Raw genomic sequence first — 70,455 nt, 5'->3', positions numbered from 1 at the left:
CTGCAGTCCATGGGGTTGCAAAGAGTCAGACACGACTTAGCAAATGAACAGCAACAACAATTTGTGTGACCACCTGGATATCTGTGATAAAAGACAGTATCCTAGGGATCCTAGGAGTCCCTCCTCCCAACCCCCCCCCCCATGATTCAGGGGTCAGGCACAAACTTGAAACAAGAGACGATGAACCCAGAACATCTTCTGGCTGTGAACCATGGGAATGTGGGTCCTCTCAGTCCCCAGGTGCAGAGCTGGGCTCTTGTTTTATCTTTAGCCATTTATTTTATTTTGCTATTTTAAATTAAAATGATTTTCACTTTATATTGGGGTAGGGTTGATGTACTACGTTGCGTTAGTTTCAGGAGTACAGCAAGGAGATTCAATTATATGTATATATGTATCTATTCTTTAAAAAATCTCTTCCCATTTATTACAAAATATTGAGCAGACTTTCAGCCACTTATTTTAATCATTCACTCCAGAAAACTGCCCCCTGGCAGCTCCTGTCTGGCTCTGACCCTCCACCAGTTTCAACTGGTAAACACAGATGTGGGGTTTTTACGCTGGGAGCAATCAGTCTGAGCACATCTGCAGCTTCTGTTTGTCCTTTGGGTTTGCTGGTGGCAGCTTGGTTGGGTTCAGGTGTTTTCACCAACGACTCCACTTGTTTCAGGCCCTTTTGGGATCGGACAGATCCTTGCTCTTGGCCGGGGGGTGGGCACTGGGGGAGAAGAGGATCTTGGGACCTTTGCTTCGGGCAGCTAAAGCCCTTTCCTGATGTTACCCACCTCCAAGAAAAGGGACATTTTGCTCTGACTACCCTGAGTTGTTTTTTCTTTTAAAAAATTATTTCTTTATTTATATTTGGCTGGGCTGGATCTTCATTGCTGCTCAGGCTTTTTCTAGCTGCAGACAGCAAGGGTTACTTTCTAGTTATGGTGCATGGGCTTCTCATTAGTGGCTTCTCTTGTTGCAGAGCACGGGCTCTAGGCGCTCGGGCTTCAGTAGCTGCGGCTCCCAGGCTCTACGGCACAGGCTCAGTAGTTGCAGCATATAGGCTTAGTTGCTCTGCAGCATGTGGGATCTCTCCGGACCAGGGATCGAACCTGTGTCCCCTAAATTGGCAGGCTGATTCTGAACCACTGGACCACCAGGGAAGTCTTACCCTGATGAGTTACTGCAGCCAAAGCTGCATGTTCTCTTGCTTTAATAACCCACTGTCTGCTAAATGGAAAGGAACAAAATCAGCACCTGGAGTGATTGTAGGAGATGTTTTCCAAGACTCTTAAGAGTACTTGGCCCAATCAAGCAAGAACACTTATATTGAAAATCCTCTTTATCGAGGCTGGTTTTGAAGTCAGTTCATTGCGCGGCAAAGAAAATGAAAAGAAAGGACTGAAAAGTTTGCACTTGTACACATTCTGAAATGCTACAGAAATTCGCATGGCTGTTTTGGGCTCTGGCTGCTGGAGGAAGTTTGTGTGAGGGATCCATGTGCAAGCGAAATCTTATGAGAGCATCAATAATAGTGTGAGCAAAACCAGATCAGAACCCAGAGGAAGGAGGAATGAATTCTGACCTTTGCATCTGAGGGATGAGCTGGGATTTCAGAGAGCAGAGATGGGGAGAGACCTTTCAGATGGGAGAGAATCAAAATCCTAGAGAGGCATGTGCTCCTGGGACAACGAGCAGCACCATGGGCCATGTTTTCATCCCTGGGCTCTTGGGACACAGCAAAACTAAAATATCATATTTTTATCATCGATTCCATATTGTGTTTTAAGAATCTGAGAACTAGCAAAGGCAGGCATGCTGTGCGTGCCAAGTCACTTCAGTTGTGTTCGACTCTTCGTGACCCTATGGACTGTAGCCCCCCAGCATCCTTTGTCCTTGAGATTCTCCAGGTAAGAACACTGGAGTGGGTTGCCATGCCCTCCTCCTGAGGATCTTCCTGACCCAGGAATCGAATCCAAGTTTCTTATGTCTCCTGCACAGGCAAGTGGGTTCTTCAACACTAGTGCTACCTGGGAAGCCCAACATAGGCATAAATTTGTTTAAAAGTCAGGGAGTTTGACTTGGGATTTGAAAGCACGTTTTTATCAGTAACAGCATGTTTGAACAATTTCACAGACTTTTCTGCAAACTCCTTCTATTCCTCTGAGGAGCTGCCTGGCAGGATACCCAGTAGCCGACTGAAGAATTCCTCATTTCACTGAATGCAGCATTCATTTCATTGAACGCTGTGGGTGTGATGGGGGCTGGTTGGCAGGTTCAGTTCAGTTCAGTGGCTCAGTCATGTCTGACTTTTTGCGACCCCATGGACTGCAGCATGCCAGGCCGCCCTGTCCATCACCAACTCCCGGAGTTCACCCAAACTCATGTCCATTGAGTTGGTGATGCCATCTAGCCATCTCATCCTCTGTCGTCCCCTTCTCCTCCTGCCTTCAATCTTTCCCAGCATCAGGGTATTTTCAAATGAGTCAGCTCTTCGCATCAGGTGGCCAAAGTATTGGAGTTTCAGCTTCAGTATCAGTCCTTCCAATGAATAGTCAGGACTGATTTCCTTTAGGATGGATTTGTTGGATCTCCTTGTAGTCCAAGGGACTCTCAAGAGTATTCAACACCACAGTTCAAAAGTGTTAATTCTTCGGCACTCAGCTTTCTTTATAGTCCAACTCACATCCATATATGACTACTGGAAAAACCATAGGCTTGACTAGATGGACTTTGTTGGCAAAGTAATGTCTCTGCTTTTTAATATACTGTTTAGGTTTGTCATAACTTTTCTTCCAAGGAGTAAGCGTCTTTTAAGTTCATGGCTGCAGTCACCATCTGCAGTGATTTTGGAGACCTCCAAAAATAAAGTCTGCCACCGTTTCCACTGTTTCCCCATCTATTTCCCATGAAGTGATGGGACTAGATGCCATGATCTTAGTTTTCTGAATGTTGAGCTTTAAGCCAACTTTTTCACTCTCCTCTTTCACTTTCATCAAGAAGCTCTTAAGTTCTTCTTTGCTTTCTGTCATAAGGGTGGTATCATCTGCATATCTGAGGTTATTGATATTTCTCCCAGCAATCTTGATTCCAGCTTGTGCTTCATCCAGCCCAGCATTTCTCATGATACACTCTGCATATGAGTTAAATAAGCACAATGACAATATACAGTCTTGATGTACTGCTTTTCCTATTTGGAACCAGTCTGTTGTTCCACGTCCAGTTCTAACTGTTGCTTCCAGACCTGCATACAGATTTCTCAAGTGGCAGGTCAGGTAGTCTGGTATTCCCATCTCTTGAAGAATTTTCCACAGTTTATTGTGATCCACACAGTTAAAGGCGTTGGCATAGTCAATAAAGCAGAAATAGATGTTTTTCCGGAACTCTCTTGCTTTTTCGATGATCCAGCGGATGTTGGCAATTTGATCTCTGGTTCCTCTGCCTTTTCTAAAACCAGCTTGAACATCAGGAAGTTCACGTTTCATGTATTGCTGAAGCCTGGCTGGGAGAATTTTGAGCATTACTTTACCAGCGTGTGAGTTGAGTGCAATTGTGCAGTAGTTTGAGCATTCTTTGGCATTGCCTTTCTCTGGGATTGGAATGAAAACTGACTTTTCCAATCCTGTGGCCACTGCTGAGTTTTCCAAATTTGCTTGCATATTGAGTGCAGCACTTTCACAGCATCATCTTTCAGGATTTGAAATAGCTCCACTGGAATTCCATCCCCTCCACTAGCTTTGTTCGTAGTGATACTTCCTAAGGCCCACTTGACTTCACATTCCAGGATGTCTGGCTGTAGGTAAGTGATCATACCATTGTGATTGGCAGGTAGGAGGAGATTTTGGACCATGATTCCAGGCTCACTCAGTCATGTCTGACTCTTTGAGACCCCATGGACTGTAGCCTGCCAAGATCCTTTGTCCATGGGGATTCTCCAGGCAAGAATACTGGAGTGCGTTGCCATGACCTCCTCCAGGGGATCTTCCCAACCCAGGGATTCGAACCAGGGTCTCCTGCATTGCAGGTGGATTCTGTACCAGCTGAGCTACAAGAGAAGCCCCCAACACCCCATCTTTAAAAAATTAGATCTTGAGCATCCTTTCATGTGCCATAATTGTTTATCTCTGGGTCTGTTGAGTACCACCTACTGGATATCTCCAGTCTTCATTCTCTGCAGTAAATGCTACTGAAATAATCTGTATGCAAAGGCACTTTTTGGGTGTATACAGCAACCCAACCAACATCTTTGTAAAAGATTGGTAATTTTAAAAGCCCTAATAAGCTATTCTCATCGGCTGAATGAATGTTTTGACAGCCTAATAGTGATCGATGTGCTCTACATCTTTTAGACAGAGATGATGAATTAGAGAGCAACTTCAGGATCAAGCCCTGGATGAGAATTTTCCCCATGGAGTTGGCCTGTCACCAACAGATTGCCCAAGAAAATGCAGTCCCCTGTTGGCCCTGGCCAACTCCAGCAGGAAGAAACATGCAGAAGGGCTGAGGGCAAGAAAGTCCTTCATACCACTGGAGTTGGGGGGGAAAGGGTTTAATTTGGGGTGTCAGATCTTTGAGAATCCTTTAAGGCTATCATCCAGTCCTTCCCCCTTCATTCTCATCACTCTGGGTGAGAATCTATGTAGAAAAGGGAATGAGGGACTTCGCTGGTGGTCCAGTGGCCACGACTCCATGGTCCCATTGCAGAGGGCCTGGGTTCAATCCCTAGTTAGGGAACTGGATCCCACAGGCCATGATGAAGATCAAAGATCCCAAGTGCTGCAACAAAGACCTTGCAAGGGCAAATTAATTAATTAATTTTTTTAAAGAGAATGGTCTGGCTTTTTACAATGGGCCTTAAAATGACCCGGCATGGGAAGAAGACCCTGCAGACAAAACCATCCCCAGAGACGGCCAACTCCCCTGCATAAGCCTGGTTCTGACATTCTCTTGAGCTATGACCTAAAGGCCTAAGGCTCGGAGGCCAACACAAGGTGACTGTTTCATCTTGATCAGTTCCAAGGTCAGCTGGATGGCAGACACCATTTGATTTCCCCAGTGTGACCATACTGCCTTGGTCAACAGTTCCCCCTGGCTTATTTTGATCGCCCCAGAAGCGGGGGAGGGGGGTGTGGCTGCTTAGGGCCATTGAGGATGGGAACAGTAGACAGTTCTTTAGAAGGGTTTGGAAGTGCTGCTTTTCCCTATTCATTCTTCAGTCTACAGTCTTCTTAGGGACTTCCCTGGTGGTACAGTGGCTAAGACTACATGCTCCCAGTGCAAGGGAACCTGGGTTCGATCCCTGATCAGGGAACTAGATCCTACATGCTATACCGAAGAGCTTGCTCATCACAACTGAAGATCCCGCATGCCTCAGCTAGGACCTGGTGCAGCCAAATAAACAAACACTAAAAAAATAAAATAAAATAAAGCCCCCTTACCCAGGCTGGCTCTCGGTGGTGGGGGGTGGGGGGGAGTGGTGAGGGGGAATCCACACCTACAAAGAGGTGTAGTCTCCCTCTTCTCCTTGAGATTTTACAAATCAGTGACCTCAAAACCTATCAGCCATAGACGAACAAGGACCTACTGTATAGCACAGGTTATGCCTGTGGGGTCACACAGAGTCGGACACGACTGAAGCGACTTAGCAGCAGCAGCAGCATACCTTCTAATAACCTAGAATGGAGAAGAATCTGAGAAAGAATATATATGTATGTATGTAACTGAATCACTTTACTGTACACCTGAAATTAACACAGCATTGTACATCAACTATACTCCAATTAAAAAATTAAATTAAACTAAAAATGTATCACCCAACCAGGTCACTTCTGAGAATGAAAAGGGATGTTACTGATAATTCCCTTGAGTCCCTAGGCATCATCTGAGACTGTCTCAGGCCATCACGGATGTCTGATGCCCTAATTATAAGGGATGGAGAAGACAAGGAATGTGACTCATTAATGAGGCCTATTAATCTCCACCCATATAGGACTGTCCTTTGAGCCTCACACATTCCGAGTGACAATGGACACTTTCCTGTTATGTAATACCACCCCCGGCACCACCAAGTCCAAACATAACAAAGGACGGAGCATTTTCAGCCAAGGTCCAGGAATGAATGCCACTGAACAGCAGGAGAGCCCTGGCCTCAGCCAGAGAAGAAGTTCACGCTTTCCTAAAGTCAAGGTTATAATTAGGCAGCCCCGAAGCCTCCTTCCCGTAATTGTTCTAATGTGCGTGCAGGCACTCAAGCACCTAGAAGCTGCCGTCTATATTTAGCTGCCATTAGCATCGCCTCTGCACAGCATTCCTATCTTATTATGCAGGGAGCACAGGCTTTGACTGGCAGTGTAATCCCAGGGGGGGTTAGAACAAGAAAGAAATAACTAGTACCTTCCAGTAACCATCCCACCATCTTCAACAAGAGGACGGCAGCTCTGGCTTTGCTGGCTTTATAGACAGAGTCCCAAGAACTACCTCTGAATGTAGTGATGGGGAAGACAAACAGTCCAGAAGATCGTAAGTTGCCTTTCCTTAGAGGTTGTAAGTGATTTCAAGGCTTCTGTCCTACATTGGAACAAATACCTGCTTCTTTCAGGAGCTAAAACTAACGAGTTTCAAATCATGTCATTAGCTGGAGGAAAACTTCATAAAGGAGCTGGTATTCCCTTGGAGGGGCTTCCTTGGTAGCTCGGCGAATCTGACTGCCAATGCAGGAGACGCAGTTTCCATCCCTAGGTCCAGAAGATCCCCTGGAGGAGGAAATGGCAACCCACTCCAGTATTCTTGCCTGGGAAATCCCATGGAGAGAGGCTCCTCATGGGCTACAGTCCATGGGGTCACAAAAGAATTGGACACAACTTAGCAATTAAATAACAACAATCCCCTGGAAAAGCAGACTGTGTTGTCGTCGAGGATGACAGCTCTCTGGTAGGACAACAGGCAGCATGGCTTTTATCTGCCTGTCAGACAAAGAGTCAATATTTGCTGAAATTGTTTATGATGAGTGAATGCAAAACAGCATCTACAGTCTCAGACAATGAATGATGTCTTCATTTATAAGATGAGGGCTATGGTCTGGCTTCCCTTCAAGGGTTCTTACTTTCCAGCAGTTCATACTCCGATCATGTGTGTAATCCCTGAATTACGTAAGCCAGCCTGTGCTCACACCCACCAGCTCCCCTTGCTCCAGGAGCAAAGGCTGGGATTATTAGAAAAATCAGAGCCAATACAGATATGTTTTGATCTGGTTTTCCACAGAGAAGGCAGTAGCTCAAAACAGCAGGAACAGGACTTCCATGGCAGTCCAGTGGTTAAGACTCCGCACTCCCAGTGCAGGTGCCAAGGATCTGATTCCTGGTCCTGTTGGTCAGGGCTCGATCCCATATGCCACAGCTTCCCTGGTGGCTCAGTAGTAAAGAATCCGCCTCCAATGCAGGAGATGCAACAGAGACTCGGGTTCAATTCCTGGGTCAAGAAGATCCCCTGGAGTAGGAAATGGCAACCCACTCCAGTATTCTTGCCTGGAAATTCCATGGGTGGAGGAGCCTGGTGGGCTACAGTTCACTCACGGGGTCAAAAACAGTTGGACATGACATAGCCATGCAGCCAAAAAAAAGCAGGAAAAATTTCAGGACTGTAATTGTGGGGACTCTTATGTACTGCTCTGACCCTCAGGCTGCATTTGCCCTTACTCATAATGTTTTCCTTTATTGCACTGGATACAATTTCAGCTCATTTGTTATACTGTCTGAGATTTCATGAATCGGAGATTAAAGGTGACATACGTAGGGAAAGAAAATGTTTTCTTTGAGTCTCTTTGAGTTCCTTGCTTGCCCTGAAAATTAAACTGACAAAGATGGATGAACACATAGAAAAGCATACAAAAAAAAAAAGAAAAGAAAAGCATACAGATATATGTAATGCAAGTTTTATGTAACATGAGAGACTTCCTATGGAAATGAAGACCCAAAAGAAACAGTTAAACCTGAGTATTTTTTTGCTATGTTTGATGGGGTGGACATCTGTGTAAGAATTTGTCATTATTGTTTAGTTACTAAGTTGTGTCCAACTCTCTGCAACCCCATGTGTATCCCGCCAGGCTCCTCTGTCCATGGGATTTCCCAGGGAAGAATACTGGGGTGAGTTGCCTTTTCCTTCTGTAGGGGATCTTCCTGACCCAGGGATTGAACCCATGTCTTCTGGATTGGCAGGAGGATTCTTTACTATCTGAGCCATCTGGGAAGCTCCTATGAAGCAATATGACAGGTCAGAGTATAAACTGAGTGGTGGAAACTTGGCAAGTCCTGCTTGGGTTCTTCCTGGTATCCCTTTGTCTTTGTAGAGAAGGATGCTCCTTTCTTCTGGGTATATAGAGAGGGTACCACTTCCATAAGGGTGTTATGACCTGTCTTGGGGAGAAGTAGGGGAAGATCAGCGTGAACTTCCTGCTTCTGCCATTTTCTCAAATGCCTTCAAATTAAAATATTTACTATACCAAGAGGCCGTTTTATGGGGGAACCTGTTCTGAACCCCACATCCTAAGCATCTTCTTAAAAGGGCAATGTGAAGTACCCATTAAACTTGTGCCCCTAGGGACTGTTGAATCACGCGGCTTTGCCACTCACATTTGAGCTCAGGCAGGGGGATGTATTAATAACCGGAGCATCTCCCAGTGCTATCTCTGATGGACAAGGACAGAAGCACAGGACTTCAGAGCATGCGTCCTTGGCCTGCTCCCCGCCCAGAATCTCAGCTGTGCCCCGGTTTTGAGCCTTCTCTCCCCTTTCTGATCGTAATCAGATCGCCCGACTGCAGGTATATCCTTTCCAACGCAGAAATGTAAAACCTTCTGGGGTTCAAATGGACGATTTAGATTCAACTAATCACATGCTCCCGCAGGAGAGATTGACTCAGAACTGACGCGTGGAGACGGAGACGGGAAGCAGTGCCTCATTTTGCTGGCGTGGATTGTGGCAGAGACAGCCTGGTTCTGGAGACCCAGCCAAGTCGGCAGCTTCCTGATCCTGGAGAGGTGGCAGCTCTCTCGCTGAGCCAGGGTGACTCGGGGAGTCTGTTGTTCCTGGAAGCCTGCCTGGTACCTGCAGCTCTGGTCCCCCCAACAATTCCGTGCACACTCCAGCCCTTCAGAAACCCTCTCTGGCTTGAACTAATTCGAGTGGACACTGTTGTCCCCAGTTAACTCCCTGGCTAATACAGATGGAGCTAAGATGGGATGCGAGGGTAGGGGGGTGAGGGGATGGTGAGATGGGGGTGGGCAGAGTGGTAGGGGGTGGGAAGAAACGTTCTCATGTAGTAGAAGGGTCTAGAAAGAGATACGGAAAGTTGGCAAATATTTCGAATAGTGGCTACCATTTACTGTGTCTGTACCAAGTGCCTTACTTCCAACCCTTACAACTGTGTCAGGCCTTGTTGTTTAGTCGCTTGGCCATGTCCAGCTATTTTGTGACCCCATGGACTGTGGCCCACCAGGCTTCTCTGTCCATGGCATTTCCCAGGCAAGAATCCTGGAGCAGGTTGCCATTTCCTTCTCAAGGGATCTTCCTGACCTGGGGATCAAACCCACATCTCCTACATTGCAGGTGGATTCTTTACCACTGAGCCACCAGGGAAGCCCACCTGATAGGCATTATTATCCCCATTTTACAGCTGAGGAACTAGGCTCAGAATGGTTAAGCAACTTGCATAAGGTCACAAAGCCTTCAACAGTGAATCAGGAATTTGAATCCAGATCCTTTGTGCTCAAGGCTCAAAATCTCTCCACTTTTTCCCTTTGCCCAGACCAGCTCTGCTTGCAGAAAGGAGGAGGAGGGAGGTCCTTTTCTTTTCCTTCCCTTTTACTCCGCTTTGCTTCCCACTCTCAGAGCCCAGATGTTCTGCAAGTCTGAGTCACTCTGCAGTTTACCTGCGTCTGTGCTCAAAAGGTTGGGTGGGCAATTCATTCTTCTGGAACAGCACTTACATTAGAAAACACTGACATAGTGGGGACATTTCCATAATAGACGACAAACTGCCACGAGTCCATCACTGAGGGGCTGGGGTTACAGCAGCTATTGCTGTATTCAACAACTGTGCAATCTGAATTTTTTACAAAAAGCAAGTTGTGTGCCTTTTGTAGCTATACATCACAATTAGCACCCCCAACAGATGATGGGAAAGCAACAAAACATAAATTGAGGTTCTTACCGGATGATGGGATGATTGGGGATTTTTATTTTCTTCTTTATGCGTTTCTGCATTTAAACATATCTCTAAAATAAGCATGGGCTCAAGTTACTTTTAGCTGCAAGGAACAGAAAACCCTTCCTCAAGCTGGATTGCACAGTGCAGACATTGACAAGTGCATGGTGATGGGAAATCTAGCAGGAAGGGAGCCCCAGGCAAGAGCTACGTTCACCAATGACCTGCTCTGCCCCTCCATCTCTCCTCTCTGTGGCCTGCCCCCCAACCCACCTCCGCCTCATCAAAGGCTGCTTCCCCTTGTGGGCACAGCGCAGCTGTCACAGTCCCAAGAATCAGAGTGGACACAGCAGTGTCCAGACACAGAAACGGGCCCATTTTGTTTCAGTGTCTCCTTTTTAGAATGCAGAAGCCCTTCCCCAAACCCCTGACAGACTTCCTTGGGGGCTCATGGGTCAGAACTGGGTTACAAGCCCAATCCTAACCCAGTCCCTGGGAGAAGGACTGCCTTAGACTCGCCTGGTCTACCTGCTGGAGCTGGGGCAAAAGCCAGCTTCCCCTGAAGCCCCCTGCACATGGAGGACAGTGGGTGCCTGAACAGAACCTGGCTTTGGGAAGGAAGACATGGTTAGCGGATGCTGTGTAGACAGTCTGCTGTAGCATATACTATTTTATAATTTTTTAAAAATCACATTGATATTTAAAATGTTTGAATTACACTTGGACTTCCCTAGTGGTCCAGTGGTTAAGAATCTGCCTGACAATCAGGGGACACAGGTTCGATTCTTAGTCCAGAAGGATCCCATGTGTTGCAGGGCAACAAAACCCATATACTACAACTGCGGAGTCTGAGCCCTAGAGCCTGTGCCCACAGCAAGAGGAGCCATGCAGTGAGGAGCCCGATACCACAACCCCACTCTCTGCCACTAGCGAAAGCCCTCGAGCAGCAAAGAAGACCCAGCACAGCCAAGTATTAAATAAATAAATGAAATAAATTACCCTCCTTGTGGTTAGAACCACAGTTGAGGAATTTGGCAGGAGCTATGTTGATGGGTCTCCTCTGTTTATGAAAGCTTTCTGCTCCTTCATGGAGAGCAATCATGGCCTAAGCAGGAACAAAAGCCTTCTTCTCTTTCTGCTTCAGAATATTGTTTTTTTCTGGGGACATCAAGAACTGAACAGGTCCCAGCCAGTCATTATAGGGCCGGGATTTCCTCAGGTGTGTCTATCACTTAGGTCACACCAGCCAGACCACTGACTGGGGCTCCTTACTTGGCTAATAAAGTTTTTTTCTTAAGGTGTCATGGCTCAAAATTAAGTTTTGTCCTTAACCATGAAAAGTCCTAAGATTTTATCAGAAGGTATTTGAAGTAGACTTCTTAAACATCTAAAATTTTAAAAATTTATTTTATTGAAGTACAGGTGATTTACAATGTTGTATAATCTCTGCTGTACAGCAAAGTAGCAAAGCGATTCAGTTATATATGTATGTATGTATATTCTTTTTCATATTATTTTCCATTACGATTTAATCCCAGGGTGCTGAATGTAGTTCCCTGTGCTGTATAGGAGGGCTTTATTGTTTATCCTTTCTATACACAATAGCTTGTATCTGACCCCAGACTTCCAGTCTGTCCCTTTCCCACCCCCTTGGTGACCACGAGCCTGTTCTCTATGTCTATGAGTCTGCTTCTATTTTGTAGATAAGGTCATTTGTGCCATTATTTTAGAATTTACATATAAGTGATATCATATGATATTTGTCTTTCTCTGTCTGACGTACTTCATTTAATATGATAATCTCTAGGTCCATCCATGTGGCTGCAAATGGCATTATCTCATTCTTTTATATGTTGAGTAATATTTTATTTTATTGAGTAATATTATATATATATATACACACACAATAAATGGATTAAGAAGATGTGATCTTCTTAATCCATTCATGTCAGACTTCTTAAACATTTAAGGGCGTGGCCAAGATGAATGAAATGGTCCTGAAGATGACTTGGATTCCAGCACCGAAAATCTGAGGGCAGGGATATGAGGAGCCACTTGTGGTAACCTCGGGTTTTCCTGCGTCCATAACTTTCTCAGCATTGCTTGCAGCAAGTCTGAACCAGCTGCAGAGAAGTCATCGGTTCCTTTCAGGCGGTTGTACAGTAGCTAAACTGTTTAATGCAAGCGACACAGAAATTAAGACAGAGGGCTCAATGTCTTCTATCAGAGAATAAGCTTTGCTTTGTATTGAGACCCAAATTGACCTCAAAGTCTTTGCTGCTCGATGCATGAAAATAAGTAGATTTGAAGAAAAACACAGGGAAAAAACTTTCCATTTTTTTCACTAAGTTAAGGGTACCTTTAATTTCATTCAGCATTGAACTTTATCAAGGTTTTTTTTTTTTTTTTGCCTCCATTACGTCATGTTTTAGGAACTCGGGAGTTCGATGATTATAAATCTCAGAACAATGAGCGGATGGAAGAACAAATGGAACATTAAAAAGTCATACAGGTTATTGCCACTGGCTATTTAAAGAATTTATGAGTCAAGCCTATTTGACTGCTACAGAGGCCATATGCAAATACCTTAAGGCCAGATACATTCCTGGTTCATGGGCGCAGTAGAATGTCCTGGGATACACAGGTGCCTCTGTCCATCATGTGCTCCTGCATGGCCAGTCAGACTACACCTGGGCGTCCACATGCCTACGTGCTTAGGGGTGATGGGCTTTTCACCAAGACACCTGGGCATTCAGATTTTGATCCTGGTGAGCTGGAAGAAAGAGCAAAAACACAAGAACTGGGGGTGAAGCAGAGAGAGGTTAATGCAAGGGAAATCCTCCTGTGAGTTTTGGAGTCAGTGTTAGGGTCACAGTCTGCTCTAGAAGTTACTTACCATGTGTGTGCCTTGGTGTTCCCACCTGCAAAATGGGCTCTTATGAGGACCTGTGATGTCACATGTAAAGTGCCCAGCACAGCAAAGGAAGCTGTTATTAAACAGTAACTAAATTAAATAGAGCACCATATTCAGTTGCTGGACTGTAGCCCACCAAGCTCCTCTTTCCATGGAATTCTCCAGGCAAGAATGCTGGAGTGGGTAACCATTCCTTTCTCTTGGGAATCTTCCCGATCCAGGGATCAAACTTTGGTCTCCTGCATTGCAAGTAGATTCTTGCTGCATGAACCCTCAAGGAAACCCAATGCAGGATAAATTAAACAGGGCACCATATTCAGTCACCAGAGCAGGTGAGAGGTACCACCCCCTGGCTCCAAAGATCAGAATTCTTGGTAGAGATTAAGCAAGCAACACTTCTAGTACCTCAGTTCCCCTGGGTGTGGAATAAACCTAGGTCGCCAGCATCACAGGGGTTCCTAGGAGGCTCCCCTGAACTGTCGAGAGGCTGATCTGCAGAAAAGTCCTTTGTGTTCCCAAACAGGTCCCAGGAAGCGAGCTCCTTTGCAGATGAACGTGGTGAGCCTCAGAGCAAGGCCTGGCTGACAAAGAGGCTGCCCCTGAGGGCCAAGGACAGCAGGGTCTTTGTTCTTTGACTCCATCAGGGCCTGGGCCCTAAACTGGACAGTAATTCTGCCTTGTCCTTCCTTTGGCCTCACTTTCCTTAGAAGCCACAGCTGTTGGGATCAGGCAAGAGCACATGCCCTTGGGGTCCTGGTGCCCCCGACTCTGTGGGTTGCAAACACCTTCTTCTCACCTCTGGGCTGAAATGATGGTGGAAGGGGAGCGAGCAGTAAGTGCCCCCATCCCTCCAAGTAGACTTCCGTTCTAGCCAACTGTAGAGGGTGGAATGGGGGTGCTCCCAAAAGATGTGTCCAAGTCCCAACCCCAGGTAGCTGGGAGATGCCCTGATTTGGAAATAGGGTCTTGGCAGATGCAGTTGAGGGTCTGGAGGGGAGAGGCAATCATCGTGGATTTCGGGGGGCCCTAGTAGCTCAGACGATAAAAAATCTGCCTGCAATGTGGGAGACCCAGGTTCTATCCCTGGGTTGAGAAGATCCCCTGGAGGAGGGTATGGCAACCCACTCCAGAATTCTTGCCTGGAGAATTCTATGGACAGAGGAGCCTGGAGGGCTACAGTCCATGGGGTCGCAGAGAGTCAGACATGATTGAGCAGCTAACACTTTTAACACTTGAATCCAATGACTAGAGTCCTCAGGGAGAAAGGAGAGACAGGCTTGACACTCGGAGAAATGCAGGGAAAAGGCAGATGTAGAGACGGGAAGACATAGATGCAGCCCTAAGGCACAGGATGCCCGGGGCCCTGGGAAGCCAGAAGAGGCAGGACACAGCTGCCCTGGAGCCCCAGGAGGGACACAACTCTAGCTGGACCCTGACTTTCCTCCAGAACTTCTGGCCTCCAGATCTGGGAGAAAATACACTTCTATTGTTTTAAGCCCCCCACTCTGTGGCAGTTCATTATGACAGCCCCAGAAAACCATCACTCCAGTGCCAGGTGCTTCCTGAGTCCATGTGGTGAACCTGCTGTGTGAAGTTCAGAGGTGTCGCTTGTGTCCCTCCGGGGTATGGAATGAGGGCAAGCAGGCTCCTGTTTCTGCATCGGAGTGGTTGCACCTTTCTGGGGAGCAGCAGAAGGCCAGCTGGTGTCCCGGAGGCAGCCAAGGGTCAGGCCTTGGCAGGAGCACGGTGCCTGTCAGAGGTAACAGCGGGAGCAGGGCTGGCAGGCACATCCCTGTTAGCATCAGTGATGCGTTCACACTTTGACATTTGGTCCAGTGAGCTCTGTGAGTCTGGAGGGTGGCAGGGACTGTTGCATCCAGCCAAGCAAGATGATCACCTCTGCATGCATCCCCCGATCTCTTCAAGTCCGAGGTAATTTTAGCAAGTGGTTTCCCAAGAAAGACCCCTGTGTTGTTCAGCATTGTGTTTACAGCCATTCAAGAGAGGACTGTTCTTTTGAACAATACTCTTATTATTTTTCTATTTGGGGAAACTGAAGATGGGGAAGTGTGTTAAAAAGTGTTAGTCACTTAGTCAAGTCCGATTCTTTGTGACCCCATGGACTGTAGCTCACCAGGCTCCTCTCCATGGAATTTTCCAAGCAGGAATACTGGAATGGGTAACCATTCCCTTCTCCAAGGGATCTTCCTGACCCAGGGATCAAACCCAGGTCTCCTGCATTGCAGGCAGATTCTTCACTGTCTAAGCCACCAGGGAAGCCCAAAGATGGGGAGGGACTTCTCTAAATAGTAGAGGACGATGCTGGTAAGCAATCACAGTGGTAGGTAGGAGAATAATAATCTGTGCCTAGTGAAGGCGATGGCACCCCACTCCAGTGTTCTTGCCTGGAAAATCCCATGGACGGAGGAGCCTGGTGGGCTGCAGTCCATGGGGTGGCTAAGAGTCGGACACGACTGAGCGACTTCACTTTCACTTTTCACTTTCATGTGTTGGAGAAGGAAATGGCGACCCACTCCAGTGTTCTTGCCTGGAGAATCCCAGGGATGGGGGAGCCTGTTGGGCTGCTGTCTATGGGGTCGCACAGAGTCGGACACGACTGAAGCGACTTAGCAGCTGCAGCAGCAGCAGAGAATATTCCAGAGGCAGAGCTGTGAAGGATGCCTGGCTGTGGGCAGTGTTTGCAAACAGCCTAATCATTTCCAAAATGTTTTCACAAACATTTTCTTATCCAGGCTTAGCAACCCTGTGAGATAGTTTTCTGACACCAAACTGCATCAACTTCCCATTAAAAAAAAAAAAAAGTGCTTCTTTTTCCCCTTTAGAAAAGTTGTTTTGGGCTACTGAGATGGCACACAGGATCTGCCATGGTGGGAAGTGATTGGAGATGGATTTTCCGCAGGTGTGAATTGAGCAGAAGGGTGATTCTCAGCAGGAGGTCACAGAATACCCTGGAGGCAGAGCTCTAAGATACTTGGCTGTGGAATACACCCCCGAATAAATACTCCGCCCGCAGATAGGTGGCGCTAGTGGTAAAGAATCTGCCTGCCAATGCAGGAGACAAAAAAGTCCCGGATTCCACTCCTGGGCGGGGAAGATTCCCTGGAGGAAGGCATGGTAATCCACTCCAGTATTCTTGCTGGAAAATCCCATGGACAGAGGAGCCTGGTGGGCCATAGTCCATAGGGTTGCAAAGAGTTGGACATGACTGAAGTGACTTAGCAGTCAAGCACACACCACAGACAAAAAGCCGTCAGGAGACAGGAGATTTGGGGGTCTGAAGTGGCCCTGTCTATCATCCACGTCAAGGAGTAAGTGGGGAGTTCTGGGTCCTGACAGCCCCTGTCTGTCTCTTCCCTGTGCGGTCCAGTCTCCACCCACAGAACTGAAGGTGGAAATACTCTCTTCCCTATTTAGCCCTGGGGAAAATGATTTACTAATCGGATTTGGGGTGCTCTGCATCTTATCCTCACCAGGTCCCACCTTGTCCTGTGGCCTTTGTTCTGTCCCTTGTTAGTGCTCCTTTCTGCAAGGTGACCCCACTCCACCCCAGCTGACCCAAGGTGGAGTAGCCGGGGGCAAGTTGCTGACTTGCTAATCTAAGTTCCCATCTGGCCTATGAAAGCACCACACAGCTGCACCCGGGTAGGAGAAGCAAGGACAATATTTTTTGAAAGAAACAAACCCAAAAGACGCCTGATTGGGGTGCCTATTTTTATTCCTCTGAGCTGGAAGCTAAAAGGCCTCAGGTCATCCTTTCTCGTCCTAAATCTCATCGGATGAGCGCTAGGTTTTCCAGGGCACACGGCTAAGCAATTTTCTTAAGCTGGGCTGCTTCTCTGAGCTCCATGTCCTCACTTGGTGACACAGGGGACAGCATAACAGGGGGAGGGGTCGAGAGCATCGCTCCCAAGGACGCATCAGCTCAGTGTAGTGGCTGGAGAGACACATTTAACGCTCTCAGAATAAAGGCTTAATTTAAGACTTATCACTTCAACCCAACCAGTGTTTAACAGGGTTCTGGAAAATGCCAAGTGCAGAGGCAGAAGAACATGAGTAGATGTGATCCCAAGAACCAAGCAACTTATAAATGGAGGGTAGAGAAAGACCCAGTTCTTTTACAAGTGCCCTTTTCCTACCTCCTGCCCCCTGCGCTGCCACGCAGGGCATGTGGGATCTTAGTTTCCCAACCAAGGATGAAATCTGAGACCTCTGCATTGGAGGTGTAGAGTCTTAACCACTGGACCACCAGGGAAGCTCCATCAGTGCCTTATAATGGAAGTGCCGGGTGCACAGACACAGAGGAGAAGAGGCAAAAGGAAAGGCTTTAGGGAGGGGTTACAGAGCTTACTCGATGGACATGAGTTTGCATAAGCTCCAGGGGTTGGTGATGGACAGGGAAGCCTGGTGTACTGCAGTCCATAGGGTCGCAAAGAGTTGGACACGACTGAGTGACTGAACTGAACTCAACAGAGCTTACTTAACAGGCTGTGTTGTCACTGTTTACTTGTCAGTCCCATGCAGTAGGCTGAGCCCCTTGAAGGAAAATCTGTTTTTATAGAGAGGATCTTCCCACACTCCTGTGCTAAATATGGTGCCTGAATAAATTACGGGGCTGAATAAATGTTTGCTGAGTTAACAAAGGAATGAATAAGTGAGCAGATAAAGGGGAGATGAAAGTAAAATCATTCTGAACAAAAGAAAGATTTACAAAAGATCTCGGATGGCAGCTTTGAAGCTGAAATCTATCTCTGTTGCCAGTGTTAGATTTTGAGCAAACGAGTGAGAGTCTGTGTGTGTGTGTGTGTGTGTTTGAAAGAGAAATTTGCCAGTAGCATGGAGAGTGTCTTGGAAGAGGAAAGACTTGGAGGAGGGGGAAGCCAATTAAGATATGGATAGCTTTGCCTCTCCAGATTGAAATGAAATATTTTAGAAATATGTAAGGCCGGATGATAGCTTTTGCAGATCTGTCTTCTTGGCATGAAGTTTTCCCAGGTTGGGAGTGATGCAATGATATTAGCTCAAAACTACGGGATGACTGCCAGTGCTCAATGAAGAAACTGTGCCTGTAGGGTAACCTATATTTTTTGTACTTTTCCAGGCCGGAAACTTTGCCAGATGGTCCACGTCAGGAGAAACTGTCACGCCTTGCAAGGTTGTCTTTTACCCTTTTACTGCCAAATGAGAAAGTGATCTCTTCCAGAAGTGGAAGAGACCTGACACGTCCCAGGATCTGGCCAAAGTAGAAAGTGTATATGCCAAGGTGGGCAGGGCCACCAGAGAATCAGAACTCAGCGCTCTCGTTGTTGTTTAGTCACTAAGTTGTGTCCAACTCTTTTACAACCCCGTGTACTATAACCCACCAGACTCCTTCATCCATGGGATTTCCCAGGCAAGAATACTGCGAGTGGGTTGCCATTTTTTTCTTCAGGGGACCTTCCTGACCCAGGGATCAAACCTGCACCTTCTGCCTTGGCAGGAGGATTCTTTACCACGGAGCCACCAGGGAAGCCTAAGTGCTCTCAGCACAGCCTAAATATTTCACTGACCTTGAGATTTAGTAATGTTCAAAGGAGTCGTTCAGACTTACCTCCTGTTCATTTCACTGTTGTGGGCAAGAGGTTGGGCTCAGCAGGCTGAAATGTTAGCCAAGACAATCGCTTGCCTCCCAGTGTCCTTTCTGCAATGACCCTTCCTTTCATCCATACCCCCGATCCTCTTAGGTGTCAACAGCTTCCTGATCTTTTCTTGAGATGACTCTTGATAGAGCGCTAAGATGGATGGAGAAGATGTGGTCAGAGGGACCAGTAACCGTGTCCCCAGCTCAGGTTAGTCCTGTCGGGGAAGATATAACGGGCCAGAGGGTCTGTGTCCAGGTTGTGGATGCCACACCCTGTTGTCAGCCAGAGGTGACCACCAGGAATGGCAGTTTCAGACTCAGGCTCCTAGTGGGGACTCAGCTGAGCTACCCAAAGGAACCAGAGTGTCTTGCTGTGGATGCCAGAGCTCAGCCATCCTCTGTCTCCATTCCAAAGGCATCTGATAAATGGCCTATACAAAGCACCCATCGGGGCTTCCATCCCAAGTAAGAGGGACACAGACGCTCCTCAAGCTAGGGACTCAGTCAAGGTGTTTCAGAGACTCTCATAATATGACCTTAGAGAGTCTGTCTGAGGAAGAGAGCCGGTGGGCACTGGAAGGCAGGAGCAGCAGGATGGTCTTTGCTGGGGCACTGCTGCTGCGCCAGGCCTGTCCTTTGCTCTGCTTGTCTCACACACACACACACACACACACACACACACATACTACTGCACACACACACACTAATGCACGCACACACCCTACTTCCAAGGAAGCATCTTTCAAGAAAGGATGTTTGGTCTTCATCCTCTCCTCCTGCTCACCTTGGGTAGAGAATACATCATCATGATGGAAAGCAGCAAGACAGAAGGAACCTATGTCCCTAATGATGAGACCAGAGGCCACCTGAATCCACATTCAGGTGGTCTTGGGGGAGTCGGCAGTTGACAGTGATCAGGGAAGTGTCATTCCCACCCTGGACTTTCCTGGACTTGATTCATGTGCAAGGGACACAGACTTCTATCTTGTCAAGGCACTTTTACTTTGGGCTTTTGGTCAATGGCAGCCAAACCTGATCCCGATATACTTTTCCTCCGCTCACCTTTATGCCTCACCCAGCGTCTGACACATAATAAGAACTCCGTGCACGTGTGTTAAAATGACTGGATCTCTCTGCTTAACTGCAGCATGGTGTTCAGTGCTGTTTCTTATAGATTTTGGATATCTGCCCAATGGAACTGATTTTAAAACAATCAAACACACCATACCTTATGCATCTAGAGTGTTGCTCCCTTCCCGAGTCTATTCACCTTGGGAATCTGTTCATGTATCTTGCTGATACTGCTTAAAGATACTGTTCATGTATCTTTTTTCTTTTTTTAAACCACCTTCTGTCACTGTACATGCACAAGGTTTCACTGGAGACTTATCCCTGGTTTTGCTGTTGGGATTGTGTGACCCAAAACTGGACACTGAGCCCTCTGGATCAAAAGACTGGTTCAGGGATGGGCATGTGATCTAGGTCAGGCTTGTGGGATCTAGCCCAACCAGGGATTGAACCTGTGTCCCTTGCTTTAGCAGGTGGATTCTTAACCACTGGGCCACCAGGGAAGTCCACGTGAGGATTTCTACAATTTGGATTTTTCAAGAAAGTAATTTTATATGTGAAAAAAATTTTCATTTAAGTATAAATATACATACAAAGCACACAAATTATAAGTGTATGACTTAGTAAATTCATCAGTCTCTTTTGATCTATAGTGTGGCCTTTATCCTGTTTTTTTTTCCATTGTACTTTGATAAACAATGTATTTGTCATGCAGCATTTCCCATGATGAATGCTTGGCTGATAATTTCCCCCTTGGTGTCATTTAACATGTTGCTCTGTTCTCTATTTCCTGTAAATTTGTGGTTGCATGTAGAGCCTTATCAGATGAGGTCAATTCTGGGGTGAGACCACTTCATAAGTGCTGTTGTTTACTGGGTTGTCTCTTTCTCCCAGCATCTTTTAAGGTGGATGTGATTTTTACAAACAGGCAAGAGCCAGTTCCTAGATGAACCTAGTAAGCAGGGTAGGTGATCATGTTGGAAAATGATGGTTTGAGTTGAAAAACAAGGTGTGATCAAGTAATGAATGATTTTCTTGTGTGACTGGTAAACTGGCCTTGAAGGGAACTCTAAAACAGTTCCAAAAATGTGCTCTGCCCTGGCAGCGTCAAATGTACAGCCACCCAGGGTGACTAATGGGAACGGAACAACAGTGACATTGATGGAGAAACTGTATGTTGGCTATAAAACCAGCCTTGTTGTGTGGGTGGACGTGCGTGCTGTCCCTCTCTAGTCATTAGCTCTTCTTAAGAACCCCCAAAGGTCTCAGTGTGTATCACACTTGTGCTTCGAAGTTGGAGCTCTCGCTGAAACGCCAGATCCGCTTGGCTTAGTTCCATTGCACAGCCTGGACGTGTTGACAAGATGCTGCTGGGTCCCACCCAGCCCCTCCCCAGTCCTGGCGTGTGTCTCATCTGCATTACTCGGCGAGAATGTGGTCAGGGCACTGCAGAAGTCAACAAAAAACGAGGAAGCTCGGAGAGGCTCCTGCGCCGATCAGACCAAGGGCAGGGGGCCTAGCCCAGGGCCGTGGGCGCCGGCAAAGCCGGAAGGCCCCAGCTGTTCTGATGCCTCGCAGACTTCCCAGTTTCAAGTCAGCGGAACTCCCGCGGGTCTCGGCTCACCGCCGGTTTTTTTTTTTTGTTTGTTTCGGCCACCTCCGCTGGGCTACTCGCGGGCCCCGCCCCTTACTCAAGACACGCCCCCTGACGCAACCCTGGGCGGGGCCAGGAGCCTTTGGCCCGCAGCGCTTCTGGGCGAACACCGGCTCGGAGCGCCGCCCACGTCCGCCGGCCTGGAGTCGGCGCCTGCGCAGTTCGGCTGGGTCCCCGTTGTCAGCCCTCCCCCCTCCCTAGCAACCGTCCTCGCGCCCGCCTCCGCCCCTCGGCCGCCTTCGCGCACGCGCTCCCCTTCCGGCCTCCCGGCCCCGCCCTCCCCGTCACCCGTAACAACCACTCGAGCCGCGCCGGGCCCCTCCCGCTCCCGCCCCCGCCGCCCCCCCCGGCCCACTCCCCGGAACCGGCGGCGGAGCTGCGGCCGGCCGGCAGTGGAACGGCGACGGCGCCACGGAGCCGCCGGCATGAGCGCCCTCGGTCGCCCCGCGTCCCAGGCCCGGCTTTTCTGACGAGAGGTAAGCGCGCGTCTCCGCGGCGGGCTCCGAGCGCGCCCCCCGGCCCGGCCCCTGCGGGCGGCGCGGGGCTCTCGCGGCCGCCTCCCCGCCTAGCCCACCTTTCCCCGGCCCCTCGGCTCTGCTCGGCTCGCCTCAGCTCCGCGGCAGGGGTCGAGAGCGGGCCTTCCTTTCGCCCCGTGTTCCCCCCGACCCCCGTGAGGCTCCTACAGTATTGGGTCGCCCCCTCCTCGCCCCCATCACCTCCGATCTTCCCACCCCGGAGACCCCCTTTTCCTGGGGGAAGCGGAGTTTGGGTTCCCAGCCGGCCCCCGTGGTGCATCTCCCCGGGTCTCCCTGGGACTGGGGGCCCCAGAAACCGCGGCGCCGGGACCCCCCCCGCTCCCGCCCCGGCCCCCGCCAGATGGAGCCGAGGGCCCGGCCGCCCCTCCAGCCTGTTTGGGGTGGACTCGTTGAGTCCGGCCATTGGCTAATTTTAAAGCACCAATTGTCATGCAATAGAGGGCTGCCCTGGTCCACGGTGCCGCTTGGCCGTTGTAACTCCGGATTCCCACGTAGGACGTTGGTTTAGACCAGAGCATCCGAAGCTGGGAACTGGCAGGAGTTCAGAAGCTCGGGAATTACCAGGTTCTTGAGCGTAGTCGCTTCGGATTCTGCCAGGCAGTGGAATCCCGAATGGATGTTACGGGAGTCTTAACTGCGCATTCCTCTTTTTTTTTTTTTTTTAAACATTCTCTCCCCAGCCCTACAACCCCTTTATATACCCAGTAAGTATCCTCTCTTTCTGTGGGAGATACCCTAAAATTAAATTTTACTAGTTAAAAATTTAAAAGGTTATCGAATTCCTGCTGTGTACCAGCATTATCAGGTTGGCAAAACTAAACAGAACTCTATCCCAGCGCACCAGGACCTGCCAGTCCCAGAATCAAGATTAATGACAGCATTCCAGTTGATTGTGGTGGATTCAGGAGTTTTGGCTCTGAGTCTCCTGATTTTAAGACTTCCCAGACGGAAGTGGCTCAGGCGGTAAAGCATATGCCTACAATGCGGGAGACCCCGGTTCGATGCCTGGGTCAGGAAGATCTTACGGAAGAAGGAAATGGCAACCCACTCCAGTACTCTTGCCTGGAAAATCCCATGGATGGAAGAGCCTGGTAGGCTACAGTCCATGGGGTCGCAAAGAGTCGGACACGACTGAGCCAGCCACTTCACTTCATTCCTGATTTTAGAGCTGGAAGTCTTACAGTGTTATCTCACCCTGAACCTCACTTCACAGAGGTGAATCTGAGTCCCAGAAAAGTCAAATGACTTGCTTGAGGTCGCCCCGAGTTACTCTTTAGCAGTTTTTCAGACTGCCAGATGTAGCCGTTTGCTGCCAGAACCTGGTCTTTCTGAGAGGTATGTGAAACATACCAGAGGAAGTTCCAGATCTTTTTAAATGTAATTAATATGGGTAGGAATCTTATGAAATAAAATATACCTTTGTAATTTTTTCTTTTGTTACAGCTAGGCTTTAGGCTCCTTGAGGATATTCCGTTTTGTACTTTTGAATATCCTCTCATCTTACTCAGCATAAAATAACTTTCTTAATAATTATCCTCAGCAGGACAGGTAGGCTCTTTGGATTTATTTTTCTTCCTTCCTTTTAAATAGGGAAGTGAAGTCCCATAGAGGGCTCCAAATAAAAGTATGTTTTTCAGAAAAATCCAGCTTAGGCTGAGGCCAGCCTCTGAATGTGCCCCTGGCAGAAGGATTCTTGACGGGTAAAGGAGGCTTGATTGCTTCCTGATATTACAGCTCTTTGAGGCTGAAAAAGTCAGTGGAGCCTCTAGCCAGAGGGCTTGGAGTGTCTGCCATTTGAAGACTGATCCCTGAAGTTGTTGTAGCCTGCGCAGTTAGAAAATGGAGATTGACAAGTTTCCTTTGAAAATAGCTTTTGAGGAGTATCCCATAATTTAAGACACAGTAGTATTTTTTTTTCCACTTGTATTTTTGTGTGTTCTGGGCTTAATATCTTAAAGTGCCACCATTTTTATTTGGCTTCTCATGGAAGTTGAAGAGAAAATGATTCAAGAACTAATTGTATGGGTTATTAGAATAATTGAATCTCGGCATTTCACTTGCTGGAAAGGACCCAGGGCGGCCCCAGGAGAGGCGGTGAGGCTGGTAAGGTAATTGAGTCCTCCAGCCCTCAGACCAGCGCTCCTTCCCTCGCTCCACTTGGACTTTCTTCACCTTTTCTTCCTGTCTTCCTGCCTTCCCTTGCCCTTGTATAATTAAGCATCATCTTTTGACTTGTATGTGCATAGAATTGTGATCTATTAAGGTTCCTTAGACTGTAGTCTAAGGAAGACTGTAGTATGTTGTGTAAATGCAAATTTTTTTCATATCATGGTTATTTATCACAAATGTTTGTGTTTTGCAGGTGTGAAAGGATTGCTGTTTTATTGCAATCATGGTGCAAAAATACCAGTCACCAGTGAGGGTGTATAAACACCCCTTTGAACTAATTATGGCTGTAAGTACTTTTCAGTTTTCTCTCTTGCATCTTATCTTCTTAGGTGTCCAAATTTGATTATCTGTTGCTCCACTTTTACATATTCTGTTTTTATGCTTATGAACTTTAGCAAGTTTGTGAATTTGTTTTTAAACTATAAGTCTCTGAAAATCAAAATCTGCATTTTTTTTTTTTAAATTCATCTCAGGGTTGTGTGTGAATTTCAGTCAATTCTCCTTTTGAAAATACAGAAGTGGGATTGTGACTAAATAATTCTTCCTCTGGATTTTGCTCCTTTTTTGTTTAAGTAGAAAAGGGATGTAGAGAGTGGTTTTTTCCTTCTGCTGCTCATTTAGAATGAGGGTGAGTTCACTATATGAAGCTGAACACTGAAGGATGGAGCTTAATTTACAGGATTCTAAGGACTATGCTGAAATGAGCTTCCTCCCTTAATATTAAATTCTTGAGTCACATAAGAATTCCACAAATGGGGTAATTAAAAGTCTTAATTTTCTTTGTTATTTACCTAAAGAGATTGGCTCGAAGTAGTAATTTAATTAGAGGCCAAAAAAAAAACCCCAGACAAACTTTTTCCGCTCTCTTTTAGATTACTGTAAGGTATTCTTTCCCTTGGCTTCAGCGCATGTACTTTTTCAGCTGGTCAGAACCCTGGCTCTGGATCCAGTTTGACTTTGTGACATTTCTTACTGCATTCTTTCGGTTTCTATGTGAACAGTTCTTTTCGCTAAGAGTCAGACACGACTTAGCAACTGAACAACAACAACTCCTTTTCCTCCCTGTCTCTTTTGTGTTACCGTTAAGGTGTAATGTATGACTGGAGGATGCCTTGCTCGTGAAATACACCCTGATGAAAGTACCAGTCTGAACCAGAGCCTTTCAGCCCAGTGAGAGACCCTCAGCTCCTCCTGGTCCCTTGTAGTTAGCCCCTGTTTTGACTCTGACCAGAGATGAACTTCTGTATCTGTTCTGTGTACAAAAACTCAAGTGTTTTTGCATCTGGCTGGCTGCTCAGCATCATTTGTGAGATTTATCCAGATCAATTTAGTTTTGGAAAACAAAACTCAAGTCCTCTCAAGGGAACAATTTAGATTCAGGGCGTCTGTTTCTTAAATTGAGGTGTAATTTACAGACAGTGAAATGATCACATTAGGTTTACAGTTTGAAGTGTTGACAGAGTGACATGAATCTCTGTCAAGATGCAGAACCATTCCCTCCTTTACCTCAGAAAGCTCCCTGGTGCCCCTTTTCTGCCAGGTGTGAGATTTGTGTGTGTGGGGTGGGGGTGGATATTATTTGCTTCTGTGTTTTCCTTCAGTCCTAGGACTGTTCAGTGTTTTATGTTAATGGCTTACCAGGAAGGCTTGCTTCCTGTTTGCTGTGTGGGTCGTTTGGTCATAAAGAGCAGAGATCCACTGTGGCCTGAGAGGGGGGATATTGTTGTTGGAACACATGCTGTGTGTGATGGGATCGTACAGAAATCCAGGAATGTGGGCCTGCACGGGCTGAACTCCAGGAACCTGGCTTGGGGGGAGGGAGGGTGTTCCCAGCAGCAGTTGTCCCCGGAACTTCACCCTTCACCCCTTCGCCACTGGCTGCTTCACGCTCTCCTACCTTCCTCTCCTGTGGCTTCAGCTCACATGCTTTTTCAGCTGGTCAGAACTCTGGCCCCAGTTTAACTTTGTGGCATTTCTTGTCGCCTTCTTTCAGTTTCTAAGTGAACAATTCTTTTCACATTTCCTGGTTCAGATTCTAGAGATACTTGATCTGATCCTCCCTGCTGCCCACTCCGGTCCCAGGATGCTGGCTGGCCTGTGGATTCCTTGTGGGGCTTGGTCACCTGTCCCTTTCTGGTTGGCAGGGGCTGGTGGTGCTAGGAGATTAGTTTGGGGCAGTGGAGGACAGTGAGCCTGGGAGATGCTCCAGGGTGGAGGGGACAGGCACAGGACCTGGTGCCTTACGTTTTCTCTTATGTTGCAGACGACTTTTAAATATTGCTGCGACCCTGATCATTTGAGGCAAAGGCAGGTCTCTTAGGCAAACACTTGATAATAAAAAGGTATTTTGCTTACCTAATGTTCAGCTTCCATATTTTCCTTTTTTCACGGTTTTCAAAATGCTATAGTTTGCCTTGTCACATTTATGCAGGGATTTACAGAAGAATTTGAAATTGAACTTCTCAGCCACCCCTCAATCTTTTAAACTTAACTGGTTTTTCACTCGCTTCTGTTTTAAGCAGTAGTAAAATTTTTTGACTTGGAAGAAATTACGTTTTAATCTGAAAATGAAGTCTGTTACCCCTTCCCCTCCAGATTTAGGTAGAAACTGGAAGGCACAGTCTAGTGAGTTTGTGGGGTCCCTCGTGCTTTTCTCCCTGTAATTGTACTACATAAAATCCACAGTGTTTTCCTTGCTTGATTTTTCTCTTTTTGAGGAAAAACAAGTACAAAAGAGTTACTCTAAAATATTCTTTTCAGTTTATTCAGAGTGAGCAAAGACATTCAGTTAATGCAAGAACAGAACTATAATTTGAACAGAAATATTTTTGAGACCCTCCAAAAGTGACTGTGCTTCAGTAGTCACAGCGAGTGATACGGACAGAAGTGTTCGTCAGGTGGTCAGTTTGTGGTATTCACAGGTGATCCAAGTCCTGAGTTACAGGGTCCTGTGACGACCGTGGAAGGAAACGTCATGCCGTCCACTTAAAGCCTCTGTTTGTCTTAACCAGGAGTTCCGTTGTAATTTAGAATTGCCAGAATATGAGGTGGGAAGTGCCTGTGTCAGTAGTAGGTCCACGGTAGGTATCAAGTAAGTTAATTATTTTGATTGATTTCATGACAATCTACCATTTGTTTTGGGGTCAGTATACTTGGTAGAATTAAAAAATCATCTACGAGTTAATGGTAAACAAGCAAAACTGAAGTGAAGGTGTTTGAGCAGGCATTTGTGGCCTCTGAGGGGCGTTCTGTTGTCAGATGTGAGCCCAGAGACAATGGTTGGTGCTTGGGTGAGTTGAGAAGCGCCCCGGCTGAGCCCCCTTTGAGGGTGAGGAGTCTGAGGCTCAGAGAAGAGAGAGCTTCTGCAGGTAGTTGGGGTAGAGTTTGCTGTTCTTTTTATTAGAATGTGTATCCTGGAATGTTTGTGGAGGGTTCTTGTCCTTGAAGAGTGACCTTTCCAGGCTCAACCAGAAATGTTTCCTGGGGCTGCTCTGCCCAACCTGTGGGAGGAGAGCTTAATCTGTGAAGGACATTCCAGTCGCTTGAACCCGCCGGTATATCTGTGGCCTCCCCTGGCCTAGTGAGGTGACCGCCGAGATGGGACTTGGGCGGCAGGTGTGGTTCTGAGATGCTTGGACTTGAGTGTTTCATTTGGAAAGTTCTGAGATAAAACACTGATTTCAGAGCGTAAACATTTTCAGGTCCAGCTTCCTTCCTCCTGGCCTTCTTGGCCTTTCACAAATGATGCAGAGGAGAGTGAGTCCTTGGAGCAGAGGTCAGTGCGCAGTGTAAAGTGGGGTCAGGGTGCAGGTGAGACCGAGGGAGAGGAGGACCCGGGAGCCATGCCTCTGTGGCCACGGCGGCGGGGAGGCAAGGACCAGTCTCTGATGCGTTTCTCGGCGGGACAGCTGCCCCTGGACTGCTGGAACACGCGATGGCAGAGGCCCCGCTGCTCTCCTGTGCAGCCCCATTTTATTTATTAATTTCTTTGGCTGCCTGGGTCTTCCTGGCAGCACGCAGGATCTTTAGTTGCGGCATGTGAAGTCTTATTAGAATTCACATGTGGGATCCCGTTCCTTGACCAGGGATCGAACCCCGGGCCCCCTCCGTTGGGAGCGCTGAATCTCAGCTGCTGGACCGCCAGGCAGTCCCAAGCCCTGTTTCTCCAGGCATCCTGTCACCCGACAGCTCTGCTCACGTCCACTCCCCGAGCTCCCTGTTCTCTTCACCCTGTCGTGGGCTCCCAGACCCTGTTGGCCGTGTGGATCCCTAGCCGATGCACCTTCTAGATGATGCCCTTGAGTCACAGCTGTCTGCCTCCCTCTCCTGAGCGCCACCTCCGGTCCAGCTTTCGGGGGGGAGCCAGAGTTGTCCTTTCTCACTCACGCCCCTCCCTTTGGGCCTGCATCCTCCTGCTGGACACAGGTTCCGCCTGTCAGCCCTCGGGGAAGTGATCGCTCTCATCAGTCACATCTGTTCTAAACCGCGTTGCATTTTCTCCAAGGCCCTTCGTATCCTGCCTTCCCTGTTCAAGCTTCTCTCATAATTGTGCCGACTTCCCAACGTGAATGTTTCCATCTATTCTGTGCTGTCCCTGTTTGCCATGGTGTCTTTTCTGCCCCCCACCCGCTTCCTTTCTACACTTCCTTCCTTGCCTTAGATGTTCACCCCATCTAATCTTGATCTTAGCTGGCCCACCCCTTGCCCTGATGGCAGCTACGAAGCCCTTCGTGTTTCTCTCCTCCTTCATGGTGCAGTCAGTGGTAGGTGGTGGTAGGTGGTTTCTTTTATTTTCCAAGGTGCCCGAGTATTGCTCTCTAACTATTGTATATGTTCCTCAAGGGCAGAGACTGTGTTTTCCCTTGTTCCCTCCAGTGTTGGTACCGAGCACGTGTAGGCACACAGATATGTTTGATCGGCTGGTGTCCATTTGCTCACTTGAGCTTTCCGTGTGAGGACTTGGGAGCTAGGTCTGACGGTTGAAGCTCAGATCTGATCTGCTTCAGATGAGGGCTCTGTGTTTTCTCCATGAAGAGAAGTAGCATGCTGCGAGCCTTCAGTTAACCGATGCCTCCTGGAAAAGCAGAGCCCTTTTGTGATGAAGTTGGCTTTTTTTTTTTAACACCATCATAAATTACGCAGAACCCATTTGACAAATTTTGTAGTAGTTTAAGTGGTATGCTTTTACAGGTTGAGTAACCAAAAAGCTCTCTCTTTCAGTGTGCGCTTGCTGACCAGTGGCTCCCACAACAGCATTTGGTTCTGTTCCTCTCATTCTCTTGCTTTCCTTTGGTTTGTTTTGGTCTCTGTTTTTTTTTCCTTCCTTTCCTCTTTCCTCAGATATCTCATATCTTCCTACAAGACTAGAGGATGAAAGGAGATTTGCTGTGATTCTGGGTACAGAGTGGAGCCCTGCCGCAGACTTGCTCTGTAACCTGGTGACTAGGCTGGTCACTCGTGTAGACTGTTGGGAGGTCTGTAGAACTAAGCAGACCATAGACGTGCCAGTGGGAGAGGCAGGGCCTGGAAACATCCATGGCCTCCCCCCTCCCTTTCTGAAAGCCAGCCCCTGTGCCGCGCCCAAATGTAAGGTGAAATGAATCAGCAGAGTCATTTGTTGACATGTGAACTATGAATGTGTCTCTTTAAAATAGACCTTTGTATATATGTAAACCTTACTTCATCCATTCAGTTTATGCATCAGGACAGTTGGGGAGACATGTGGGGGACCCTGGGGTGTGCTTGTGTATCACAGCGCTGTCTAAGGAGGGTGTACACCAAATGCAGTCCAGTCTGCTCCTTCTAGAGTGAGGGCAAGGTGCGCAGAAATCTGAGCGGTCGAGCCCACCCCCCACCCCCGTGCAGCTGTTTCCGGGCTGTTCCTCGGTCCTGCTGGAGCCCATCTGGCTTTGTCCTCTTGCTCTGAGGCAGGTGGCTGCCCCCTGAAGCCCCATGTGCCCATCCGCCCCTCCTCCTTGCCCGAAGATACTGGGAGCCCCCGACCCCTCTTCCTGATTTTGTTCTCTTCCGCTGACCTGAGTCCCACGCATATTTGGTTTGTACCTTTATTTTAGTTATGAAATACTTTCATTCCATCGTTTGTTTTTCTTTTCGAAGCATGTTCTCTGCCTCTCATCCTAGATTTTATCCCTGAGCCCTTTATGCTTTCCAAGTTTCTGACAATTAGGTGTGTTACTGAAATACATCTTTTTCATTAATGGAGGTATAGATATATCTTCAGTCAGCCCAGTATGCAATAGAATTTATTTTTACTCAAAGAAATAAGCAGTCTTCATTTTGGGGTCACCAGCTTAAAAAGTTTTGTTCAGTCTAGAAGTGGAGAGAAACAATCCAGTTTTTCTGTTGATACATTAAGGATCCTGGTCAGTTTATTAATAGTGAGGGAGATTGTACTCTTTTCATTTATCAAGTTTTTGAATGCCATAGCGTAAATTCTGTTCTGTTTAGTAAAACCTGGAATGTGGTCAAATGTACTCAGCTTTGACAATGAGCAATCATTGTGCTTCCTTCACACGCTATTTTGTGCAGAACCAGGCTTTTTCTCTTCTCCTAAACCCACTCTCCCAACACGTTATGCCTCCTGAATTACTTTTAATGTGCTAGAGTGAATACAGCCGTGGTTCAGTAGTGGTTCTTATTTCAAGAAATAAAGCAGGATCTGATTCAGCTCCTTGCCTTCTTGATTTACCTGTTTTTGTCAAGGAAAAAAAAAAAGAAAAGGGTAAACCTTGTATTTTCGGAACCAAGTATGCAGAAGTAGAAAGGAAAGTTTGATGAATGCCCGCTTGCCCATGGTGTAGCTCCGAAAGCATCACCGTTTTGCCAGTTTGTTTCATTTATTCTTTCCGCTTTCCTCCTGCTGGTGTATATAAAAAGCAGATTTCAGGCATCTTGTTAATTCATCCTGAAACATACCTCGCACTGTAAAGACTTTTTTTAAAAAAATGTATGTATTTAGCTGAGTGAAGTCTCTCATTGTGGCACTTGGGCTTCTCTCTAGTTCTGGTGCACTTGTGGGATCTTAGTTCCCCATTCGGGGATTGAACCCACGTCCCCTACACTGGACCACCAGGGACGTGCCAGGACCTTTTTCTTTTGAAAAGTAACCACCGTGTCATTATCACATCTGAGAAGAGTTCTAATAATTCCTTGACATCATCCAGTCCCAAATCCATGTTCAGACTTTCTCTGCTAACACAATGTCTTTTTTTTTTTAACCTTCTTTGGATCCTCCTTCAGATAAACCTTAGCGTTCAGTTATTATATTTCTTCAGCCTCCTCTGTTCCCTCACATCCTCCTCTCCCTTTGTTTCCTTTTGTGTCATCGCTTTGTTACAGAAACTGGGTCATTTGTCCTTTTCAATTACCTTAACGTTTTGCTGATTTAATTGTTCATTACAGCCATTTGGCACCGGGAGGAGTCACAGACCTCAAGTCAGTCAGTTCAGCTACTTTTTAGCAGCTTTGTCTAAACATTTGCTGATATTGCTGGTAGATATTGAAGCCAGCGATTATCCTTTGTAGTTTTGAGTTGCAAATGGGATGCAAAGCATTTTTTTTTTCAAATTAAACTGGGTCTTTCCAAACGCACTTCGTTGATCCTACTGTTTATAGAGAGCAGTTGAAGGGAGTTCATTTATTGGCAGATCTGACTAAGAGGCTCCCTATGTAGCGTCCGTGGTAAGCGCTTGGGGACCACCGAGGTGCAAGGAGGGGTCCCAGGCACCCTGGCCTGTCCTTTGTTCATGCTTCTTGCTTTACAGCCCTGGATGGGGATGTCAGTCTGGTTTGGGCAGTGCCCAGAGAGATTCACTGCAGAGAATTTTTGATGGGCAGGTGTGATCATTGATCTTTCTTGATTTTTAATCTGTATGAGTGAAAACAGTTTTATGTACTTCTAGTGGGATAATTTTACATGTTGCAACAGAAGGCATGTATTGCAGTAATAATTCCTTGAAAGGTACAGTTGATCTTGAGAGTACTGGCCTTGTTTTATTTGTTGTTGTTGTTGTTTTAAAGAAAAGTCTTTGTATGTATGTATGTAGATTTATGCAATTATCACCCTGTAAGATAATTGCTGTATATATCGTGATGTGTGCTGAATCCTTTTTCCATTCAGAAATCTGCCATGTTTATTTCATAGCTCTCTCCTACACGATTTGCATTCGTATATTCCTCGTGCACTGTTCACATGCATAGTGCGAATCTGAGTGATTGATAAGCGTCCGGTTCCTAAATGTCTCGCGTGTTTGACTGGATGACCGGCAGTGGTTCTCTTCCTCCTGGGTCTCTGGCCCTCCTCTGGTCACCCTTGCGTTTCTCCTTATTTGACTCACCTCCATGCTGCCTTGGGTACAGATGGGCTCTTCCTCTAATGATAACTTGTTTTGCTATTTCAAGACCCCGTAGTTATTCAACTAGTTTTGTGTTTTCTGGATGTCACAGTTTTAACTTGTGGTTAATGCTGTATTATGAATATCCAGCTCTCTCAGCCGACCTCCCTTCCTGGCCAGCCTCGTCTGAACCCGTGGCTTCAACTGTCAGTTTATAAACCAAAGCTCTCAGGGCTCACCCTCAGCCTACACACAGGCGCTTCCAGGCGTCTAGCCAGCTCCGTGCTTGGAGAGCCCCACCTGGCCATTCCGAGGCAGACTTAGTAGGTCTGAACAGTACCCACCCTTCCTCGTGCCCACACAAAGAGCACACCCAACAGAACGCACGCAAGCATGTTAAAAACAATAGAATTCCTCTGAAAAGCTCTGCCTTTCCTCTGAACTGCTGCTTCTGAGGAATGCCACCGCCATGTGCTGACCCTCAGACCCGGAGCCCAGGCACCCCTGAAAGCCCCCACCCCTCCAACCCCAGTGATGGCCGGACCCTTGCCCATCCAGGGTGTCTGTTGACTTGGGTCTGAATCGTCCCCTCTGACGGTGTGGGCTCAGCCTCCATCACAGCATCCTTCACGTCCTCTGGACCCTGCATCCCAACCCTGTCTGCCCCACTCGCTTTTTCTCAGGGTTGCTGCCCCCGAGTCTCCCAGTTGGACGTCTGACCGCATTGCTTGCTAGTTTAAAATTCTCAAGTGGCTGCACCCCACCTTCAAGATGAGTTCGGAGCCTTGGCTCTGTCTTGGCTTCTAAGCCTCCTCATAGCCTCGTCGCCACAGGTGAGACCCCCCGTGCTCCCCAGTCGCGTCTTTGGGGTCGCTGGCCGCTCCCCAGGTGTGCGTCTGTTGCTGGCTTCGTGCTGGAGGGCCTTTCTCCGTCCTTCCCTCACCGGTCAGGTCAGTTCTCGGAGGAGTTCCCGCCCTGTGCTCTGTTGTCCCCCTGTCGCCTGGCTGGTCCCTGCAGCTTGTCACCTCTCCTTTCACATAAGCATCTTCAGGGTGGGAACCAGAACGTTTTGCTTTTTCTCCCAAGCCTACAGAGAAGCCTCAGTAATGGATTTGTCTGAAGAATAAGCCAGTCCTGAGATGCACACTCTCGCTTCTGCCATTACTGCTGCTTCTGGGAGTGAAAATTTTAACAAAAGGTCACATTGGAACATATTCTTTTGGTTGAATTTACTACTTATACTGTGTTTTGAAGGAATCTGATGCAATTTGGTTTTGAGTAAAATAGAGTTTATGTTCAGTGAACTGAAGCTTATAATTATTGTAGTTTTCTGAAAAATGTATCCTGCTTTATGTATTACTTAGTGTTTGAGTGGCTTTTTTCCCATAGTGATGAATTTGTTCAGCCACTAAGTCATGTCTGACTCTTTGCGACCAAAAAACTTCCTTTATGTGGTTCTCCTACAGAACATAAAATTCATTTAAAAATTCTTGACTCTGATAGAATGGTATTCTAATTTTCTTTTTTCTATCCCTATAGTTTTAAACCTGGAGGTTGCTTATTACATGACCCTTTTTCTTAATTGAATAAGTTACTCTGTAGCAGTAGGTAAAATGTGTTTCTTTGCCTAGCTTGGCGCCTATATCTGTCTTTAAAACCAAGTTCAGAACTAAAAGCTGAAGGTATTTATTTTAAGAAGTAAATCTAAGAGAGAGTTGTATTGCAGTATTTATGCTCTTAACGTTTAGAAAGCTCTTCCCCAAACACATCGTATCTTTATGTCATTTAACACAGAGTTGGTCTGGGATGTAATTGTGACAGGTCGAAATTCTTATTCTCAGCTGCGTCAGGATTTCCGGGGCAGGCCCAGCAGTTGGGTTTCACAAGCCCTGGTTCTGATGCCTGCACAGGTTGGAGGACCACTGGTTTGGATGTCCTTAATTTGATGTGTACCGAATGGAGTAGAAGAAAGAAAATTGGTTTCAGTTATAACTTTTCCTTACTTGAAAATCTTCGAAAGGATAGATTCTTTTAACAGGTTGTGTAATAGAGACTCGTTAATGATACTTTCTTTAGAAGGATCTAGCGTGTACTAAAAGGAGGCTGTTTGCTGTACGTGCTTCTCCAGACTGTTCTTTGCGAGTTTATATAGTGCTACCAAAACTCTGTTAACAAGCATGTGCCTGTCTTAACTGAATCATTTGTGTGGCTTTACTTGCTAATTTTCAGGTGGAGTATAAAAAAAGATTTATACTCTTTTTTATGTGGTAAAATATACGAAAGATTTACCATTTTAACTATTTCCAGTTACAATTTGGCTTCCCTGATAGCTCAGTTGGTAAAGAATCCATCTGCAATGCAGGAGACCCTGGTTCGATTCCTGGGTCAGGAAGGTCCCCTGGAGACGGGATGGGCCACCCACTCCAGTATGCCTGGGCTTCCTTTTGCGGCTCGGCCAGTAAAGAATCCGCCTGCAGCACAGGATACCTGGGTTCGATCCCTGGGTTGGGAAGATCACCTGGAGAAGGGAAAGGCAACCCACTCTAGTATTCTGGTCTGGGGAATTCCATGGACTGTGTAGTCCATGGGGTCGCCAAGAGTCGGACGCGACTGAGTGACTTTCACTTTCAAGGACATTCACAGGTTGTATGACCATCACCACCATTCATCTGCAGAACATTCTTATCTTCCCAGATGGAGACTCTGTCCCCATTAGACACTGACTCCCCATCCCCACCCCTCTCTACTTTCTGTCTCTATAGATTTGACTATTCTAAGTACCTCTTATGAGAGAAATTACACAATATTTATCCTTCTATAACTTGCTTATTTCACTTAGCATATTGTCCTCACAGCTCCTTCATGTTGTAACATGTCAAAATTTTTTTCCTTTCTAAAGTTGAATAATCTTATATGTGTGTGTGTGTATACACACTACAGTTTGTTTATCCATTCTTTCATCGGTGGACAGTTGAGCTGTTTCCACTTTTTGGCTGTTGTGTTTATTGTTTAAAGTCTAGTTGACTATTATGTCAGCCAAAAATAAGTGCACATCTCTATAGATTTTTTTTTTTTATCTTTGAATTCAACCGCTGTATTTTGTTCCACCTGTTCAAGATACAGCTCTAGTTTGCATCTCATGGTTGCCTTTGCCGTTAGTTCATAACAAAGAAAGAACAGCATCTGAGAGCAGGTGTAGATTGATGAGCTGGGGGGATGCACTGTCGGGGGGCTCCCACCATAAAGGAAGGGATGTGGTAGAGAAAACAGAAACGAGCACTTCACGGTCCGGGAGGCACAACTTGTGTAATAGGCGTTTAATAAACGGTGCTTGATAGATATTTTCCTGATGCATAGACCGACTCCTGCTATCAGCCTACTGACGATGGCGCTTTTATTCTGGTTCATGAGGCCAGATAATATTTCCATAGCTCATTACATTCTTTTATGTGGGCAAACACATGGCATCTATAAAAGCTGACAGCTGCAAGTCCCTGGAACACCAAATGCTCTTCTGAAGTCCACGGACTCATTTTTTACACTCTGGAAAAGGGAAACAGCGCTCTGCCAAATCCAACTTCATTTGAAGAAGAATATGCAAAACTGCTATTTTTATTGTCACATATACTCAGTTTGCTATTAGAAAGTTTTATGGATTAGAAATAGTTTTGGAAAGTCCTGGCATGTTTTGGATTCTGTTGGATCATGAATCAGTCACTGACGTTTAAATTTAAAAACTAAGAGAAGAGAAAGCCTTTGTAGCGCTCCAGACATTCTTGTTTGCCTAGGGCTCGAGTAACTGTGGCCTGTGAGACATTTGTCCTTCAAGATTTATTGACAGTGACAGATATCTTAAGTATAAAGATCTACTTAAAGCTGTGTGTGCCTCTGTGTTTTCTGACTAGTATCCTTTAATTTTCTAACTGGGATTGGTTAATGTTGTGCTTTTTGTTCTAATCTGCCATTATCTTCCTCATCCCTTCATCTGCTGGTGGACATTTAGGTTGCTTCCATGTCTTGGTTACTGTAAATAGTGCTGCCATGAACTTTAGAAGTGCACGAATCTTTTCAGATTATAGTTTTCTCCAGATACCTGCCCAGGAGTGGGCTTGCTGGATCATAGGGCAACTCTCGTTTCTTAAGGAACCTCCATCCTGTTTTCCACGGTGGCTGCACCGGCTTACATTCCTACCAACGGTGCGGGAACGTTTCCTTTTTTCCACACCCTCTCCAGCATTTGTTATTTGTAGACTTTTTAATGAAGGCCAGTTCTGACTGGTGTGGGGTGACGTCATTGTGGTTCCGATTTGCATTTCTCTAATAATTAGCAACGTTGAACATCTGTTTATGTGCTTGTCACACATCTATATGTCTTTGAAGAAAATTAGGTCTCTTGAGGTCTTGGGCCCATTTTTTGACTGTGGTTGTTTGCCTCACAATACTGGTTTAATGGTTGAAAGCAAATACAAAAAGAATAGAGGTGGAATTAATATGTAAATGATGTGATTGAGCCAAGTATACGCTAAGTTCCTCTGCAGACAGGGGGCTGTACAGATAAAGACTTAAATAGAAGTGGTAGGAGTGGTGAATCTCCAAAGGCCTGCCTTGGTGCAGGCCTGCCAGGTTTGAAAGCAGCCGTGCCCTGCTGCTCAGTCCCATGTTGAAGGAGGACTTCGTCTTCAACAAATTGTCATCTTTCTCGTTAAATGTATATTGTGTTAGTTTGAGTTTTATAATGGTATGAGTTTCTGCCTAGTTTGTACATATTTAAGTAACATTATAATGAAAAATAACTGGTCAACACTAAAGGTCCAAGGAAACTTCCATCTTTTGATTACTAAAGCCATTTTTCTTGAGTTAGAGGTTTGGCTATACTTTCATGAATTCCAGATCCATCAGCTCCTTAAATTGGGTTTTGTTTGACATGCAACCAAGGTTGAAACCAACCAGAGGTTGGAGAGGGGGATAAACATTCAGTTGAGTGGCTTGTTGGCTCAGCCGTTCTCAGGGGTAGTGGGCAGCCCTTCCACACGGTAGGTCATGAATGATAGCTCTTTGACAGTTGTTTTAACTGAGTATTGACTGGTGAGGCTAAGAGTGGAAACTTGGGATGGCAGGGTCTTCAACTTCCGCGTCTGACTTAGAGCTGTGGAAACTGACACTCTGCTTCATCACCCTGCGGGAGAATGGTGGGGGCAGGAGTGGGGGGCGGAAATGTCCTTCTGTAAAGTTTGTGATTCTCATGGTCATGTTTCTTTTTCATGATGGATTGTGAAGTCCTCAAATCAACTGTACTACGTTTTGAACTTAAAGCTTAAAACTTTTAAGTCTGTTTCATTGGAGATTGTTAGTTGTATCAGACCAGATCAGATCAGATCAGTCGCTCAGTCATGTCCAACTCTTTGCGACCCCATGAATCGCAGCATGCCAGGCCTCCCTGTCTATCACCAACTCCTGGAGTTCACTCAGACTCACATCCATCGAGTCAGTGATGCCATCCAGCCATCTCATCCTCTGTTGTCCCCTTCTCCTCTTGCCTCCAATCCCTCCCTGCATCAGAGTCTTTTCCAATGAGTCAACCCTTCGCATGAGGTGGCCAAAGTACTGGAATTTCAGCTTTAGCATCATTCCTTCCAAAGAAATCCCAGGGCTGATCTCCTTCAGAATGGACTGGTTGGATCTCCTTGCAGTCCAAGGGACTCTCAAGAGTCTTCTCCAACACCACAGTTCAAAAGCATCAATTCTTTGGCGCTCAGCCTTCTTCACAGTCCAACTCTCACATCCATACATGACCACAGGAAAAACCATAGGCTTGACTAGACGGACCTTTGTTGGCAAAGTAATGTCTCTGCTTTTGAATATGCTACTAGGTTGGTCATAACTTTCCTTCCAAGGAGTAAGCGTCTTTTCATTTCATGGCTGCAGTCACCATCTGCAGTGATTTTGGAGCCCAGAAAAATAAAGTCTGACACTGTTTCCACTGTTTCCCCATCTATTTCCCGTGAAGTGATGGGACCGGATGCCATGATCTTCGTTTTCTGAATGTTGAGCTTTAAGCCAACTTTTTCACTCTCCACTTTCACTTTCATCAAGAGGCTTTTTTAGTTCCTCTTCACTTTCTGCCATAAGGGTGGTGTCATCTGCATATCAGAGGTTATTGATATTTCTCCCAGCAATCTTGATTCCAGCTTGTGCTTCATCCAGTCCAGCGTTTCTCATGATGTACTCTGCATAGAAGTTAAGTAAACAGGGTGACAATATACAGCCTTGACGTACTTCTTTTCGTATTTGGAACCAGTCTGTTGTTCCATGTCCAGTTCTAACTGTTGCTTCCTGACCTGCATACAGGTTTCTCAAGAGGCAGATCAGGTGGTCTGGTATTCCCATCTCTTTCAGAATGTTCCACAGTTTATTGTGATCCACACAGTCAAAGGTTTTGGCATAGTCAATAAAGCAGAAATAGATGTTTTTCTGGAACTCTCTTGCTTTTTCCATGATTCAGCGGATGTTGACAATTTGATCTCTGGTTCCTCTGCCTTTTCTAAAACCAGCTTGAACATCAGGAAGTTCACGGTTCACGTATTGCTGAAGCCTGGCTTGGAGAATTTTGAGCATTACTTTACTAGCGTGTGAGATGAGTGCAATTGTGCGGTAGTTTGAGCATTCTTTGGCATTGCCTTTCTTTGGGATTGGAATGAAAACTGACCTTTTCCAGTCCTGTGGCCACTGCTGAGTTTTCCAAATTTGCTGGCATATTGAGTGCAGCACTTTCACAGCATCATCTTTCAGGATTTGGAATAGCTCAACTGGAATTCCATCACCTCCACTAGCTTTGTTCGTAGTGATGCTTTCTAAGGCCCACTTGACTTCACATTCCAGGATGTTTGGCTCTAGGTCAGTGATCACACCATCGTGATTATCTGGGTTGTGAAGATCTTTTTTGTACAGTTCTTCTGTGTATTCTTGCCATCTCTTCTTAATATCTTCTGCTTGTGTTATAACCAGAGGCAAAGTAGGGCTGGAGCTATAGAGGGATGGGAAGCAGTTTCCAAACAAGCTCTGCCTTCAGGGGCCTTCTTATCTCCTGGAGGGGAGTGGTAGGGCAGGCCTCTGCGCAGGGCCTTGGGCACCACGTGGGCAGCTGAACCCAGTGTACAGCCCATTGGGGAGATCTGGTTGCTAGGCCCCCGGTGATCCCAGAGCTGAACCACCATTTAAGAAACACTTAAAGAACATCTGAAAGATGCAGGAGTAAGGATGAGCTTGTGTGGGTTCAGTGTGCTACTGTCTCATTCATGGCTCACACTTACGTGGGTAGGCTCTTCTCCCCACTCTGCCCCCTTTGTTGAGATGTAATTGACATATAACATGGTGTTTGTTTGTGTGTGTGTTAGGTCACTTCAGTCATGTCTGACTCTCTGCGATCCTATGGATTGTAGCCTGCCAGGCTCCTCTGTCCGTGGGATTTCCCAAGCATGAATACTGGAGTAGGTTGCCATTTCCTTCTCCAGGAGATCATTCTGACCTAAGGATCGAACCTGTGTCTCTTATGTCTTTTGCATTGTGGGAAACCCTTAGTGTTTGTTTAAGGTGTGCAGTGTAATACTTTATGTTCCTTGAGAAATGATTACCACAAAAGTTGACATCCATCACCTCACAGTTACACATTTTTTTCCCTTGTGATAACTTTTAAGATCTCTTAGCAACTTTCAGATGTACAATACAGTGTCGTTAAGTAAAGTCACCATGCCGGATATTACATCCCCAGGACTTACAACTGGGACTTAACAACTTTAGAGGTAAGCGCTTCTCTTATTCCACTTTACAAAGAGGAAACTGAGATTTAAACTGCTTGCCAGGTGACCTGACTGCCTTGCCCACTGTCCGTGGTGCAGGTGCCAGGGTTCCGCGTGGCCGCACACACGCCCAGACCACGTGCAGCTTGGCTCACGTCCACACAAACCCGGATCTCGCTTGTCAGCAGGACAGCCGCGGACCCCGGGGTTTTCTGACTTTGGACAAAGCCAGGTTGCATCCTTTGCTTTGAGGTTCCTCCCCAGTCCTCCTCCCCCAGCCTTCTTCTCCCTCCTGCCTGATCTGTGCTGACCCGGTTCCCAGCCAGGCAGTAAGCTTCCCCCTCGTGCTCCATCTTTGGTGGCATGCAGCCCATCTTCGTCTTTTCTGTAACAGAAGGCTGGCGCTTGTAGGTGGTACCACTGAGATTCAAATCAGGGCCTGCTGACACAGGAGCCCAGGCTCTCCATCGGCTCTGCCTTCTGGTTCCCTGGTTGGTGTCTGGTCCTGAAGTGGCAGTGCTGGAGGCGGGGAGGGAAAGGACGCTGCGGGCTAGCTGAGGCCAGTGACAACAGTTGGGTGGCGGGCTGGGGGAAGGGAGTGGCTCGGAAGTTGCTAGGAGCTGTGAGTTTAAAAACAGTTTGAGGCCATGCGTGCCGGGGCACTTGGGTTGAAAGTTGTACAGGGTTGCCCGGCGGCAAGGGCTTTGTCCTTGAAACAGTAGGTGTCTCTCCAGGGCTGTAGGAATAGTCTAATGTTTACATTCATTCAGGCCGAGAAGGGGGCTGAGCCACTGGTTTCCTGATGGGAGTTCTTTCCCATCCAAGTGTATTGTGTCTCTTCATTCTGTGGAACATGTTACTACCATTAGCGTTAAGCCCGATTCAGGGCTCCCTGCAACCAAAACCTTTCAGGGAACTCTTGTTTCCTCAGCAGTCCCTCTCCCCCCACTCATTTTATGAAAGTTCTCTTTCGGCTTTGATCATGTTAATCTTCAGGGCCATATCTGCTTCTAGCAACTGAGTTTAGTGTAGAATTAATGAGTTATATAACTAAATCAATATGTTTCTTGTATTTTCTTCACACTACAGAGGGAATATTTCACTGTCAATCCCTAAGTTGAAGTGATATCATTTCTATCTTTATTTCTGTTGACTTTTTCTTTTTCCTTATAGAAGGAGACCTCTATGATACTATTCACACCTGGTTCCTTTCTTTTTTTAGTGGGCTAATTATAAACTTAAAATGGTTTCCAGCCAAGTCTCATGTTATTTACATCTTGTGTTTTTAGGGCCATGGAAGAAAAAATTGTCATTTTAGCCCGGTGAGCAAGGATTTTGAGGGTGAATTTTTTTTTTTTAAGCCATTCACATTAGATTCTCTTCCTCTTTCTGTGCCAAGCTAAATCAGTCCCTGGGCCGTGGGTGGCAGCGTCTTTGCTTAGTGATCAGGCACCTTTTTCCTCTTTTTGAGTATTGTATGTACTCTTTGTCAGGGCTGCCAAACACTCTTCCGTCTTCTTTTTCTTAATCTTCTACAATTCTGCACATCAAAAATGAAGAAACTAAGATGAAATTGAAGATGAAGAAGATGAATTACTCAACAATGCCGAGTAAGCTTCCCAAGGCCCTCTCTGGGACTGGAGCTGGGTCTTCTCTCCCAGGGCCCGTCCCCTGAGACGTGGCGCTGCTCTGGGTTCGGATTCCGGGACTTGACTTCTCTCAGCCTCTGTTTCCTCATTTGAAAGTGGGGAGAAGCTCATTCTGTAGCAGGAGCCTGCCTAGTACGTGCACCCACCTTTGTGAACCCACTTGCCGTGTGTGTGCAGGCTCCCCAGGCAAGCGGTGCTGGGGTGCCGCTCCTGCCTTGCGGCCCCCTTCGTGAAAGCTCTCGGGGGGGACGGCCCTGGTCTTTCCCTCCTGCATCCCGGGTGCCTGCTCTGCAGTGTTTGTCGTGGGAGAGAATGTTGAATAAAGGATGTTATGAATTTCTCTAGGTTCTTCTTAGAAGAACTTTTGCATTTTCCAATAGCTCAGGTAGTTAATAGGCTATTTACCTTTGGCCAGGGTGTTACTTGACTCCTTTTTTTCTTTATATTTAATAGATTATAATTTTTAGAGCAGTTTTAGGTTTACATTACAGAAAATTGAGCAAGTAGTATGGGATTTCTATATATCCCTCTACAGCTTCCCCTGTATTAACATCTTGTGTGGTGTGTTTCTTTCATTGGTGAGCCAGTGTTTGTATGTTATTATTAACTATAATCCATCATCTCCATTAGGATTCACTGTGTGTTTTACAGGCCTTTGGGTTTTGACAAATGTCTAACATCCCATATCCACCAGGACAGTGTCCTTGGAGTGGTTTCTCTGCCCTAAAACTCCTCTGTGCCCCACCCTTCATCCCTACCTTCTCTCCCCAACACTTGGCGGCCCTGGGTCTTTTTATTCTCTCAGTAGTGTTGCCTTTTCCAGTTACCAGAGAGTTGGTATCATACAGTCTGCAGCCTTTTCACATAAGCTTCTTTCAAAGCTGTAATCATTTAAGTTTCTCCCACCTCTTTTGTGGCTCGATAGTGCATCTCACTTTATTGCTGAATAAGACTCCATTGTGTGGATGTACCATGCACAGACTGTGTATCCATTCACCTTTCGTAGGACATCTTGGTTGCTTCCTGTTTTTGGCAATTATGAATAATGCCGTGGTGCTGCTTTCCTTTTCACTTAACCTTGAGTTTTCCTGCTGTGCTGATGACGGCAAATCAAGCTTCTTTATCAGGAAATACTGGTCACTATTAGAAATGCTTCCCAGAGTTGGCCTGCCAATTAAAACTATATGCATTTATGTTTTTATTGTTTTCCCCCACTTTATTGAGATGTAAATGACAAATAATAAACTATATCTTTTAAAGATATATAATTGGATGAGTTTTGACGTGTATACCTGTGAGACCATCACTGTAGTGAAGTTAGCATTGTGAGTCAGCCAAGATCAGAGCAACTTCTTGAACTTGAAATGTAGCTAGTGAGACTGAGGGAGTGAATTTTAATGTTCTTTAATATTTAAATTTAAATATTCACATGTGGTTGGTGGCTGCAGATTATAGAAGAGGTGGCTCTAGAGTGCATCTGTTCATTGAGTAGAACGGTGGGGGTTACCCTCCTTATTCATATTCGTGCTCTCCTCTCCTCCCCACTTCTTTCTTGGGTTAAATGTACATAGTCAGATTTGTGTGCGTAAGTGAGAAATGCATTTGTTGAGACCCCCTTGTGTAACAGAGAGCAGTTAAGTACAAGTGATAGTCCATTGGCCTTATGATCCTTTCTGTTTTATTTCAGATTTTTATCTTTCACTGTTTAGACTGGTTGGCATTTAAAATAACTCTTGCGTTTTTGTGGGAAAATAATTACATGGAACCCGTTACAGTTAATCACTTAGATCAGGAGTGGGCACACGACAGCCTGCTGTCTGTTTTTGTTCAGTTCAGTCGCTCAGTCGTGTCTGACTCTCTGCGACCCCACGGACTGCAGCACGCCACGCCTGTCCATCACCAACTCCCGGAGATAACTCTAACTCATGTCCATCGCATCGATGATGCCATCCAACTGGCTCATCCTCGGTCGTCCCTTTCTCCTCCTGCCTTCGGTCTTTCCCAGCATCAGTTTTCCCCGCGTCTGTTTTTGTACACCAGCTAAAATAGGTCTTTATATTTTTTAGCGATTGGGAAAAATTCTAGACTGTTTCATGGCTTGTGAAAAGTATCTGAAATTCAGATTTCAGTCTCTATAAATACACTTTTATTGGAACCGAGCTCTATTCGGGTTGTTCACATATTGTCTATGGCTGCTTCTGTCCTCAAAAGGCAGAGTTGAATATTTGTCACAGAGACTGTCTGGCCCAGAAAGCTGAAAATATTTACTGTTTGGCCCTTTACTTATGTGAAAAGTTTGCTCACCGGTCTTAGATTTTTGAAGGCCTTTATGCAGAAGTTGGAAATTTAGCTTGGGCACTGGACCTTTTGTATTTGATGGAAAGTTTGATAGTATAGGGTGATCAGTTGGATTGAAGCTCGTTTGTTTTCATTTTTAAAATACACTTACTGAATTATTTGGCTGCCTTGGGTCTTAGCTGTGGCACCTGGGCGTCATTGTGGCCACAGGCTCGGTGGTCGTGGCGCGTGGGCTTAGTTGCTCTGCCACATATGGGATCTTAGTTCCCTGATCAGGGGTCGAACCCTTGTCCCCTTGCATTGCAAGGTGATTTCTTAACCACTGGACCACCAAAGAAGTCCCTGTTTGTATTTTGAATAATGTATTTATAGGCAGAGGAATTTGTGGACGAATGAATAAAATTTAGAGCCCTTGGAGCCACAGTTCCCAAAGTGTGTTCTGAGGCACCCCAGAGCACCCGGGCTATAGGACAGTTTCCGTTTTTGAGGAAGCACTGTGATACTCCACCTTTCACAAACACTGCAGACTCTTGGTTCAGGGTAGTTCACGGTTTCGGGATCACACTGCACGTCCTTTGATGATGTTGCATCTCTGTGCGGCTGGGGTTGCGGTGGTTGCTGTGCGTTGTGTGCAGCAGGAAGTCACAGCAGCGGCAGCGTGAGTCTGAGAGGAGTGCACGCGCATCCTCAGATCACTCTCGCTATTTAGGACTGAAGCAAAACGTTTTCTCCTTCAACTTAAGAAGCATATTATTTTTCAAATGGTTACTAAGTTATTAAGACCCAAATGCTTTTTAAGTTGTTTGGACCCCATAATCTAATAAGTGGTATTTCCTTTGGCCTCGGGCACCGTGAAAAAGTCGAGATTCCAAGGGTGCCAGGAACCCAAATTTGGGAACCTCTGGCATTCTGCCCCAAGAGACAGTGCTTTAAGGACCAATGACTCCAGATACCTATCAGAAATGTCGTGCGTGATTGTCTTCAAGTAATAAACCCACTCCAGATACCCAATCAGAAATGTCATGCATGACTGTCTTCAAGATAATAAACCCACTCCGGATACCCCATCAGAAATGTCGTGCATGATTGTCTTCAAGATAATAAACCCATGGAAGTATGGAGCCCCCAGGCTGTTGTCTGAAATGTCAGTCTTGAGATCTTTCAGAAACACGAAGCAGTTTGGACAAGTATGGGCCATAGTTTTCTAATCTGAATTAACACGCGCAAGATGCAGTTAGTCAAGCATACTGATTATCCTTTGAGTTTTATTTGAAAATCCAGTAGCTCTGTTAGTCTGTTAAAGTGTGTTAACAAAAGTTCTTATCCTTTAACAAAAGCATTTCATGTTCAGAACTCTTGGAGCAAAGGAGCGGATGTGAGTAAAGGAACTGATGTGTTGATGCAAAGTCCCTCAGCGTGTCTTCCAGGGCCTGCCTGTCCCCCTCTGTTGTGTAGAGTGATACACGAGGAAATGGCTCCTTCATCAAAAGTAAACAGAGCCAGTTAAATCATTGTGTGCTAACTGTGCGGGTAGGTGTTGGGAGAAAAGGATGTGTTCCTGGTTTTAAAAAAAACTGTCTAAAATATTTGTAGTTGCGAACGTTTTGGTGCACTCTGTGTGTGAGCTGCGCTCTCACCATCTGTTCTTTGAGCCATAATTGTGCCTTCCGCAGTCGTCACACATTTCAGTGTGTGGCTCTAGCAAAGAAATCAACCTCCTTTGTTGGGTTTCATGAGTCTCTTAAATGCCCTTTCCTTAGACCTATGGCACGATGGGTTGAACTGAAGTCTTTCTCAGACTACATACTACCTCTGGAAAAAGTGTGTTATTGGGATCATGGAATCTGAGGTTGTGTAAGATGAATTAATAATTTAAGCTTCAGATATGTTTGATCTTAGAGGGAAATATGCAGGTCAGGAAGCAACAGTTAGAACTGGACATGGAACAACAGACTGGTTCTAAATAGGAAAAGGAGTACGTCGAGGCTGTATATTGTCACCCTGCTTATTTAACTTACATGCAGGGTACATCATGAGAAATGCTGGGCTAGAAGAAGCAAAAGCTGGGATCAAGATTACCGGGAGATATATCCGTAACTTCAGATAGGCAGATGACACCACCCTTATGGCAGAAAGTGAAGAGGAACTAAAAAGCCTCTTGATGAAAGTGAAAGTGGAGAGTGAAAAAGTTGGCTTAAAGCTCAACATTCAGAAAACGAAGATCATGGCATCCGGTCCCATCACTTCATGGGAGATAGATGGGGAAACAGAGGAAACTGTCAGTTTATTTTTTTGGGCTCCAAAATCACTGCAGATGGTGACTGCAGCCATGAAATTAAAAGACACTTGCTCCTTGGAAGGAAAGTTATGACCAACCTAGACAGCATATTAAAAAACAGAGATATTACTTTGCCAACAAAGGTTCGTCTAGTCAAGGCTATGGTTTTTCCAGTGGTCGTGTGTGGATGTGAGAATTGGACTGTGAAGAAAGCTGAGCGCCGAAGAATTAACACTTTTGAACTGTGGTGTTGGAGAAGACTCTTGAGAGTCCCTTGAACTGCAAGGAGATCCAACCAGTCCATCCTAAAGGAGACCAGTCCTGGGTGTTCATTGGAAGGACTGATGCTAAGGCTGAAACTCCAATACTTTGGCCACCTCATGTGAAGAGTTGACTCATTGGAAAAGACCCTGATGCTGGGAGGCATTGGGGGCAGGAGGAGAAGGGGACGACAGAGGATGAGATGGCTGGATGGCATCACTGACTCGATGCACATGATGTGGGTGAACTCCGGGAGCTGGTGATGGACAGGGAGGCCTGGCGTGCTGCGATTCATGGGGTCGCAAAGAGTCGGACACGACTGAGCGACTGAACTGAACTGAACTGAGAGGGAAATGGCTTGGGGCAGATTAAATTTTTATATGTATCGTTTTAGTTGTAGTATATTCATTATGTTTTCTTGTTTGATCTTACTAGCAGGTTCCAATCCTGTTGTTATGACTTGATATATTGATCCATCTGAAGACTGGGAATGGAGGGGATTGACTGTGGGATAAATACAGAACTTACCTAATACAGTTGTGTGTGCCATTTTACCATGGTTTGTGGCTAGTCTTGTACTGCTTTGAAGGTAGATAATCTGATTGGGTTGTCAGTAAGTAATTGTATGAATGAAGTATATGTTATGACTAACTGAATTATAACTTTTCTTTCAAGGGGCACAGATATCCACAGATTCTGGTTTCATTACTATCTTGTTAAGTATGAGCAGTTATTCACAAACAGCACCTGATTTGGAACCTCAGTTTCGAGGTGGAGTGCGAGGGCCCACGCAGGGCTGAATTGTGACAGCACAGGGCCCTTGGGTTCCCTGGGTCGTCGTCACTTTTCCTATCTGCAGTTGGCTTAGATGGTCATCTTGCGTTTGAGTTTCAGCCACAGACTCATCCAACTTGGCTGACTTTTGGTTCTACTCCTGTTCCCCCCACCCGGGAATGTTCCCTTCTCTGCAGGTTGCCTCTCTAAAGCTGCCTGCCCTTCAAGACCCCCTGCAGACTACTGCCTCCACGAAGCCTCCGGAGCCACCCGGCCAGGGCGTCGTCGTTCAGCCCACCCCGCGCTGCTTACCTTTCCTTGGGGGCCCCTGCTGCCTGTGTACAGGCACATGTTCCTGTGTCTCCCACTCGTGTGTTCTCTAGAACCTTGGCATAGGGCTGCGTATACAGGCCCTCTTCACATGTGTGTAATTTGAGAGGCAGGATTAATAGAAATAGAACTCTGAGGGACTTGGGTCAGTTTGTCACATTTTCTTGATGGGTTGTATATTATTTGAGCACCAGCAACCTGGGTTCAATCCCTGAGTCGAGAATATCCCCTAGAGTAGGAAATGGCAACCCACTTCCAGTATTCTTGCTCAGAAAATCCCGTGGACAGAGGAGCCTGGTGTGCTACAGTCCACAGGGTCGCATAGAGTTAGACACAGCTGAGCAGCTAACAGTTCACTTCATGACTTCAGTTTCTAAGAGAGTCTAAAGCGACAGTTAACTTTTTCACTCACTGATTGTTCAGTGTAAACCCGACCTGTTTATGAAGGTCATGTCTGGTGCCATAGGATAGCCAAGTTTCTCCATGGAAAGCAGCTGGCTTAGCTTGTTGGCTAAATTGGGTATGAACAGAGTTCAATTTAAAGGTGGGTTCTTTAAATGGAATTTCTTTCGGATGGGTTTTCCTGGCAGAATGCAGTGTTAAGCTTATTAATTCACAGGTTGAAATGTCTTCACTGAAATATGGTTTTCTTTAGCACAGTACTAGCTTTTAGTTATGTCACAGTTGCATTCAAAGGTTGGTTAAAAACTCAAAGTACTGTTGCCAAGCTCCCAAATTGCAGGCTCAGAAATCCCTTTTGAAAGAGGAAGGGTGGGCGTCGGAAGGTAGGAGGAAGCTGTCACCGAGAAGCGGCCCTCCTCGCAGAGGCGAGTGGAAAAGGCCGTAGGGCTGCTTTCTCCGTCGAAACGACCGCGGTGTTAGAGAGAGCCAGCAAATGACTGCAGTGGTTATTTTTCTTCCAAAAGTAATTTTTCCTTTTAAGAGGAAACATCAAAGAACATGCCTCTCCCTCTGAAGCAATTACTTCTGGAAGAGTTACTTTCCTTCAGCCTTTCTTGGTTTTTGTATTAGATAAATATTGAGTGTGATTAGGAAATGACTTGATAGTACTGCAGATAGTTGGCAAAAAAAAAAAGGCATTTGAAAGTTCCCTTGGCTCTTCTTTCTGATGAAGTGATTGGAACCTAGTGGTGGTTGAAACGTGGGGTTCTTCCTCACTTCTGGAGATTTCCTCCTGTAGAAATAAAATGGAAGGCCTGCAGGTGTGGGCTTTGTCCCAAACAGGGTTTTAAAAATAGGGTCACTTTGTAAAATCGGGATTTAGAAACCAGAAGCTTGAGTTCCCTGGGCCTGTGTCTCACCTCCGAGCGACAGCAAGCCGCTGGGGGAGGCGGCCCCGTGAGGAGGGCCCCCGGGACTGGACGCCTGGCCTCTGCCTGGACTGGGCTGTGGGCGCACCTGACCTCGTAAACAGTTTCACGGGTGAATGTGACCTGTTGCACTTAATCAGTTATATGCAGAGGCACCGCTGGTTTTCGTGTGAATTTTCCCTGTTAATATTTTTCCCAACTTTCTGTTTTGAAAAATTTCTATTAAAAAAGTTGATAAAGTGTAGTGAGTACCTGTACACATTTCACCTAAACTAACATGTTTGTTTTATTTTGTTCCTTCCCACACATACACCTTTTTTTTTCCCCGTAGAACCAACCACTTGAAAGTAAGCTGTGTGTATCTTAACACTTTTGCCCTAAATACTGAAGAATAGATGTTCTCCTATGTAACTGTCATTATCACAACTGAGAAATCTGACACTGATAGAATACTGCTACTTAATATGCAATTAATACTACTTAATATGGTCACGTTTCCTTAACTATTTTCTAGAGCTATGTTTATTCCAGTCCAGGAGCCAGGGCAGCATTGCATTCGATAATCCTGTCTCTTCAGTTGTCTTAATTCTAGACACTCCCCTACTTTCTTTGTTTATCAAGACATTGACAGTTTTTCTTTTTTCAAATTTTTGGCCACTCCCATGGTGTATGGGACATTGGTTCCCTGACCAGAGATTGACCCCACACCCCTTGCATTGGAGGACGGAGTCTTAACCACTGGACTCACCAGGGAAATCGACAGTTTTTCTTTCGTAAAGGTTTGGGCTGGTTGTTTTGCAGAATATTCCATAAGTTGGGTGTGTCTGGTTGTCCTCTTGATTAGCTTTAGTTCACAGTTTGCATCACGAAGACTCGTGCTTGTGTGTGCTTCCGTGGCGGCGTCCAGCAGATTGTCAGGTGGTCCCCGTCATTTGGTGAAGGTGATGTCCGCTAGGTCTTTGCGTGGTAGTGGTTCTGCTGTGCCTTTGTCACACATAACTAGCAGGATCATAGTTTGAGGCTGTGGTGTCTTCCAGCAACTCCCTTTCTGTAGCATCCCTTGATGATCCTTGCTTGAATCAGTTATTATAAATTGATGGTTGCAGAATGTGGTTTTTCTAATCATGTCATTCCTTCTGTGATTATCGGATGATCTTTTCTGTTAAATTTTCTTTCCTGCCCGTTTTTCTTGAGTATTTCTATATGGTTTGTAATGCTTTATCACCTGTTTTCTTTCTGGTGCTCCAGTTATCCGGGGATTGACAAGGGGAACCCATTCGGGCTGGTTCCCCATCAGTCATTGAGCACTTTCTTGATTTCTGGTAAGAAATGCTTCAGACTCACCTTGACCTTTATTTGCTCCAGACTTGTAATTAGCCTTTTCTCCAAGGAGCACAGCTTCCTTTTTAGTAGGGAGTGGTATTTGGAAAATAGGAACTGGATGCCAAGTTTGCTTATTGCGGCCGAGGTGTCATATCTTCTAGGCCCTTCCAGATAGAGCTAGAACGTAAATGCTTTTAATAAAATATTTTAATACAATTAGAATGCTTCTAATTTTCAGAGGCTTCAGAAACTTTATAGGTTTTGGTTTGTGCTGAAAAACTAGGGTGGCGGTGGTGGTTGTTTAATCACTAAGTCATGTCCTACTCTTTGCGACCCCATAGACCGTAGTCTGCTAGGCTCCTCTGTCCATGGGATTTCCCAGGCAAGAATACTGCTGATAGCCTGAGCAATTTCAGAGACTAAAGTTTTGTCAACTTCTTTCAGTCTTCCTTTCCCTTAATCCTCTAGAAAGTTAGTTTTCTGTGCTAACAGAACACAAAATTCAATAGCCTCACATATCTCCTAAAGATAAGCCAGGGTACGTGAGCACAGAAACACAAAGCTGGATTCATTGATTTATTTAGGAAGCTCTTATTCCATATTTCAAAAAATGTTTGTTGAACAGTGACTCTGTTTCAGACAGTGAGTAAGGTCCTTCTTCTGGATAATCAAAGAGAAGTAGGACTTGGTCTCTGCCCTGTAGCCAAGTGGAGGGAGGAGGCCAGATGCTTACTAACCAGTTTCCACACAGGCTGAGTCTTGGAGAGGAACATGCCGACTCCTGTGCTAGTGGCTCTTTAGCCTGGATACCTCAAATACCAGCTGGTTGGGGCACACCGAGGTGAAAATGAATGTCTCAGCGAGTACCCGTCTATGTGGAGGGATAGATTTACAGGGAATGGAAAGTTTTTTCTGTTTTAAATTCAAGGCTAGCCTGTGTGGGTAATGCCTTATGCTGACCACTCTATTTCAGGAATTTAAAGGATGTTGTGGGTATTTTGCAAATGATATAATAGGTACTTAAGTGGTAGAGGGCCGAGTTTAGGTTGCTTCTTGCCAAGGACTTACTCTACCCTTTATGTCACTTAAGAAGAATTGTGTTTTTTTTGAAGCCCTTGTAATCTGTTTCTTGACATATCATAGTGCTGGAATGTACAAAGCCTTTTTTTTTTTAATGTAGGAAAATTTAGAAGTCAGTTTAGACAATGTCAGTGTGTAGAACAAAGAATACTCAGCATTTTTTTTTTCTAGAATTGTGTGTGCAGTGCCTAATACTAACAAATTTTAGGGCCTCATTGAGGCCTTAATTATCCGAGGTATGATCTCAGCAGTTGAATAAACTTCTTAAATGTTGTTTATTATAAAAGGCATGAAGAGAATTTTCCTGTGATTTATATCCCACGCTAGCAGTTAACGGGATTCAGAATATATTTGAATGAAGGGGAGTAGATAAGTATGAAGAATGTATTTTCAAGTCCCAAAGTAAAAACATCTAAAAAGCAAATGCAGTTGGTCACCACGTGAGTTCTGCCTCCCTTCCAGACCAGATGTGACATGGTGGCACCCCCTCCTTTCCCACGAGGAGGGCAGCTCCAGGAAGGCAGGGCCTTCTGTTGGTCCTGGTCCCCGCAACCACACACACACACACACACACGCGCCCACCCTGGGGGCCTGGCCACGTGGTTGGGTGCTGAGCAGGAGCGTGGCAGTCAGGGTCAGAGTGCAGATCGCCAGTTCCCTCCTCTGCTGGCTGTGGGTCCCCGCTCACCCTGAGGTTTCCTCAGAGTTGCACTCCTGGGTTCTCTGTCCTGAAAATGTTCTCCCCTCATCACTGACCACGCACAGACCTTTCCACTGAGGCCCAGTGTTATTCCTCCTCTCCCTTCAGCCTTCCGGAGCCTCCACCCCTCCAAGCTGTTTACTCTTTTCTCCTTGCGCCCTTAGAGCACTTGCCTATTCTTAGGACACTTGTGTGTTTCCCTGACTCCATTTCCTGAACTGTCTGCTTCCTCTTCCCCTCCCTCGCATGTTGCCTAGCTTGGTGCCTTTTAAATAACATGGACAGCAGGAGTGCGGCATTCATGTTTCAGACTGGGGAAACTTGATAATGTGATGGAGAGAAGATGAGACACATACAGAAGACCGAGTCACTTGAAATGAAATGGTCGTGAGCATCCTGGGTGGAGGAGCTGCCCAGTTGCTCTGGTGTTGCATGGGGTCTCTTGTGACCGCCTGTGGAACTTCCCCAGGAAGACTGACTTTTTAGCATGACAGTGCTCTGAAACTGCTGCCACTCTTTTAGAGGTAAAGTCAGGGCAGTGTGTGCCACCTCCGCACTGATTAATCTTTTCAGCACTGTAAGTTTCTTCCTCAGATCTGTGCTTGGTTGTCATTAGTTTCCAGATGGGATGTCTCAGTTCCCCTTGTCATGTTTCTCCTGCAGCCTCAGAGGGGAGTAGCATGTCGGTCACCTCGGTGCCTGTCCTTATGGGGAGCAGAGCTGAGAGGCGAGCCCTGGGTTTCCTCTCTCAGGTGTCTTCTCCCCGCCGTGTCCTGTGGTTTCCTGCTCACCCACACCTGTGAGCCACTGGACGGCTTCAGTTATCTTTAGATCAGTAATCCTCACGGATGGCTATGGAGCAAACCAAATCTGGTGCCTGTGTGCATTTTCTAAAAGTTTGGACAAATTATATAGCAAATCTTCTTTAAGTTTTTGTATTTTGAAATAACGATAGACTTACAGGATATTAATAGCATATTATTCCCAGGAAATACTATGGAGCGATTCCACAGGCTCTTGACTCATTTTTCCTCCCGACAGTAACATCCAAAGAGACTGTCGTTGAGCATCATGTACATCCAGGATATCAGCACAGTACAGTCAAGAGACAGAGCGTCTCCCAAGGGTTCCCCTCCTGCTACACTGTTACAGTCCCACTCACTCCCCGCTCGTCCCCTGGCAGCCACTAACCTGTTCTCCATTTCTACAAGTTTGTCATTTCACAAACGCTACAGGCACTTCCCTGGTGGTCCAGTGGCTCTGTGCTTCCACTACCAGGGGCCCACGTTTCACGTTTGATCCCCGGTCCTGGAACTCAGATCCTACAAGCTGCATGGTGCAGTCAAAAAATACATTTTTAAAACTACATTACAAACATATTTAAGTTCATAATCCATTTTGAGATAGTTTCTATAAGTATGGGGTTCATCAGGTTCCTTTTTTTCTCTATGGATGTGTAATTTCTCCAGTAATATTTGTGAAAAGGCCATCCTTCTTCCATTGAATTGCTTTAGCAGCTTTGTTGGCAGAACACCAGTGCGGGGCACATTTGGGTGGGTCAGTTTGTGGCTCCCTGACCCACCCACGGAGCTCTGTGTCTTTCCCTCCACCTGTGCACACAGTCTGGATTCCTGTAGCCGCATATCGAGCGTTCATACTGAGATGGGAAGGGGTGCTTCCCAACATAGTCTTCTTTTCCAGAATTGCTTTAGCTATTTTCGTTCTATCGCCATTCGGTGTAAGTTTTAAAGTACTCTTGTCCATAAGCTGCAAAAGAAAATCTTGCTGGGATTTTAAAGGAATTATGTTAAACCTCTCTATCCATATGGGGAGAATTGATATCTTTACTGTGTTGAATCTTCCAATCCATGCACACAGAATGTCTTTTTCTTTCTTCAAATATTGAAAGTTTAAGGTGTAAAGATGAAGGGAGCTGTGATGTAACTGTTGGTGTGTATGAAGAGATGCCTTTATTCCAGGGACACCATCAGTGCCAGACTGCCAGGCTGTATCTTGGTTCAGTTCCTTTTTTGCAAAATTGTATTCACAGGCCTATGAAAGGAGGTTCCCTACGTGTCCTTTGATTCCAATGTTTGTGGACAGTGACACTGTGAATGAATTCAGGAGTGAAGATGGGGCTATTCACGTTATAGAAAGGCGCTGCAAACTGGATATAGATGCTCCTCGACTGCTGAAAAAGGTAACTGGAAAGGACACCTTAAAAGGCAATCCCCCCAAAACCAAAATGAATTTGTGCTTATTGCTTCTGTTGGTTGCAGTTGGGTGTTATTCATTAACCCTTTTTTCTTTCTGTTTTGAAGATTGCAGGAGTTGATTACGTTTATTTTATCCAGAAAAACTCACTGAACTCTCGGGAACGTACTTTGCACATTGAGGCCCATAATGAAACGTTTTCTAACCGGGTCATCATTAACGAGCTCTGCTGCTACAGCGTGAGTAGCTGCAGGGGGCGGAGGTGGGAGGTGGGGGCGTGGTCTTCTGAGAGCCATCGGGCCCTCGCGGTAGGCAGTGCGTGTCTTTGTCTGAGAGGGCAGTTCTCCGTCACACACAGTTACTGGTTTCTAATGCGTGGGATCAGCAGGGTGGCAGCTGGGGTGTCCTGCAGGATGGACTACATTGTTGCAGCAGTTAAGGTGGCCAAGTGATGCCCTGGTTTGTTCTTTAATATGAACATGCCACATCGTTTCTGGCCCACGCTAACACTTTTGAAATGTGTGTCCCTCTGAGATTGGATCTGAGTGCATTTATCTGCCTCCCGTCTTGCCTGCTCACCACCCAGAGCAAGAACTTCTCTGACCGGAGTATTGGAATAACCCAGTAGGTCTCTCGCTTCCTCCCTCACCTTCCTATAGTGTATCCTTGACACTGAATCCAGAGTGATCCTTTTAAAGTGTGTCAGATCATGTCATGCTTTCTCAGGGCTCAGAGCTCTGCAGTGTCTGCAGTTCACTCAGAGGAAAAACCCACAAGCCTCACAGTGGCTCATGAGGCCCTGCATTTTCTCTTCCTCTCTCCTCTGTGTCCTGGCTGCCTTGTGCCCAGGCCTGCCCGCCGTCTCACGGCCTCTGATCACGTTGGTGTGCTTCCCAAAGGGCCCCTGGTCTCTCTGCTCCCTCTGCCCCCAGACCTCCGCTCGATGCCCATCCTTGCCTCTTGCGGGCTTCGCTCAGGTCTGCCTTTCGACGAAGCCAGCCCTGAGCGCCCCGTTTAATTCTGTGAACTGCCCTCCAGTCCTTTTAACCCTGCTGCCAACTTTCCTGTTTCCCATAGTGCCTCTCTTCCAGCACTGGTTTAACTTCTTACCTATTGTGTTTATGGCCAACTGCCAGTCGTCTTCTGCTAGACTGTAACCCTCACAAGGCAGGGATCTTGGTTTTGTTTGTGATAGAGAACACTACTCGGTAAATATGGTGAATAAATGAATGATACTACCAAGCATGAAAATAAAGCTCTCCTTTTAATAGTCATTTTTAGAATATTTTAAAAATATTATTTGAGCCTTTTCATAATTCTGAATCTCTCTGTAATTTTTCCGTCTGCTCTTTTCATGATAATAACATTGTTAGTAAAATAAGTGTTTTTTTCCCCCCTTGGTACCAGTGAACTGAGGAGCAAATATTCTCAGTCATCAGTATAATTAATGAGAATACTTTCTCTTTTACCTGCAGGTTCACCCTGAAAATGAAGACTGGACCTGTTTTGAACAGTCAGCAAGTTTAGATATTAAATCTTTCTTTGGTTTTGAAAGTACAGTAGAAAAAATTGCAATGAAACAATATACCAGCAACATTAAAAAAGTGAGTGTCCCTTGGGGTTTTATGGGCAGGAGTCTCTTGAGATGGTCCAAGCTGGTCCCTTCAGGAGGCTGGGGGTGGGTTAGTCAGGGGTCCCGGTGAGTGAAAGGGGAGGATGGGGGCCACAGACTGCGCTGGTCGCTGGTGGAGGTCAGGGGCGAGTGTGCGGCCGCTGGCTGTGGTGCTGCCTGCTCGGAACTGCAGGGAGAGGTGGGGACTAGGGTCCGGGGCCCGCTGGGGGAGGCCTCTCAGGTCCCTCCGAGGCCTTGGGAGGTGAGGCGCGTCTTCCCTGGAAGAAGCTCCCTTCTTGTTTTCCTGCTGCTGCTCATCAGCGTGGCATTTGGGTGTCAGATGTTATCATTTGGGGTTAGGGGGTGCTTTCCCAAGGCTTGTTCTCGGTGCTCCTGGAGAGCGTTTGGATTGACACACAGAGCACATCCTGGGCACAGGGCGGTGAGCCAGCGCTTGCAACTGGTGACGTAACACTGTCCGAGACATGGTTTCCTAGGCCTCTAGAGAAGGGGAAGTAAAATTATGGGGAAAAAACCCACAGAAGCATTTGGCTTTTCTTTTTCCTATTTGTTCTGTAGTCACTCAGTTTTCATCATGGTTTTCAAAACCCTTGAGGAGTGAGTAACTTGAAAGCTCAGTGTAGTAGTACTAACCTCAAAACTGGCTTTGCTCCCAAGGGCAAGGAAATCATCGAGTATTACCTTCGTCAGTTAGAGGAAGAAGGCATCACATTTGTGCCCCGCTGGACTCCACCTGCCGCCGCCCCCTCTTTGGAGACGTCCTTGTCCTGCAAGAAACCAGCAGCGTCACTGACTGTCGTCGTGCCTGACCCCACGCTCAAGGAAGGGCTGAGCGGCGAGCCCCTCAGCACCCCGAGTGGGGCAGCCGAGCCCACCGCAGGGACCCCGGACGGTGAGTCTGCAAGGGGCCTCATTCTAAGGGCAAGACTCCAGGCTGACCTGGAACCCTTGCCTCTTGGGACACATAGCTATGACACGAACAAAGATGGATCTTATCACTGTCCCCTTGCCTCTGGCTTACATAACACATTCATTTTATTTTTTTCTTAGAATGAAGAAACAAGAGTTTTTTAAAATGGTCAGGAAGGGGTTAACACAGTTATATCATCAACCTACCCATTTTCGGCTTCCTAGATGCCAGGCACTCTTCTGAGCACTTTGTGAATGTTTGCTCATTTAATAATAGTCCCTTTTAGGTAAGAAATGCTTTTGTCTTTGTTTTATAACTGAGTTAATAACTAAGGCTCAGAGGAACCAAGTGACTTTCATGGAGAGACACAGCTGTAGGTGGCAGGCTCCACGCCTTTCTCGTGTGACACACACACACACACACACACAAACCCTTTTTGATTGCTCAGTGTCATGCCCAATGTAAAGTAAGACAGTACAAGAAAATTCTGCCCTCAGAAGTTCTGTTGAATCATTGGCATTTATTTTTCCCTGCCTTCTCTGTGGCTCAGCTTTGCCCTCTGAATTAAGTATTATTAAATATTGATAACAGCCGTGATATCGTGAATAGAGTTGATACTTGGCAAACAGTGGTGACTTGGCGGCAGCTGGATGTGTCTTGGAATGCGCACGTTTCCTTGTGCTTCTGCGGTGACTGGGTTTAGACAGTCACCGGGGGGCCCTTTGGTGGCTGGTTAGAGTCCACCGTCCCCCGTGGCTCGTTTATCTCTGACTCCTGGACCACATGGGAACGTCACCGAGTGGGGCAGTTTGGAAGTCTTCAAGTTCCAATGTTCTTATTGTTAAGAATGTCCGAAATTGATATTCTAGACAAACTAGATGCAGACTACATCAAGAGATACCTGGGCGACCTGACTCCACTGCAGGAGAGCTGCTTGATCCGGCTTCGCCAGTGGCTCCAGGAGACCCACAAGGGCAAGGTGAGCATCTGCCCGAGTGTGCATCCAGGCACGTGTGCAGGGGTGCCGTTGTTCAACCTGGACGCCTGGTCCTGTTCGAGTGACTCACAGTCAATGTGCCTGATGGCCGTAGGTGGGAATGTCCCTCTGGTCAAAAAGGCACTGGATCTGTGACCCCGTGTGCGGCGTCTGAGTCCTTTGTAGCGAGTTAGGATGCCCTGCTGTGTATAATTAGCTGCGTATTTATAGATGTTACAGAGAATGGCCTTAAAAATAATTACGTATCAAGTTACAGTAAAAGCAGTGTTGTAAGAATTAATTACAAATATTCATTCATTTTACTTTTCAGAAGGTTTGGAAGTAGTTCACAGGTTCTTCAGAGATTAACTGTTGGGTTTTGGGACTTCCCTGATGGTCCAGTTCAAGGTTAAGACTTCGGCTTCTGGTGCAGGTTAATCACTGGTCAGGGAGCCAAGATCTCACGTGCCTTGTGGCCAAAAAACCAAAATATAAAACAGAAACAGTATTGTTACAAATGTTATACTTTAAAGAAAAGGTCCACTTCAAAAAAAAAATCTTAAAAAAATTAACCTGTGCTTTGATTTTGTGGTGTTTGGTAAGTAAGCCTCATAACGAATTAGCTTTTTTGTAATCTCACGGGGGACCAGTGTGGGACGGAGGCAGATCCACGTGTCTGGGTAGTTCCTGGCCTCCTGCGCTGGCCTGGTGTCCAATTCTGCCGGTCTTGGTCTCCAGCGTCCAGTATCCAAGGACTGTTTGTATCTGTTCGCGAGAACTCCCCCGCTGTGGTCAGAGCTGCCGTTGTTGGGCACTGACCGTGCATTAGACTCTGGTTTAAGATCTTTATTAAATCCTCCCAGCAGCCCCATGAACTGGTGCTATTATTATCACCTGTTGTGCACACACACAAGTTCAGTAACTTGCTGGGGGCCTTAACGTCTAGTGACTGCTGGGGTCGGGCTTTGAAGCCAGGCCACTTGGTTCTGGGACCGACATTCCCAGCCACTCCCGTGTAATGGTAGTCCTTTCTGAGAGGAGACCGTGCATCTCGGTGCTTTATTTTCCCAGGAGGGGGGGCAGGTGGATGCCAACTGCATGCCCCCCTCATCTGCACCTGCAGCGTGGGCATGTGGCCAGGGACGAGGACAGCCGGGCCACGGGAGACCCAGACACGGTCTTGGCCTTCTGTTTCCCTCGGGGAAAACTGTCAGACTTGTCAGCTGCCAGGAGTGGAACCTGAAGAAGGCTCTGGGGTGTCAGGACACCAGCGCCGCTATCAGAGCCAACAGCACTGCTCTGCGTCCTGCGTCACTATCGCGTGTAATACTGTGCCGGAACTCGCGCAGACCACAGAAGCTGGCGGGTTAGCTCAGTGAGTCAGAGCAGCTGGAGTTTAAGAAGTTCCTTACGCCTTCACTCTCCTTTGCTGAAGCTAAAACGGGAATAGTCTAAAGATTATTCAGACTAATAATGCAGATTTTCTAAAGCATTAAGGAAGGTATTTGTGGTAGTGGCTAATTTTAAATAGTGTAATAATGCAGCTCGGTCTTCAGTAAGAAGTGAGACTTTTTAGAGTCTTATTCCCTTGGTAACTTGCTTTTTCCCATTAGCAACTTTTCACATTGCTTAGAAACATCTCTTTCTCTCAATAGATCCCGAAAGATGAGCATATTCTCCGGTTCTTACGCGCCCGGGACTTCAACATCGACAAGGCCAGAGAGACCATGTGTCAGTCTCTGACTTGGCGCAAGCAACACCAGGTGGACTACATCCTCGATACCTGGCACCCGCCCCAGGTCCTGCAGGACTACTACGCGGGCGGCTGGCACCATCACGACAAAGGTAGCTGGGACCGTGGCATCGGTACCCGTGCTGAGAGGAACAGGGGCCTCGGGTGTGCTGTCCCTCCCCTTCCCCGTGTGAAGGAGTGGGCGCCTGTTTTATTGCCGCTGCCCTGGGGGTGCCCCGCCGAGTGGAGAGGGAGGGCCTGAGGCCACTGCTTCCTGGCTACTCGCTCCCCCCGCCCAGTAGCCTGCTCCACTTCATTCCTTAATCAGGTGGAGTTTGTTTGACTTAATTTTTAAAACTCCGAAGGCTGAGTTTTCGCAGGAGCAGAGTGCTAGTAAAGGTGCTTTGCAGTGGCTTAACCCGTGCAGTGTCTGTAACAACGCGTAGCCAGGTTTTGTACATCACAACAGGAGGGTTCTTAGCTCTACCTGGGGAGTGAACAAAACGTAACCAAGAGCAGCATCCCTAAATGAACGATCAGATGTGGGGCCATCTGGTCAGACTGCTCTGCACACGACACCTGCAGGACAGGCTTCTGGCTCAGTTTCGGTGGCAGGTGGAGTGGGGTTACTGCACCGAGCCCCGCAGTGGAGGTGCGTCAGTGCGCGCGGGTAGAGCCAGAGGCCGAGCTCCGCGGGGCTCGCCTCACCCCAGCGGGGCCCCGCTAATGACCTGCTCCATCAGTTGGCTTTTGTTTTCACCTTTTACAATTCTGGTGGGAAAAGACCGGGTGGGCCTCCTGTAGGCATTGCCGAAGCCAGCTGCTGCTTCCCAGAGCGGGAGAGCGCGCGGGGCCCCGTTGGCCTATGGGGGCGCCCGTCCCCCGGTTCGGGTCAGGAGCAGTGCTCACGCCGCCTGTCCTTCCCCTGCAGACGGCCGGCCCCTCTACGTGCTCCGGCTGGGGCAGATGGACACCAAAGGCCTGGTGAGGGCTCTCGGCGAGGAGGCCCTGCTGAGATACGTGAGTGTTGCCTGCTGGCTTCACTTCCTTCTCTGTCGGCGGGGGTGGGAGGGGACCATGGTCCTGTAGCCACAGCGTGTATCACTTTGATCATTAGAAAGGAGGACCTATTTATAAATTCTACAAACTTCAAAAGAGGGCCCAAAAGTTAAGAAAACGGTTTTCACTGTGGGGAAGCACGAACACAGCCGCGGGCACAGCTGCTCCAGGGGGCGTGGGGGTTGGGCCGGGCGCCCGCTCCCCCAGCCGCACCCCCAGGCCGATGTGGGTCCTGCCGCCTACCCTCGCTGTGCTCTGGGGCCGCCTCTCGTCAGGCCTCTCAGCAGTGCTCTTGCACCAGCACAGCGTGGTCCTGGCTCTGAGCGTCCTTTGTCAGGGCTGTGAGCGCCTCCTTCCCTGTCTCCTCAACCCCTCCCCGGCAGGCTGCACAGCGTGGGTAGTCCCGAAGAGAAGAATGTTAGCCTTAAAGTAGAAACGAGCAAGCAGAACCTTGAAAGGCAGTGGAGAAGCCGTCGTCCCACATTACCCACTGTGGGCATTTTGTGCCTCTTCTGTGGTGCCCAGCACTGTGCGTGTGCTTCCGTGGGCGCTCCCGCACACATGCACACAGGTCTACGGGTGGACTGCATGTCGGGGAAGGGCTTGTTACTCCAGCTCAAAGGGGTCCCTTCAGCCAGACTTGAGGTCGGTTGTCACACTGCCCTTTCTCTTAGCTGGCGTGTGAGGCTTCACTGTGTTGCCACTCCGCCGACACTCACCTCCGACTCTTCAGACACGCTCGCTCTGGACGTGCCTATGAGGGAGCGAGCTGCTGCTTCCGTGATGTGTTTTGTGTGTGCGGCCGTGTCAGGACGTAGATGGCATTTGGCTTACACGCCTCCCTGAGGCACATGGTGTCGCCGTCACCCGCGCAGCCGGATGCAGCCGCGTCGGCCCCTTAGACTGATGGGCAACGTCTCTGGCTCTTGTACACAGGTTCTTTCCATCAACGAAGAAGGCCTGCGACGGTGTGAAGAGAACACTAAGGTCTTCGGCCGGCCTATCAGGTAGCTGCTTCTTCCTCCGAGCTTGTTTGAAATAGGAGTCACGTATTTCTAGTTGATTTTTAAAAAGCCAGACTCTGCTTTGGTTTTTAGGACCAAGTCTGAGTAGTTACTGTTTTCCATGGTGTCCTAGCAGATGGGACAGATAATCGCGTGGGGCGTGTGCTGCAGTCAGCTGCGGGGCGGCTGCTGGGTTTTGGTGCTTCTGCCCCAGGTCTTGCTGTCCTCTCGGCCTGCGTGGGTCGGCCTGTGGTAGTTTCATGGTCCTTGGGAGTCCAGGGTCCCAGTTGCTTGGTTTTTGCTCTGCTTTTTTTGGTGCTGAGGAGGTGGGACAGAAGAAAATGATTCTCTGCTCTTAAACCAAACTTGCAGTCATGGTGGACTGTTCTGAAGACGTGCAGTTGTTCAGAGGTGGGCCCTGGGAAGGGTCTGGATGGTTGACCAGCACAGAAGTTCCAGGAGGGCAGGGACTCTGAGGGCTTTTGTTCACTCCCGTGTTTCCGGCCCCTGCCGCAGCGCTTGACTCAGTAACGTTCAGTCACATGTGTATTTAAACGCCGTACGCACGCCCCGCTGGGTCAGTAGAGGGGGCTCAGCAGGTGCAGGGCAGCACGTGCCTCCCTGGATGGATGGCTGCACCTTTGATCCTGGTTCCCTAGCCCTTGGTGGCTTTGGTATTTTGGGGATTGGTCCTATTACACGCAGCCCACGTCTTAATACAGGCAGATAGCGGTAGAGTTCATTACACTGTGATTTTGAAAACCCAGTGTGTTTTTGGAAATGGACACTAGCAACTGTATAGAACATAAAAAACGAAAGCCAGTCACCCTGGGCCGTGGTTTCCCGAGTGTGCGCGCGCTGAACAGAGCTGGTCTCACCTGCAGCTCCTGGACCTGCCTGGTGGACCTGGAGGGGCTGAACATGCGGCACCTGTGGAGGCCGGGCGTGAAGGCGCTGCTGCGCATCATCGAGGTGGTGGAGGCCAACTACCCCGAGACACTGGGCCGCCTGCTGATCCTGCGCGCCCCCCGCGTGTTCCCCGTGCTCTGGACGCTGGTGCGCCTCCGCGGCGGGCGAGTGCGGGTTCCTGTCCCTGTGTGTCTGTGACTCCAAGCTGTATCACTAGTTAAGAAACGAGACAAGCGTGGAGAGATCAAAGTGTCTCAGGTTATTTAAGGGAAGAAAGTTTTCCCGAGAGTCCGCACGTCATACACTTTGGACTTTACAGAAAGAGCGTATTGAACTTGAATCCCACCCCCCCCCCCCCCCGATATCAGCATGTAATTTTCACTCTTGAAGTACAGACAGCAGAGCAAGTATAACTGCGTGGTCTTTTCCAATTATTTGTAGGTTAGTCCATTCATTGACGACAACACCAGAAGGAAATTCCTCATTTATGCAGGAAATGACTACCAGGGGCCTGGAGGCCTGCTGGATTACATCGACAAAGAGATCATTCCAGATTTCCTGAGTGGAGAGTGCATGGTACGTACGTACGTAGGCAGGTAACACGTCTGACTACTCACAAGGGCAGGGAAGGTGGGTGTGGTTGACACAAATGATTTTCAGAACTTTTCGTTTGGATTATTTGTCTTTCAGTTTGGGGGTTTTGGCTGGCATCTGTCTGATCCTGGGTTAAACTAAACAGAGCCATTTAGGTAATTTTTGATAACATACACATTCTTCATTGTTAAACACTAAAGAGAGCTTGTTTTAGAATCAGTGTGATTGCAGCTTCCTTTATGCTCTCAGCTTTGCGTGAATTAGATTCTTTAACCGTTTTAGAGCAGCTGTGCATTTCTTTAAAACGTTAAAAAATCAAATTGATTCTCCAAAAAGGTTGCCCCGTGGATGATGTCAGGAACACATCTTAAAAAGGGTAATTAAGGGAGCTCGTCCTCTTTTATGTAATGCAGGATTTGAAGTACACTGCATGGCTGGGTTAGCAAGCAGATGGCTCCACTTCTGCCCCTGTACTGTGATGAGTGGGGCATGTGATGAGTCAGAGAAGTTTAGCTCCTTGAAGACCGTATGGCCCCGGGGGCAGGACGGCCTGATGTGAGGGCCAGGAAACAAGCCGGGAGCGGTCCACTCGCCCTGCTGACGCAGCAGGTGACGCCAGCAGGGAGTCCACTCCCCTTCACAGTAAATTAGACTGTGCGATGTGGAGGTGCGGCCACCCTGGCTGGCTCACGTGTTCAGCTGCTGATGGGAACTTGGGGGATCTTGGGGGATTCTTGGAGGAGTTTAGAGCTGAACTCAGTTCTCAGGCCTTCAGTCCCGCTCTGAGGAGTCGCAGATGGAACCACAGTGCAGTGCAGGGAGCTAGTGAGCCAGGGGACCCCCACCCAGCTCCCCTGAGATTAAAGCTTGGGGTCAGATCTGTGGAGACACACAGACGCAGTGTATCAGAGCACGACTCAGGTTGCTCTTCCAGTTGCAATGGAAGCAGCGGGGCTGGAGTGGGCAGAGCCTCCACTCCCCTGTGCTGTGTTAGCAATGGTAAGAATCCCGTAAGAGCAGAGATCTACCCCCATAAGAGCAGAGGTCTCCCCGCTCAGGCTCTTAAGGCTTCGGCTTGGCTCTTCTGTGCCACCGTCGGGCTGGCGTTGAGGCTGCATTCGCTTGTCTGACACCGTCCAGCTTGCCGTCACTGCAGCGGCCTCCCTGAGTCCTGCCGCCCTGCCCGTCGGAGATGGCCGTGCTTCTTCCTGTGTAGTCACCTCCCAGGGCAGGTACCACAGGAAGCACTTGGATTTTAAGAACTCGAGGGTTCAGTCATTATATCCGGGTCAATTAGGACATTCATGAATGTGCAAATTCTAATTTAGCCTGTTTCACGCAAATTCGAAAGGTGCCGCTCTTTATGGGTTTTTGGCTGGTGGTGTGGACTGGTCGTTTGACCCGGCACAGACACTAAACTTCCCCCGTTACTTACACATCTTGCCCTTACTTGCACATGATAGAAATAGCGCCTGTGCTGTAGAGAATAAAATTCTTCCTCACATAGCGTTTTCCTTTGCAGTACAATATAAACACCCAGTGCTGCTTACGTAAACCAGCTTCAGTAGCTGGATGCTGTCCCACACACGCACTACTGTGAGCGTTGTGGCAGATCAGCCTCAGCTTGTTCTCATTTACTCAAAGTGAGACACGTGTGTTTAAGTGGTTTTTCTCAATTATTTTGCCTAAGTAGTGCAGGGTATTTTACGACATGGCCAGTGTTTCCCATTTCCTAAGCTAGGCTCCGCAGAGTTGAGCGTGTCAGGCCGGCGTGTGGCTCTCGGGATCGGCCTCCGTGGGCACTGCTCTCAAGCCGTGTTTCCGTTTCCAGTGTGAGGTGCCGGAGGGGGGCCTGGTGCCCAAGTCCCTGTACAGGACCGCGGAGGAGCTGGAGAACGAAGACCTCAAGCTCTGGACCGAAACCATCTACCAGTCTGCCAGCGTCTTCAAAGGGGCCCCGCACGAGGTAGGGGCCGGGCTGAAGCCACGGGGCCTGGGTCTCCCCTCCCCCCAGGGGTTCTTCTGTGGTCTCCCCAGTAGGGGGTCGTTTAGGAGAATCAGATGCTTTTCCCCGACTTGCTCTTGGTCTGCACTTGGTCTGCAGTTAAGGTAGCTGTCGATGCTGGCAAGCAGGCTCTCGCAGAGCAGACCTTGGCTGCCCTTGGTCAGGGCCCCCAGGAGGAGAGTAGGCAGGCGTCTCCACGTCCGGTCCACCCAAGACCCTTGACGCACGGGGCGCCTCACAGATCTCCCCCGGGGGGAGGTTTGTAACTTCTCAGTTTAATGTTTTCAGCACTTTCTGTGTTTTCTTGACTGGGTTTGGTTATTTACTATTTTTTAAGGAGTTTGCCCGTTTTCCTAGTCTGGTGGTGAGGAGAAGCTCACGCCATGCGTTCTCTCCTTGCTGCCTGTGGTGGTGCCTGAGCAAGGCCGTGCCTGTTTTCACACACGCGTGCGCTCTGGTGTCATGAGTGTCTCTGCACTGAGTGGTCGTAGTGCACTGAGTGGGCTCGGCCCATCCTGGGCTCCGGGCCGAGGTCTGTGGCTCAGGGTCGTGGGATCCCGCCGGGCTGAAGCTGGCTAAGCTGACCCTGTGCTGCTCCTCCATGCTTGGCCGGGGTGCCTCCCTTACCACCACCCGAGCCTCCTGGGGTGAGTGGACACGATGCTGTGGTTTGAATGAGCGGAGACGGGCTTGAGGTGCCTTACTCCCAGCCTCTTTGGGGGGAGACAACTGCATCTCAAGGATTACTTGGATTAATTTCTTACTTGGAGGCTGCGTTCTCGTCTTTGCTTAGGTCACGGTCGCGATGTCCCGGTCGCGATGTCCCGGGTAGGGAGCTCAGTGTGCGGTGTGTTCTTGTGGGTCGCAGGGTTATCTGTGAGAGGGTTTCTACGTCAGAACACTGAAAACTTCGGCTCTGGTTTGAGGGTTCAGTAGGACGCACATCAAGGACGGGGGTCTCATGAAGCGAGGACTGAGTTCCTCGTCCCTGCCGTGAACGCAGGCACAAGGGGCCGGTCCGCAGAGGGGCTGGCGTCCCAAGGAGCTTGGCCCGTGGAGCCCGTGGTGTCGGTGCTGCCGCTGTGCTGGGATGGGACAGGGCTCGTGTGTGTGTGGAATCTGCTCTTTAGGGAGAGTCTGTGTAGCTACAGAGCCGAGGCAGGGAGACCACCAGAGACTGCTGGCCGGGAAGCCGGCACACCGCCTGCGGCACTCAGCGAGCGGCTTCCAGGGTGGGTGGGGCGTGGGGCTGGCTTCTGCCGAGATTTTTTAGTGAATACATAGCTTTCCACAGCTGGTTTTAATTATCACAGTAATCTTTGGAAACTGTAACTTTGATCATTCCCTGCTGGGAAGCTATACGGGTGCTGCCTGAAATTCAGCTTTTAGATTGGCACTCGACACCCAGGGCCTTCCCCACCCAGGCCACGCGGCTCCCTCCCACCACCCAGCCTGGCGGCTGCGGGCAAAGACCCCTCAGCCTGTGCTCGCCTCCCCTCCTCTTGTCCCTCCCGGGCTGTTTACTCTGGGACCTTCCCTGTGCCCCTCAGCCCAGAGCAACCCTCGGAACCACTTTTGTGCTGTTGAGCGTTATTTCTGTTTTGTATCAAGGCCTTTTTTACAGCCAGGACCCGGTAGCCTAGAATGGCATCTAAATTGCATGTTCAGGACACACAGGCTGCAGGGGGAGCTAACGGAGCCCGGAACTTGATCGAGTGCCGAGTCTGGCCGAGGAGGCCTGCGGCTGGGACCCCCCTCCCCCAGCTGAGAGGAGAGCTGGGGGGCGGTGGGGACGTGCTGCCGCGACGCTGGCTCACAGGCTCATGTTCACTGTGGCAGGCTGATGCAGCCAACCTCTCCTTCCAGATTCTCATTCAGATCGTGGACGCCTCATCGGTGATCACGTGGGATTTTGACGTGTGCAAAGGGGACATTGTCTTTAACATCTATCACTCCAAGCGGTCACCACAGCCACCCAAGAAGGACTCCCTGGGGGCGCACAGCATCACTTCCCCAGGAGGGAACAACGTACAGCTGATAGACAGAGTCTGGCAGCTGGGCCGGGACTACAGCATGGTGGAGTCGCCTCTGATCTGCAAAGAAGGGGAGAGCGTGCAGGTAGGGTCCCCTGAGCCTGCCCACAGCCTGGCTTTTCTGTCTGGAGAAGGAAGTCTTAGGGCGGTGGCCGGGCGGTTCCGTGTGTCCTCTTAGTCAGGGTGATTCAGGAAGCCGAGTGACTCTCAGAAGAACTCTGCTCAGCAGAATCCATGACTTGTGTCTAGAGCCATGAATTATTTCTGGAGATGTTTTCACAGAAGCAAACAGAAGGAGGGAGAGGGCAGTCAGTGTACACACACTGCTGGGATTCAGGAGGCTGCTAAGATGACCCTTGACCCAACGGCATTGGTCTCCTTCTAGAAAATCACTCTGAATAGAAGTGAGATAAACAAGGACATAGGGAACTGTTAACTGTCATGACCAAGCATTCTCATTTCTTTGCAGTGTTCCATCAGTTCATTTAAAACGTTGGTTAGTTATTCTGAGTGCCTGAGCTCAGAATGGTAGTTCTCGGGAGTTTCTGGCCTTTATATTAGACGCATGATTTTGCTGCCTTCACACTTTTCAGGGATAAGCCTGACAGTGTTTTGGTGGTCTTAGAAACACTGAAAAGAGAGTATTCAGTTTTAAAAATAATGAACGTTTGAAGCTGTATCACACGGTCTTTAGTTCCAGAATTAGGGGGAGAAAGCAGTTTTCACAGATCGTCATTCAACTTTAGACTGACATCCTTTTAACCCGGGATATGCTGGTAAGGTCACTAGAAGCACGTCAGAGTGTTGGCTGGCCTAGGAAAGCTTTTTAGACCCTACCGCCTTGAGGGTAAGCAGAGGACCCCCCCTGGGGGCTTCCACCCTTTGGGCACCTGCTTCCTCCTCCGCAGGTGGGGGCCTGGCTGCAGGGCCCACCCCTGGAGGCAGTGTGAGACTGGCCTGATCACGAACCAGGGTAGCTGGCCCCTTCCCTCACCGAGAGGGTCAGTAATCGACGCTAGATCCGAGTGGACAGAGATGTCGTCCCCTCGGCGTCTGTCCCCGTTGTGGGGGCTCCCGGAAAGCAGGTGGTCCTCAGCTGTGCCCCCCGACTCACTCCAGGGCTCCCACGTGACTCGGTGGCCGGGCTTCTACATCCTGCAGTGGAAGTTCCACAGCACGCCGGCCTGCGCCGCCACCAACCTGCCCCGTGTGGACGATGTGCTGGCCTCCCTGCAGGTTTCCTCCCACAAGTGCAAGGTGATGTACTACACCGAGGTGATCGGCTCCGAGGACTTCAGGTACGGGAGGCCGGGTTCTGGGCCAGGGCAGCTCGTGATGTCACACAAGGGGTTGGGGACCGAGGGGAGCGAGGGGGCAGGGTCCAGCTGGAAGGCAGTTGGCGGTCACCAGGGGTCCTCACGCCTCCCCTTCCCGTGCTGCTTACAGAGGCTCCATGACCAGCCTGGAGTCCAGCCACAGCGGGTTCTCGCAGCTCAGTGCCGCCACCACCTCGTCCAGCCAGTCCCACTCCAGCTCCATGATCTCCAGGTAGTGCCCAGTGCTCGGAGGGGACGGCCCACCACCTCGGACCGCCGCCCACCCGCCGCCGAGCGGCCACGTTGTGTGAACTGCTCTGGCCCTCTAGGTAGCAGATAGCTCTGCAGATGGTAAATGTAGTCACTGACCCCGAAGCTATCTCGACAGGTAGTTGTAACTCTCACTCCATAGCCATAGATTTTGTATACAGTGTGCACAAAATCCAATCAGAGCACAAGGGCTCTCTTCAAAGAAAAGTAGTTTATATACCAGTTAAGAGGTTGACTTTGTCTCAAACCTGGATGCAAAAAAAAATGATTCCAGCCACCTCCTCACTGTCCCTCAGTGGATGAAGCCCCTCCTCCACCCGTCCGAGGTGACCCGCCTTCCTCCGTGGAGCAGAAGCTGCCAACTGGTCCCCTGCCCACAGCTGGCCCCCGCCTCCTCCCTGCCGGTGGTCGACGCGCTCCGAGGGCGCTGACCGCCCTCTGGGTTCCTGTTCCTCTGAGTAGTCGCCGCCTAACTGGAAGGACTCAGGGAGCCTGTGGGTGTCCCGACCCAGCTCTGGGACCAAACAGACCCGCTGTTGTAAAGTGGGGGCTGGGGGCTCTCGGGGACCCCCCATGATGCCAGGAAGAACACCGCCATCATTAAACATTATTTTCTCTCTCCTCCCTTCAAACCTTTTGGTACTTTGAGAGCAGACTTTCTCTGTCCTGAACGTGGGCCAAGGGCCGCCTCCTCCTCTCCTCCTGGTGTGCCTCTCTTCCTTCCTGCATGGCTCACTTCTGAGCTCCTCCACTGGCCTCCCTGGGCCCCTCACAGCCGGGTCGCAACAGCGCCCAGGTGGTCCTTCCTGCTGCTGGAGGTGTTTCAGGGGCAGCGAGGCCCACTCGCCATTTTGGAACGTCCCACGTTCACTGTAGCTGACCAGCGTACTCCCCACGTGGCTGTGCCAGGACCGCCTGTGGCCTGGGCAGCCCGGCTCCTTTGTGAAGGAAGTTGTGGATGTGTGTACACGCAAGCATGTGTGTCCAGGGGTGGGTAGAAACATAGTTCAAGTAAGAGAGGGTTCGATGTCCTCGAAGCAGATCAGATGATGAAGTTGGTTTGCTTTTGATTTTTTCTTTTTGATTCCGATCGCCAAGCCTGGTCTGCCTTTTTATTGGCCCATCATTTTCTCAGCTTTTTATGGGAAAAGCAGGTTTTCTGTGAGTCTGTCCAGTTGCTGCTTTGGGTCAGTCTCCACGATGAATGAAGGCATGTCACGTGATGGTGTGTGTGGCAGAGGCTGTGCTTTTTAAGAATCCGGGCCAGGAGCCAGGCGCCATCTTGAGCTTGAAGAAATCCCGGCCTCAGAAATCCTGAGTTGCCTTGTTATGGATCTGCCCTGGAGGCGTTAGGTGGAGCGCTGTGAGGACCAGGGTGTGCCAGGGGCGGGGTCAGGAGGGCTGGGAGGGGCGGAGCTCCGTGGGTGTCCTCTGTGGGTGTGGCATGCTGAGACCC

At 47.9% G+C, this 70,455-nt stretch overlaps 1 protein-coding gene and 1 long non-coding RNA gene across 3 annotated transcripts; one reads left to right on the top strand and one right to left on the bottom strand.

Moving 5' to 3' along the window:
• Positions 1-11,585: 11,585 nt before the first annotated feature.
• On the bottom strand, positions 11,586-21,755 carry LOC132343115 (uncharacterized). Its single transcript, XR_009491801.1, has 3 exons — positions 18,714-21,755; positions 12,778-12,964; positions 11,586-12,362 (listed from the first exon to the last, which is right to left on the bottom strand). It is a non-coding gene; the product is annotated as an uncharacterized lncRNA (long non-coding RNA).
• Positions 21,756-21,856: 101 nt separating this feature from the next.
• On the top strand, positions 21,857-69,631 carry SEC14L1 (SEC14 like lipid binding 1). Of its 2 annotated transcripts, none has more exons than XM_059877968.1 (16): positions 21,857-21,941; positions 24,364-24,456; positions 54,395-54,544; positions 54,666-54,797; positions 56,034-56,162; positions 56,849-57,083; positions 57,971-58,080; positions 59,733-59,922; positions 60,741-60,829; positions 61,805-61,875; positions 62,757-62,928; positions 63,223-63,357; positions 65,207-65,341; positions 67,220-67,498; positions 68,533-68,711; positions 68,860-69,631. In XM_059877968.1, the coding sequence occupies exons 2-16, from the start codon at positions 24,394-24,396 to the stop codon at positions 68,963-68,965; spliced, it is 2,175 nt and encodes a 724-aa protein (XP_059733951.1). In that variant the 5' UTR covers positions 21,857-21,941; positions 24,364-24,393; the 3' UTR covers positions 68,966-69,631.
• Positions 69,632-70,455: the final 824 nt, after the last annotated feature.

This window comes from Bos taurus, chromosome 19, assembly GCF_002263795.3.
Source record: "Bos taurus isolate L1 Dominette 01449 registration number 42190680 breed Hereford chromosome 19, ARS-UCD2.0, whole genome shotgun sequence".
Lineage (NCBI taxonomy): Eukaryota > Metazoa > Chordata > Mammalia > Artiodactyla > Bovidae > Bos > Bos taurus.
The sequence above is the reverse complement of the archived record's forward strand: the minus strand, read 5'-3'. Positions and strand labels throughout refer to the sequence as shown.

Bases quoted from the DNA above. Each gene is read 5' to 3' on its own strand.
- SEC14L1 (XM_059877968.1), top strand. From the start codon at position 24,394: ATGGTGCAAAAATACCAGTCACCAGTGAGGGTGTATAAACACCCCTTT. The intron at 60,830-61,804 runs GTGAGTGTTGCC...TCTTGTACACAG, and splicing joins AGGAGGCCCTGCTGAGATAC to GTTCTTTCCATCAACGAAGA. The intron at 68,712-68,859 runs GTACGGGAGGCC...TGCTGCTTACAG, and splicing joins ATCGGCTCCGAGGACTTCAG to AGGCTCCATGACCAGCCTGG.